The sequence below is a fragment of the Mirounga leonina genome, unplaced genomic scaffold (assembly GCF_011800145.1).
Source record: "Mirounga leonina isolate KUSES-001 unplaced genomic scaffold, KU_Mleo_1.0 Mir_170, whole genome shotgun sequence".
NCBI lineage: Eukaryota > Metazoa > Chordata > Mammalia > Carnivora > Phocidae > Mirounga > Mirounga leonina.
In genome coordinates, this window is record NW_023270433.1 from 41,153,980 (window position 1) to 41,226,068 (window position 72,089).

Consider the following 72,089-nt stretch of genomic DNA (forward strand, 5'->3'; position numbering starts at 1 on the left):
CAGAACAAAGTGATGCTGTTTTTGGAGGGCCACCAAAAGTGCTTGGTGTCAGCTTCAGCAGCATGGTGCCATTCTGACTGTGGTGCTCATCTTACTGAAAACAACACAGAAAAAGTAAAGCAAGCAGCAGCGGATGGTACTTGGAACAAAGAGATAGCATCTGAAACAAAACCAAACTCTCACAAAAGAAAATGAAGAATTCCTTCTAGTCGGGCACTTACAGAATATCCTTTGCTTGCATAGAATAGATCCTAACATCTAATCATGTAAAGCATCTCAAGGAGTCATCTTCAGAGGGAGTCCACATTTTACAGCTCACTTTATATTCCAGTCTCTCATGGAGCTTAGAATTACTACCCTTTTAAGATAGAAATGAATTGGTGATATTTCTTCTGGTGACTCATGTGACTACCAGGGATCACAGCCATCTTTATCTAAAGAGCAAAAACAGAAAATGCTTCACATTTTTGTACCTATCAAACATAATTACAACGAACATTTTCTCTTTCGAGCTTTCTTTGCCAAAAAGGAAACTTCAAACCATCTTCTCTTTGGAGATAAAGGCTCTTCTTGGGGAAGAAAGTGTGAAAATGGGCTAGAAGAGAAGCACAGAGCAGAGAGACAGGCGTAGGTTATTCAATATAGAAGGGTTTAGGTTTGGAAAGGAAGAAGTGAGAGAAACATTTTTAGCCTTACCAAGTGCTAAGTATTGTGTGCTAAGTGCTTCACAGAGAATATATTATTGCAAATATTTGTCTAATGTGAATAATTCAAAGTTAACAAAAATACCAGTGTATATATATAAAACATTGTAGATAAGATTGCTTTTATATATAAGGCATTAATATCTGCAGAACGGCTTATGGGTTTACACCAAAAAACTCAAACAGGATAGCGTAAGATCTTTCAGGTCTTAGGCTTGTGAGACAAATCCAGGAGTCCAATTTATTTGTAAGAGAGGAGGCTGAGCTTACAAAGGGTGTGAAACTCACTAGCCTTCAATCTATATATATATTAAAAAAAAAAATTGCCTCATGTATTTTAATTACATGCTAATTATCACATAACAAATATTAAAATAAATGTCTTAACCTGCTCAAATCCACACAAAAATAATTATCAACCTCAAAGACATCTAATGAATATAGAACAGAAGTCTCAAAAATTTATCAGGAAGAGAGTAGTAGGATTTTTTTTTAATGTACAGTTTGTCTAAAATAAAGGATTTTCTTTCAAGTGAAGATGTCCGTCTAGTCTTGTCTAACTAGCTAATGCTAACGAATCCATTGATTGGTGGGGATGATTCATTTGTGAGCCTATCAAAGTTCAAATAATGACAAAGTCCAGTGTTCCACCTTTTATAGCTCGTGGTACTGAGTTTCTTCATATTTTTAAAGAAACCCAAACTTCTATTATTAGCATGACTATTCCCTGAAGGCTTGTTACTGGGAGCCAAAGATAAGATAAGATATGACCTGGATGGAATTCCATCCCAGCAGAGGGGCTGTCCACTGTCACTTCCTGGTAAACAACAGCTGATTCAGCCAGGTTTTCGGGTTTTTTTACATACTATTCCTCCTCTCCATTTTCTCAGCCTTGCTTTAGTTCTCCCTCCCAGTAGGACTATTGCTTATATGTCCTGGTTATTTCACTGCTCGTTTACCTGAGAGTCAGCTGGGCATAGGCTCTGGAGATGAATGATTTAGGGTTGAAGCCCAGTTTGCCACTTACTGTGTATTCAGTCTTTGGACAAGTTGCATGAAATCTCCAGCCTTGAGTTTTCTTGCCCATAAGATGGGGATGCATCCTAAGAGCTTCAGGAATATTAAATAGGACAACCTGTTTATCATGCTTGATGTACAGTACTCAATTGGTATTGTTACTACAATTATAGGATTTTGCTGGGTTGGGGAAGAGATGAGAAAGTGGTTTCCAAACTTGTAGAGTTTCTCTACACTTCAACCGTAGGTATAAGCAGTTCCCTTGAGTTCTGACTTAGAAAATAAAAATGCAAGAGACATCTCTTCTTTTGCTCAGATGCTGGGAGAATTAGAACCAAATTAATACTGTCAGATTTTAAAACTTTTCAAAACACTATTTTAATTGATTTTCGTTGCTAGAAGAATTAGAGTCCAATGCAAAGCCAAGTGACTTTTCTTTCAGGCTTAGTTCTTCTGTTACTCAGTCTTTGTTCTTGCTTTACCTATAATTGTACAATGTTCATTTGCATTTGACTTCTATAGTCCCTCAAATCCTTTTGAAACAAAACAATGAAACCCTTACTCAAGCCTCCAGAAATTCTGGCATTAACATTTCTCTCTTGCATTCCTCTCCTCTTCCCTTTCTTTCCCTTCAGTACCCTTCCCTTCCCTCTCTGCTTTCCCTTCTCCCTTCCGCCTCCCCCACCTCCTCCCTTCCTCTCTCTCTTCCTCCTCCCCTACCTGCCCCTCATCTTCCTCCTCCCCCTACCCCTCTCTCATATAAAGCACTTAGGGGAATGATCCACTTAGTTTGGTCTATACCAGCTGTCTGTGGGACCTTTCTAAAATTGCATATTCTCATGTCCAACTCTAAAAATTCTGATTCTATAAGATCAGAGTGGAGCCAGGAACCTGTATCTTTTTTAGTAAATACTATTCATCCAGAGCATTCAGATTTAGGTGATACTCTACCACTCTTGGTAAGCAAGTAGGAAAGAGATAGAAATGAGTCTGGCTTCTAAAACAGGCTGTCACTATCTGTGTGACCTTAAAAAAGTCATTCAACCTGTCTATGATTCAGTTTTTTCATCTTTAAAAGATATAGAAATTGATAAATATCTGTCTACCTAACTCATAAAGTTGCTATTAAAAAAATAAATGAAATAACATCTGTAACAGGAGAAAAAAATCAAGTAATTAAATGACCATCTAGTTTCACAATCTAGGAATGGGATAATATGACTTTTTACGTGCAAATAGCTATTTTGGTTTGAAAATCAAGGCCCTATAGATTTGACCTGACCGTTCTAGATGGAATAATAAGGGATCTTGAATGGTGTATTAAACCATGGGTCATGACTCATTAGGTTGGTAGTGGATGCAGCATTTTTAAAACAGAGTAGAATAGAATGGGAAAGGATAGGATAGGATAGGACAAGGTAAAAACTATCATAGCACATTGCCCATAGGAAGAAGTTTAAACTACAGCGTCTAATATTTAAATGTAGTTGTTTTTGTGCTATCCTGTATCTTTCCCCCCCACCAAGCTTATCCCTGTATATTGACTTGTGTTTAGAGATCATACTTAGAAATGAAAGAGGTGAGGTTGTAGCCTCTGTCAGAGACACAGCAGGGCAGCATGCAAACGGTGTCCATGGGTGATATTGTGTGAGGGAATCCAGAATATGGAGGAGACTTGCCCTCAAGAGTCTTATGGAAGACACTAGACTTCCCAGGTCATGTAGAAAGGAGTTCTGGAACAGTTTCATTTGGAAATAAGTAAATAAAATATCCTACAAAGCTGGAGGAGTTGGGCAGTCAGCTTGTGGAAAGATCATACTTTGCTGGAGTACTCATTCTTTGGTGTACCACCCACTCTTCTTTTCCCCAACTACCTCTACTGAAACCAAAGTCTAGGGCTATATTCTTTCTTTGGCTGCCAGGTTAAAGGAATAATGCTCTGACATCTGAAAGTGAGACCTGTAATTCATGTTTTCCCATTAAAACAAAAACAAACAAAACAACAAGACCCCATTGTTCTACTTAGTAGCTAGGTACAGTTCAAATAATAAGTTGTGTGCACTATTTAGTGTTTACATTAATGACCACCATTTTATAAGTGCATATGATATGCTAAGTAGGTTACAACTAGAATCTGATCTTCTAGAACACTACAAGAAAAGTTTTAGTGTAGGGGTGCCTGGGTGGCTCAGTCGTTGAGCATCTGCCTTTGGCTCGGGTCATGATCCCAGGATCCTGGGATCGAGCCCCACATCGGGCTCTCTGCTCAGCAAGAAGTCTGCTTCTCCCTCTCTCACTCCTCCTGCTTATGTTCCCTCTCTCTCTGTCTCTCTCTCTGTCAAATAAATAAATAAAATCTTAAAAAAAAGAAAAGTTTTAGTGTATATGCTTTATAGATGATCTTACTTAAGCTCAGAGAGATTAAATAATTAACCTCAATTCACATGAGTACCAAATGATAGAAGCAGGACTCATACCTAGGTCTCTCCACAATCATATACTTGCAGTGCATCTCACTGCTTCAGTGCCTAGAGTGAACCAATGCTTGTGGACTAGTTTTGGAAGGTCATTGCCATATAGAACATTGGTTCTGAGAGGAAAGTGTGCCTGCAAAGTCAAGCAATTAGGCTAAGTGAAAGTGTTGTCAATTTGTGCTGGAAAGGCTCAGTGTCTCAACATCTTCATTTTATAACTATAGGCACTCTGTATGCATTGGACCTTTTTCCTCTGTGGGTTCTAAAGGGACTTGAGGAAAAAAGCAACTGCTCATTCTTTGTCCTTTAAAATATTAATTTTGTGTCATGCTCATAAATCTGTTTGCCTCCTATCTAAATGCTAGTGGTTGAGATGACAAAAGCATCAGGCTAAAAAATATATTTCTGATTATACAGGGAATATATTTAGAAAAGAAATTATTTCATATATTTTTGTGATTTCAGAGCCAGGGGTAGGACAGGTGTGTGTGTATCTGAGAGGCGGAGGTTATTCTGGGATCAATGTTTTGTTTGTTTGTTTGTTTGCATTTTGCAATTAAGAAAATTGATGTTAATTTGATCCAGAAATTATGCTATATGGAAAGAGGTATCCCTTGGAGGGAGTACAGTATCCTATCGACAACTTATCCCCTGAATCTATTTGCTGTGCATGTCCTATGAGGGTTGAGGTGAAAGAATGAGGCAGCTATGACAGGCTGGCTGTCAGAACCATGGGAATCTGGGGGACTTGCTCCCCAGTTCTCCTTCACATTGTATGGCAGAGAGCAGTTTGCTCACTTCCCTTCCCAAACTAGGAGCCATGTAGGACGTGTCCTCCCTGCAGTCGATGCTTTTGGAAGCGGAGTTTTGGGTTAGGTAGAGGAAGTAGGCAACAGAATTGCGGATTTTCAAGGGCATCTAGCACATGAAAATTTGCATTCTGTGAGTCTCCTCACTCTCCCTGGTGTCTCTGAACAATCTGGAATTAGCAAGCCTTGACAACGGCTAATGAGAATGAACAGACTAACACAGATTCCTCTTTTGCGGCAATTGGATTGGATTCAACCTTTACAAGACAGGCAAATCAGCCCAAATAACCTATTTTTTGAATGAATAAAAAGATGTCCTCGCCTCACATGGTCGTGTACTAAGAAGAGAGTCGGGAAAGAAGCTGAGCTGTAGTAATGATGATAATAACTAAGACCTCCTGAGCTTTTCCTATGATGCCGGGCATGTAGTCTTCACATCGGCCCTATGCCCTGGGTGCCATGACCGCCACCACCTTCATCATCAGCCTCCCCATTTTATAGATGAGGAAACTGAAGCACAGAGAGGTTACATTTTCTTCGTTTGGCCCACATACCTGCTCTTGGGGTTACGGGCACAACTACTCCCCGAATCTCCCTCCCTGTCAGAGTAAGAACTGCAAAGTGCACCTTGCAATTCTGAGCTTCCTTGCCAAAGGGCTCTCATCCTGAAACCCATGAAAAGGGGTTTGGTTACAGTTCATCGTAATTGGGGCACAGTACCTGGTGAGCCATTCTTTCCATTTATGACTGATCAGTTGAAAAATAATGATTTAGAGTCCGCTACAAATGAGGCACTCTTATACATGAAGGAAATACTGCTTAGTGGCTGAGGTGAACTCCGGAGCAGACCTCCTGGATTCGAATCCAATTCCTGGTTGTGATCCTGAAGAGATGACTTCATGACCCTCAGTTTTCTCATCTGAAATTATAGATCAGGGTTGATACAGGGATTAAATGAATTAATTAATGCAAATCAATTAAAATAGTGCCTGGCACAAAGTAAGAGCTTGGTAACTTTTCTTGTTATAGTTACTACTATCCTATATTTCAAGCAAAAAAAAGGAAAATGGTTTTGAGAGTTTGTTTTAATAGTCTAGATGAAGAGAGACATATTACTTTGAATCTATCATTTTTATGAAATTAGTTGAGATTTTAAAACATTAATAAAAATAACTATAAATTTTAAAGGCTTTAATGAAGTTACCCTTTTGTGTCCAAAGAATGCAAATAGGCTTTTTAAATTTCTTAATGTGTTTAATTAATTTATTTAATTGATATTGCTTATATAAATCAATTCCCTCCTAGGTTCTGAGAACAGTGAATGAAAACTCTTACACAAAATTTATAGAATCCTAGCCCCGTGAGAATTCCCCACTCTTCCAACTCAATGTCTTTTTGAAAACATTAACATGAAATTATAATTAACACTGAACCTGTCTGTAAGTGATGCTGTATAATGCAAGAAAAATGATACCTCATTATTGTTTGAAGTATCATTTGCTACAATTCTGCAGTTCATTTGCTCAGTAAAAAAAATATCATCCAAAGTGAAAATGTTGCTGAGTATCTGAATCCCAATTCTTGCTTATATTAAATGGTTATAATTGTTTGTAATCAAAGAGATGTCTCACTTTTTTTAAAGATTGTATTTATTTATTTACTTTAGAGAAAGAGAGAGAGCAGCAGGGAGGGGCAGAAGAAGAGAGAGAGAGAATCTCAAGTAGACTACACGCCAAGTGCAGAGCCGACTTGGGGTTTGATCTCACAACCCTGAGACCATGACCTGAGTTGAAATCAAGAGTTTGGTTGCTTAACCGACTGAGCCACCCAGGCACCCTGAGATGTCTCCCTTTTAAAACACAGCAAATTTAAAATTCTGTTTTGACATGAATATTTGTCATATAAGAAAATCAACATGACTATGGCAAGTGTTATATACAGTGTTTCTTTTTTTTTAATTTTATTTTGTTATGCTAATCACCATACATTACATCATTAGTTTTTGATGTAGTGTTCCATGATTCATTGTTTGCCTATAACACCCAGTGCTCCATGGATAACGTGCCCTCTTTAATACCCATAACCAGGCTAACCCATCCCCCTACCCCCCTCCCCTCTAGAACACTCAGTTTGTTTCTCAGAGTCCATAGTCTCTCATGGTTTGTCTCCTCCTCCAATTTCCCCCCCTTCATTCTTCCCTTCCTGCTATCTTTTTCTTTCTTTTTTTTTTCTTTTTAACATATAATGCATTATTTGTTTCAGAGGTACAGGTCTGTGATTCAACAGTCTTACACAATTCACAGTGCTCACCATAGCACATACCCTCCCCAATGTCTATCACCCAGGCACCCCATCCCTCCCACCCCCCACCACTCCAGCAACCCTCAGTTTGTTTCCTGAGATTAAGATTTCCTCATATCATTGAGATCATATGATACATGTCTCTCTGATTGACTTATTCCGCTTAGTATAATGCCCTCAAGTTCCATCCATGTTGTTGCAAATAGCAAGATTTCTGGTTTTTTGATGGCTGCGTAATATTCCATTGTATATATATACCACCTCTTCTTTATCCATTCATCTGTCAATGGACATCTTGCCTCTTTCCATACTTTGGCTATGTGGACATTGCTGCTATAAACATTGGGGTGCACGTACCCCTTCGGGTCCCTACATTTGTATCTTTGGGGTAAATACCCAGTAGTGCAATTGCTGGGTCATAGGGTAGCTCTATTTTCAACTTTTTGAGGAACTTCCATACTGTTTTCCAGAGTGGCTGCACCAGCTTGCATTCCCACCAACAGTGTAGGAGGGTTCCCCTTTCTCTGCATCCCTGCCAACATCTGTCATTTCCTGACTTGTTAATTTTAGCCATTCTGACTGGTGTGAGGTGGTATCTCATTGAGGTTTTGATTTGGATTTCCCTGATGCTGAGCGATGTTGAGCACTTTTTCATGTGTCTGTTGGCCATCTGGATGTCTTCCTTGGAAAAATGTCTGTTCATGTCTTCTGCCCATTTCTTGATTGGATCATTTGTTCTTTGGGTGTTGAGTTTGGTAAGTTCTTTATAGATTTTGGATACTAGCCCTTTATCTGATATGTCATTTGCAAATATCTTTTCCCATTCTGTCGGTTGTCTTTTGGTTTTGTTGACTGTTTCTTTTGCTGTGCAAAAGCTTTTTATCTTGATGAAGTCCCAAGAGGTCATTTTTGCCCTTGCTTCCCTTGCCTTTGGTGATGTTTCTAGGAAGAAGTTGCTGCGGCTGAGGTCAAAGAGGTTGCTGCCTGTGTTCTCCTTTAGGATGTTGATGGACTCCTGTCTCACATTGAGGTCTTTCAACCATTTGGAGTCTATTTTTGTGTGTGGTGTAAAGAAATGGTCCAGTTTCATTCTTCTGCATGTGGCTGTCCAATTTTCCCAACACCATTTGTTGAAGACCTGTCTTTGTTCCATCGGACATTCTTTCCTGCTTTGTCGAAGATTAGTTGACCATGGAGTTGAGGGTCCATTTCTGGACTCTCTATTCTGTTCCATTGATCTATGTGTATGTTTTTGTGCCAGTACCATGCTGTCTTGGTGATGACAGCTTTGTAATAGAGCTGGAAGTCCGGAATTGTGATACCACCAGCTCTACTTTTCTCTTTCAACATTCCTCTGGCTATGTGGGGTCTTTTCTGGTTCCATACAAATTTTAGGATTCTTTATTCCATTTCTTTGAAAAAAGTGGATGGTATTTTGATAGGGATTGCATTGAAGTGTAGATTGCTCTAGGTAGCATTGACATCTTCACAATATTTGTTCTTCCAATCCATGAGCATGGAACGTTTTTCCATTTCTTTGTGTCTTCCTCAATTACTTTCATGAATATTTTATAGTTTTCTGAGTACAGATTCTTTGCCTCTTTGGTTAGATTTATTCCTAGGTATCTTACGGTTTTGGGTGCAATTATAAGTGAGATCGACTCCTTAATTTCTCTTTCTTCTGTCTTGTTGTTGGTGTATAGGAATGCCACTGATTTCTGTGCATTGATTTTATATCCTGCCACTTTACTGAATTCCGGTAGGAGTTCTAGCAGTTTTGGGGTGGAGTCTTTTGGGGTTTCCACATAAAGTATCATATCATCTGCAAAGAGTGAGAGTTTGACTTCTTCTTTGCTGATTTGGATGCCTTTGATTTCTTTTTGTTGTCTGATTGCTGTGGCTAGGACTTCTAATACTATGTTTAATAGCAGTGGTGATAGTGGACATACCTGCCGTGTTCCTGAGCTTAGGGGGAAAGCTCTCAGTTTTTCCCCATTGAGAATGATATTTGCTGTGGGTTTTTCATAGATGGCTTTTATGATATTGAGGTACGTACCCTCTATCCCTATACTCTGAAGAGTTTTGATCAAGAAAGGATGCTGTACTTTGTCAAATGCTTTTTCTGCATCTACTGAGAGGACCATATGGTTCTTGTTCTTTCTTTTATTAATGTATTATAACATATTGATTGATTTGCAGATGTTGAGCCAACCTTGCAACCCAGGAATAAATCCCACTTGGTCATAGTGAATAATCCTTTTAATGTACTATTGGATCCTATTGGCTGGTATTTTGGTGAGAATTTTTACATCCATGTTCATTGGGGATATTGGTCTGTAATTCACCTTTTTGATGGGTCTTTGTCTGATTTTGGGAGCAAGGTAATGGCGACCTCATAAAACGAGTTTGGAAGTTTTCCTTCCATTTCTATTTTTTGGAACAGTTTCAGAAGAATAGGTATTAATTCTTCTTGAAATGTTTGGTAGAATTCCCCTGGGAAGCCATCTGGCCCTGGGCTCTTGTTTCTTGGGAAATTTTTGATGACTGCTTCAATTTCCTTAGTGGTTATAGGTCTGTTCAGGTTTTCTATTTCATCCTGGTTCAGTTTTGGTAGTTGATACATCTCTAGGAGTGCATCCATTTCTTCTGTTCTTTCTCCAGCTCCTTTGGGTGTAGGGTTAGGATGTGTATTTGAGACCTTTCTTGTTTCTTGAGAAAGGCTTGTATTCTATATACTTTCCTCTTAGGACTGCCTTTGCTGCATCCCAAAGATTTTGAACAGTTGTGTTTTCATTTTCATTTGTTTCCATGAATTTTTTTAATTCTTTAATTTCCTGGTTGACCCATTTATTCTTTAGTAGGATGCTCTTTAGCCTCCATGTATTTGAGTTCTTTCTGACTTTCCTCTTGTGATTGAGTTCTAGTTTCAAAGCATTATGGTCTGAAAAGAGGCAGGGAATGATCCCAATCTTTTGGTACCAGTTGAAACCTGATTTGTGACCTAGGATGTGATCTATTTTGGAGAATGTTCCATGGGCACTTGAGAAGAATGTGTATTCTGTTGCTTTGGGATGGAATGTTCTGAATATGTCTGTGAAGTCCATTTGGTCCAGTGTGTCATTTAAAGTCTTTATTTTCTTGTTGATCTTTTGCTTAGATGATCTGTCCATTTCAGTGAGGGAGGTGTTAAAGTCCCCTACTATTACTGTATTGTTATCAATGTGTTTCTTTGCTTTTGTTATTAATTGGCTTATATAATTGGCTGCTCCCATATTAGGGGCATAGATATTTACAATTGTTAGATCTTCTTGTTGGATATTTAAGTAGGATATTAGTGTCCTTCCTCATCTCTTATTACAGTCTTTGGTTTAAAATCTAATTTGTCTGATAGAAGGATTGCCACCCCAGCTTTCTTTTGGTGTCCATTAGCATGGTAAATGGTTTTCCACCCCCTTTCTTTCAATCTGGAGGTGTCTTTGGGTCTAAAATGAGTCTCTTGCAGAGAGCATATTGATGGGTCTTGTTTTTTAATCCAATCTGATAGCCTGTGTCTTTTGATTGGGGCATTTAGCCCATTTACATTCAGGGTAACTACTGAAAGGTATGAATTTAGTGCCATTGTATTGCCTGTAAGGTGACGGTTACTGTATATTGTCTGTGTTCCTTTCTGGGCTCTGTTACTTTTAGGCTCTCTCTTTGCTTAGAGGACCCCTTTCAGTATTTCTTGTAGGGCTGGTTTCATGTTTGCAAATTCTTTTAGTTTTTGTTTGTCCTGGAAACTTTTTATCTCTCCTTCTATTTTCAATGACAGCCTAGCTGGATATAGTATTCTTGGCTGCATATTTTTCTCGTTTAGTGCTCTGAATATATCCTGCCAGTCCTTTCTGACCTGCGAGGTCTCTGTGGATAGGTCTGTTGCCAGTCTAATGTTTCTACCATTGTAGATTACAGACCTCTTGTCCTGAGCACTTTCAGGATTTTCTCTTTGTCTCTGAAACTTGTAAGTTTTACTATTAGATGTCGGGGCGTTGACCTGTTTTTATTGACTTTGAGGGGGGTTCTCTGTGTCTCCTGGATTTTGATGCCTGTTTCCTTCCCCAAATTAGGGAAGTTCTCTGCTATAATTTGCTCCAATATACCTTCTGCCCCTCTCTCTCTTTCTTCTTCTTCTGGGATCCCAATTATTCTAATATTGTTTGGTCTTACGGTATCACTTATCTCTCGAATTCTGCCCTTGTGATCCAGTAGTTGTTTCTCTCTCTTTTTCTCAGCTTATTTATTCTCCATCATTTGGTGTTCTATATCACTAATTCTCTCTTCTGCCTCATTTATCCTAGCAGTTAGATCCTCCATTTTTTATTGCACCTCATTAATAGCCTTTTTGATTTCGACTTGGTTAGATTTTAGTTTTTATTTCTCCAGAAAGGGTTTCTTTAGTATTTTCCATGTTTTTTTCAAGCCCAGCTAGTATCTTTACTTTATAATTGTCATTCTAAACTCGAGTTCCAACATCTTACTAATGTCCATATTGATTAGGTCCCTGGCAGTTGGTACTGCCTCTTGTTCTTTTTTTTTTTTTTGAGGTGATTTTTTTCCATCTTGTCCTTTTGTCCAGAGGAGAATAGATGAATGAGAGAACAAAATGCTAACAGGGTAACAACGGCCCCAGAAAAGTATACACTAAACAAATCAGAAAAGTCCCAAAATCAGAAGAAAAGAAAGGGAAAGAAAGAAAAAGGAAAAAAGAAAAAGAAAATAGGGCGCCTGGGTGGCTTAGTTGGTTAAGCGACTGCCTTTGGCTCAGGTCATGATCCTGGAGTCCCGGGATCGGGTCCCGCATTGGTCTCCCTGCTCGGCAGAGAGTCTGCTTCTCCCTCTGACCCTCCTCCCTCTCATGCTCTCTGTCTCTCATTCTCTCTCTCTCAGATAAATAAATATAAGCTTAAAAAAAAAAAGAAAAGAAAGAATATGATCAAATATTATCAGGCTGGTGAATAGATCAGTGCCACACACTAGATTTTGGGTATATTTTGGTCTATCAGAAGAAAGTGCCTCCCAAAATTTTAAAGGAAGAAAAATTGCATAGGTACAAAAATAAGGGTAAATACAATGAAGGAATGGAATATGACTGTAAAGATGAAAATTATAAAAGATTTTATAAAAGGAATTGATAAGAAGTTGGTTGGAAAAAGAAAGAAGAGGGAAAAAAAAAGGTGGGGGAGAGAATATGATCAGGCAGGACACTAGAACAAAGCCATACACTAGGGATTTAGGGTATATTTTGGTTTGTTAGAAGAAACTGTATCCCAAATTTTTAAAGAGACAACAACTTATATATATACCAAAAATAATGTTAACTACAATGAAGGGATAGAATATGACTCTAAAAATGAAAAATAAAAAAGATTTTTAAAAAAGGGATTGATAAGATGTTGTTTGAAAAAGGGAAAAAGTGGGGTGCCTGAGTGGCTCAGTTGGTTAAGCGTCTGCCTTCAGCTCAGGTCATGATCCCAGGGTCCTGGGATCAAGCCCCGCATCAGGTTCCCTGCTCAGTGGAGAGCCTGCTTCTCCCTCTCCCTCTGCCTGCCACTCTATCTGTGCTCTCTATCTCTCTGTCAAATAAATAAATAAAATCTTTAAAAAAAAAAAAAGAAAAAGGGAAAAAGAAAAATTAAAAAAAAAAGAGAATAAGAAAAAAAAGAAAATTAAAAAAATTAACATTGAAAGACTAAAGAATCAGGGAGGGGAAAGCCATGAATTCTATGTGCTGTATTCCCCTAGCACTGGCATTCTGCCGTTCTCATTGATCGGTAAACTTGGTCTTGGCTGGCTGTTCTTGTTGTTCTTCTGGGGGAGGGGCCTCTTGCAGTGGTTCTCAAATGTCTTTGCTGGAGGCAGAATTGCCCTGCCCTTGTGGGGGGCTGGGCTAAGTAATTTGCTGGGGTTTACTCGGGAGCTTTTTTTCCCTGCAAGCTTTCAGTACAGATTTGGGGGATGAGAATGAAAATGGCAGCCTCCCAGTCTCCGCCCTGGAGGAGCTGAGAACTTGGGGCCCCACTCCTCAGTGCACACCCAGAGAAAACAGTCAATCACTCCTGTCTCCCCGGGCTTCGACCGCATTCCGTGCTTACCCGGCCTGTGACCAAGCATTTCTATCTCTGGCATACGATCCTGTTTGGAGTCTCTAAAGCCAGTGTCACTCCTCCCGGGGGGAGGAAGGGGAGTCTCCCTGGATCTGCCACTTGTTGGGTCCCTGCTGGAAGAGCAGTGGCCCAACTGTGCCGCGAATCATGGTTTATGGCAACCCCGAGCTGAGAGCCCACTCCTTGGCTCTGTCTCTGCAGCTGGCTTCCCCGCTCTGATACCTGGGAACTCTGCCACACTCAGGCACCCCTGGTCTTTCTGTGACCCCGAGGGTCCTGAGACCACACTGTCCCAGCGAGGTTCCATCTCCTGCTTAGCCACTGGAGCGATGTCCCTCAGTGGAGCTGACTTCTCAAATTTCTGATTTTGTGCGTCACTGCTCTATCACTTGCCAGTAGCGGCTGAAGGAGGCCCCCTCCCCCGCCATCTATCTTCCTGAATATTGCCTCTGATTCACTTCTCCGCACGTCCTACCTCCCAGAAAGTGGTCGCTTTTCTGTTCAGAAAGTTGTTGCTATTCTTTTCTTCGATCTGTTGAGTTCATAGGTGTTCAGAATAGTTTGATCCCTATCTAGCTGAATTCCTGGGACCAGATGAAATTTAGGTCTCCTACCTCTCTGCCATCTTTCTCCTCCATATTCTATACAGTGTTTCTAATGCTGAATATTTCCTCTATTTCTAAATTAATTGCAACATACACTATATAATGAAATTATTTCATTGAAAAGACCAAGGAGTGGCTGTCCCTCAAATAAAATAATAATTTTTGTTTGCTTTTGTTATTTCTGTAGCTGAAGGACTTCTAGAGGCTTACGCAACAGAAGGCTCTATTTTCTAGTTGTTCCCATTTTACAGATGGTTAATTTAAAACCTGAAGCATAAGTAAGCTCAACTGACTGTGCAAGTTTGAAAGAGCCATACATTAGAAGATTTAAAGTTACTTCCTCTGTTTTAACTGCCATAATCCCAAGTGTTCACCAAGATCTCTGCTTCTAGAATAGATGACAACAAATCATATATTCTGTTCTGAAATGCATTAGTGCCATATTCATTTAGAGAAATTGATTGCATAGGAGCCCAGATATTTATATTTAAAGAGCTAAATACAACTTTATTTTCAAGTTAGTGTATAGCACATTTAAAATTTTTAGAGCAGTTCTTACCTCCCCTTCCATATTTTTTGTTCCAAGACATGATGTCATCACTCAGTGGAAGAAGAAATAAACCTATCTGGTGTTCCTCCAGAGGTTAGAAATAGGATCTAATAGTAAGAGCTGCTGGGAGAAAGATTTCAGCTCAATAGAAGGATGAGCTTCCTAATAATTCAAGTGGTCTCTAAATACATTCTAGCATTAGATACGGTCCGGATTTGGGGGGATTTTTTTTCACATAGCCCAAAAGGTGGTGGCTTAGAATTTGTTCAAGGAAATGCTCCAGCTATTTTTTTTTTAATTTGATCCACTGTGATTCTAAACTGTTCTTGTTACTTTGTGTTCCTACATCAATTGTAAAATTGGTTTGACAGTTTCCAAAATACACTTGACACAGTGATTATTACTACAGTGAATTAGTAGGTCAAATTTAGAAGTAGTAAACTTGGGAAATATTGAAGGTTTTCTGTTGTTGTTGTAAATTTTGTCCCTCCAAAAAGCCACTGATCTCACAGTGCTCTAGTGACCACCTGTCATGGGCTTTCTTCAGGCAGACACTGGGTGACGATCACTTCGGAAGTGGTTCAAGGGATAACTCAAGTGTTAGGACTTTTGATTATATGATATCTACATTTCCTTATAACTCTAGGATTTTGTTGTGATTGTGGAAGTTCTTCTCTGGCCTAAAGTTATTTTCCACGAAGAAACAACTGCATAGTGTAGTGGTTAAAAGCACCAATTTTATGATAGAACCAGGAGACCTGGGATCTGGTCTTTGCTGCCACCAACCAGCTGGATGACCTTAAGGCATTTATTCAGCTTTCTCACAGTTTCTCTAGATGCAAAAAAAAAATAAAATCTGGTAAGTGAGTGGTGTAGATCAAGTACATAGGTGTTAAAACATCTCCTATGTACTGCTTGTTCATAATGTGAATTGGGTCTCAGTCTAAAGATTGGAAGGCTATGTCTTTCAAAGAACAGGGAGAAAAATGAGAAATGAAAACTGGTTGGAACTAGGGAAACAGCTGTGATTTCCAATGATTTGTTTTAACCTGTGAATCTAGAGTGTCATTTGACCACGCTGATGCATATTTAGTTTATGATAGCCAGAAAGAAATACTTTTGTGACAAACGTATGACGGTTACAACACTTTCAAACTGCATGGATGAGGGATTTATGATTAGTTGCTTTCTTTCAGAGATAATTCCATAATCTATCACTAGATCAATAGCTCTTTACAGGCGCTAGAAGTGATTAAACATCTAACTAAGCACTATAAACACCATTGTAATTTCCTGCAAATCTGCTTTTGATCACATAATCTCTCAGTTCATATTTATCACTCTCTGCCAGGCCAGATTCATCTGACCAGTAAAGTTTGTCTTGCACATTTGTGTTGCATGACGGTACTCATGCTTGTGGCAATAAATTAAAGCTCTGGTGATAGATGTTTCCTCTTCATGAGCATGGACACATGCCTTTACGCGAGCCACGTTTCCCAAGGAGTACAGTGTGAGTTTTACGTGCTGAGACTACACAAAACGAATCTTTCTTAGCTTAGGGTTTTGAATCTTCACTGAGAACCCTCGTGGAGCCTGCTGATCAGCATGCAGAACAGAATTTCGGAGAAGTACACAGAGATCTCTCGGGACCTGTATGCATCTGTAGAGGGAGAAAGGCTCCACATATAATTCTGCAGACCCATCCTCACTTGCTCCCCTCAAGAACCCTTTTGTTACTTGGGAAGTGAAAATAGATGTATGTTTCAGCTGCTGGCTAATACCTTTTGGCAGAGAATGCAAAAATGCTCAGCAGTTTACTTCAGGGGTCAAACATCATTTTGGAAAGGATAACTTTTCCAAACAACACACACTCATACACATATGCACAGAGGTACACTTGGGATCTGAGACGGGTAATGAATCCTGGAGCAATGAGAAAAATAATAGATGATATATCAAGACAAGCAAGTAGAATTATAGATGTCTGTGCATTAGACCGATATGTTTAAAAGACCAGTGTCCTCTGGATTAAAGTTAGAGTGAATTTCTGTTTCTGTTAAAGGCAACTTCATAATTTCTTGCGTAGGTCCATTGGCACCATTTATAAGCGAACACAGTTCCTTTGGAATGTGAGTTAAATCATGGTATGAACTGCTGCATCCACATGCCTCCAGTTTGCAGTACAAATTCAGCAACGCAAAGCAGGAAGCTGCTCGGGTTCCAGTTGGCATTTCGTTTTCTACATGGTATCATTAGATTCTATTTGGCTGCTGTTAGCTGCTGACAATATATCTTGGATCAAATTTATTGTGAATTAGGAAATGATAGATGGAAAGTTATATTAGAAGAGTTTTCAATGGGAATTTGCATATAGTAGGACAAATTTTTTTTAAAAAACCACTGTAAGACACTCTTACTCTTTGAAATGCCTAAGTTGTTTGCTATTTGATCCAACAAGGAGATAAGATTTGTATGGAGCTATATTATATTCTGGGGGTTGCAGATATTTGAAGTGACAAAAATATAGCTTGCAAAATACTGTTTTCAAAACGCATTGCACCCTGTCCGTCTTGAGCAGGAGTTTTGGCATTTCACTTTAAAAGCTACCATTTTAAGATTTCTATATTTATGACTTGGAAGAATTTAAAAGCAAAATTGCATTCAGATTTCTGAAGTTTTAGAACCTCTAAAGACAACACACAATCATTGTGTTATGTAATTTTAGAGCCATAGGTAGCATTTATTAAAATGTTAATGGGCCTACGCCATATTTGCTTTATATTTCTTTGAGTATAAGTTAAACTTATTTTCATATTTACCATAAAATAAAGCAAAACTAATAATAATGAGCATCAGGGCACCTGGTTTGCTCAGTCAGTAGAACATGTGACTCTTGATCTCTGGGTCATAAGTTCAAGCCCCACATTGGACATAGAGTTTACTTAAAAAAAAAAAAAATAATAATGAACATCAACATGGAACATCATTATATTTCCCAGATTTATTGGTGTGAGGACTATTCCCCCTAAAAGAAAAACCTTATACTATATATTTGAAAAAACACAATGACGGGTCTTAATAATTTTAATCAGAACTTTTATGATATGAACATCATGTAATATATTCATGAAAAGATTTCTTTTATAGGTCACAATCCCCGCTTATGTTCAGTGTATCTATAATCCTGTGATTTATTTACCTAGAGGCTTGCAAACTACTTATGCTTCGAGAATAACGTATTCCACTTAATTGAGGATCAGTGTCATATTTTACATCCAAATCCTTTTAATCGGATATTTCCATAAATGATAATGTTACTACCTCAAGAGGAACAACATAAGTGGAAACATCCTTGAGCTGGTCAGGAGACTTCACACTTCTCAAGTCATTAACACTCAGCACTTGGGGCATTTGTAATTACTTGTTCAGTTTCTGTCTTCCCACTTGAGTGGTTCTCAACCTTGAATGCTCTTTGGAATTATTGCATACCTTTAACAAAACAATACTGATGCCTGGATGGCACTCTACAAATTCTTATTTAATTAATCCTAGAGTGAAGTCTGGAGATCGAGATTTTAAAAATCCAGTAACCTAGTTTATTCTAACTTGTACCTAAGAAAACCATGCACTTGGTTGAAAGTTCAGTGACAGAAACGACCTTCTCTTCAATGAATAATTCATTTTCTGGCACAGAGTGGACTTTAAATATTGAATGGATGGATGGATGAGTGGATGATTTGGAGCAAGTTATCTTACCTTTGTAGATCTTGGGTTTTAGTGTATATAACAAGTAGGCTGACCTACATATTTCTTCCTTTCACTCAAACAACTTACCTGAGAGACTATAGTAATGTGCCTATCTAGTCATTTTCTCCTAAATTAAAAGGATCTTAATGGTGGCAACTGGGATGCTCAACATACCCAATAAAGTCTGTAATAAGTTTAACAGCTTTTGCTAAATTAACTTATTAAGTTACATATTTTATAAAATCGCCTGTAGGAACTTTTATTTTTATTTTTTTAAATATAACCATGTATTAACATGATATATCGTGAAATACCTGTTTGTCCTTGGAAAACAACATGAAGTTTATATTTTACATCTATAAAAGTTACTCTTTTAGTTTCTGATAAATTAGAAATCTGTGGAAGATGGCTTCAGTTATCCAAATTAGTGATTTTTTTTTTTTGTCTAAGGAAGCTATCTTATATCAGTTTTTTCCTTTGTCAAATAAATTATAATACTTAATTATGATTGTTGTCACAATACATTTATTATGAGAGGTTGTTTACATGAAGTTTTTTGCTATTTTTGTTTTAGGCAACATTCATTTTAACTAATCCTTCCCCATTGTCACCATTGAGGAACTGGTTGTCTCAAGAATCACAGAAACATTCAAATTTTATACTCAGAAAGTCATGGGTATGGGCCACATAAGTGATTATATTATAACAATGAAAGTCAGTAGAGCTTTGCTTTGGTGAAAGAGTATTGGACAAAACTCAAATATAAGTACAATGCAACCTGGGATTTCATTCAAACCTTGTTTCCTTTTGAAAGTCATCCTTCAAAATGCCCCAGTACTGTGATAGAATTTTGGAGGAATTAAACATGATCAGGTTCAGTTATAATTACTACTTGATCTAAGCCTGAAAGTTTGAAACTAGGCTGCTGTGGGTTGCCCTATAGTTGAATAGGTCCTACTAGTAGGTTGATGTGTACTAGTTAATGATTTTGGCCAGAGGTTTCCAAACTTTCTAGGTTCATGATGCCTGCCCCCGTCCCCCCCGCATAGTATCTCAGTAATAGGACAAGAGATCTTTATCAATTCCTTTTACCAAATGGTTGGACTTAAATAACTTTCTAAGTATTTATATCCCAATATCTTGGTAGCTTAGTTGAAAAAATAATATACATAAATTAAAAGAAAAAATATTTAATTTCATTCTTAAATAGACACAATCATTTACTAACCAGATGTTTGTACTTGTTGGACACTACACAATTTCTGAAATCTTAATATCAGATTGGATGCTGTAACCCTCATTTCCTATTCCAAATTGATTCTCAACTGGTACTTGCTTTTTATCATATCAATCATTAAAAACCCAGCTTCACAAAGATAGGACATCATCAAAAGGAATGAAGCAAAGTTTAATGTGAACTACCACCAGCTAATAGTTTGTGCAGTATTTAGCAGGTGTCTATTAATATTATATTTCCCTTGAAATTTTAAAATAATTTGTGACAGTTTTTAAAATTTACTGAAATGCCCTGAGATGCTTCCATGTAAAGTTTGGGAACTGTAGAGCTAAACTATTTTCTCTTTTTTTTTTAACTATTTTCTAAATTACCCATACTTTATTCAGGAGTTAACTATGTCAAATATTGGGCATTGGGATCTAAAATAATATGGATTGCAAACTTAATTTGCTAAATCCTTGAGTTTTTATTAGCTGAAATCATTAAAACAAGTATTTTCCTTTTGAGAACATTTATGGGTTTTAAAATTAAATGTTTTTTTCCCCTGAGAATATAGCTTAAACAAATTTCAAGCAAACAAATTTCATTGAATGCAGAAGAGCAAAGAGAAAAGAATAAAAATAATCTCCAATCCCAACATTCAGGAATAAACAGCATCAATATTTGTGTGTATGTGTCCAGACACTTTTTTTCTTAATCATAGATGAATAGACATGTACATTTTTATTAATTTTTTACAAAAATGATTTTATATCATCTTACAGTCCACTTTATTCACTTAGTCACATAAACCATGTATTTTAGATATGTATACACACAGATATACGCACACATAGACATATATATGTATATGTAGGGATATAGATAATGTATATATGTTTATATAATATATATGTGTATATATATAATATATCCCATAGATATATTTAGACTTAGATGTGTGTATGTACATTAAAAACTTCCATGGCTGCATGGTATTCCACTTTTTGGTTGTATATTGTACTATTATTTAATCAATTTCAGTTGTTGGATGTTTGGATTATTTCAAGTTTTTCTCATTGTAATACAACAGGTACTAAAAGTTGTCATAATCAAACAGTTGTCTGATTATTTTCTTAGGAAGCATTCTTTAAGTCAAATTACCTTAAAGGATACATATATTAGAAACTCTTTATTTATTGCCAGTTTTCCCTGAGAAAAAAATTATAAACTTGGCTTGCAGGTGACCCCAATAATATTTATTAATAATTTAATCTCTCCTCATTTGCTTGAAATATTACTTTCACTATATAATAAATTGTTAATATTCCATGAATCTTTATATCTACAGCTTCAGTGCTGGGATTATTTAATTATGTTTCCTTTACAAATGATTTCAGTGTATAATAATATAGTCCCAACTACTCCCCCAACATATTTTGTTACTGTGTTCTAGACTAATCTCATCTATTGCCATGTATTTGATCTGTAAAGTTACCTTCCTCTCCATCTTCACCCCTCATGAAAATGCCTTTAGGATTTTAGTCGTAATTGAATATCATTTATGAGTTAATTTTGGAAGAGGCATCTGGACAAAACTGTTTTTTCATAGAGAATTATAATTTCTGTCTACTAATAAGTACTTGAGAATAAGTTTGATATTCCTTATGCATTTAAAAAATTATTTAAACTACATATTGAACAGTGAAATTTTTATATTTTTGTTTTTGTTATGAATATAATTTTTCAAATATATTTTCTTAAGAGTATCTATTTAGTTGTAATTAGTATATGTACAAAGTTGTTTAAAAATTTTCAAACAAAGTCATCTTGCTAAACTAATGTTTCAGTATTTGTACCTCTTATTTATTCTCCTAATGCATACCAAATAATAAAACTAATACTGATAAAACTGATTTCTTGACTTATTTTGGAATACACCTAGTGTTTTAGCATTAAAAAAAAAATCTGCAGTTTCATAGAAATACTATTTCAATTTAATTAAATTTTCTTCTATTTGTTATTAAAGTTTTGTATTTTACCATTTTTATGAAAAGAGCCTTTTCAAATGCTTTGGGAATATCAATATATATCATATTTACTCCTTTGCTTTTTTAATATGAAGAGTTACTAACATAATAGATCTTTAAAGAGAAACTGTCTTTGCATTGCCAGGATTAATCCTTTTAATCAATGTATTATTCTTTTAATATATTGCTGGATTATACTCAATTTTCAATTAAGATTTTTGCATGTGTAATCCTAAATGACTTAGTATTTTTTTCTTTGTGTTTTATCATTTTCAGATTTTAGTTTTTTATATTACCTTTATAAAATGAATTAGGAAAATCTATATCACCTTATGCCAGAGTAAGAGTTGGTAAATTATGTCCCGCAGGCTACCACCTGCCCACCACTTGTTTTTGTAAATAAAGCTGTATTGAAACATAGCCATGCCCGTTGGATTACATGCTGTGTGTGTCTGCTTTCATCTTATGGAAGCAGAGTTGAGTAATTGCAACAGAGACTTCATGACTCTCAAGGCCACTATATTTTTATTATCTTACCTTTTACAGAAAAAGTTTGCTCCCTCTGCCCTAAGATGAAGTTGTCTAGGATTTTGCCATCCTTCAAAACCTGTACAGAACTCATGTGAAAAATTAAATGGGTCTTTACCTCATTTTCTTGTGAGAGGATAGCTTTTTGAGTGTTCTTTTCTTTGTAATGTTTATTTCATCGGTGTCTCAACTGAAACTTCCTGACATTTTATGGTTTAAATTGTTTGTGGCCGGGGCACCTGGGTGGCTCAGTTGGTTAAGCAACTGCCTTCAGCTCAGGTCATGATCCCAGGGTCCTGGGATCAAGCCCCGCATTGGGCTCCCTGCTCAGTGGAGAGCCTGCTTCTCCCTCTCCCACTCCCCCTGCTTGTGTTCCCTCTCTAGCTGTCCCTCTCTCTCTCTCTCTGTCAATTAAATAAATAAATAAAATCTTTTAAAATAAATAAATAAATAGTTTGTGGCCAACATAATTTTCCAGACTTTAATATTAATTAGTAAAGATTGAACATATTCTATTATAGTTTCAAAATGTTCTTTTTTACATTTTGCTTCTTCCTTTTTGAATAATGTGTGTCTAAATAGTCTGTTTTAATTCTTGATCAGTATTATGAAGGTTGTCTATTTTATAGTTCTCTTAAAGAACCAGTTACTGGTATTTATCAAAACTACTCTTGTCTATTTTATCTATGTTTAATCTATTTATATAATTACGATCTTTGTTATTTCCTTCCTCAATACATTTTAAAGTATTTTATTGTCTTTTTTTAGTTTAAGTATAACAAATGCATAGCTGAGGTACTCAAATTTTTCTCATTTAAATATAAATGCATTTAAGGTTATATATTTTTTCTTTGAGTACCATTTTGGCCAAAAACCACTTTCATTTTGGTCAATTTTTTTTTTAATATTTTATTTATTTGTCAGAGAGAGAGAGGGAACACAAGCAGGGGGAGTGGGAGAGGGAGAAGCAGGCTTCCCCGAGGAGCAGGGAGCCCGATGCGGGGCTCGATCCCAGGACCCTGGGATCATGACCTGAGCCGAAGGCAGACGCTTAACGACTGAGCCACCCAGGCGCCCAATTTTGGTCAATTTTTTAAAGAGTCCTAAATACTTATTTTGATATAATCATCTACATGAGAATTAATTAATAATTTTAAATTATTACTAATAATTTGTTTTTTACTATTAATAATAAATTTTATTTAATAGAATTATGAATTTTTAAAGGCTAACATAATTTATTCCAAATATACTATTTATATATGGAAGAAAGCATATAATCATTGCTTATAGGGTTCAACTGTCAGTATGTAGTACTGAATCAACTTGTTAGATACTCTATATCCCTATTTATGTTTGGAATAATTGATCTCTTTGACGTAGAATGGTGTATTAATTCCCCATACAATCTTTAATTTTGTGTTTTTCTAGATAGCTTCTAACTAGCTTTTAATTTTTTTATATGTTCTTCTAAATAGCTTTTCATTTTTTTTATATGTTCCTGCTATATGCATAAAGATCCATGCTTAGATCTGAATTATGGTTTATAGGTTTTAACAGTAGAATATAAAAATCTTAGTTATGAGTTCTGCTTTCTGACATTAATATTACTCACTTTTTACTTTGTATTTGCCTAATATGTACTTTCCACATATTTATTGTTATCCTTTTCAAAATATTATTTTATTTTAGGTATGATTCTTGTTAATATCAAATAGCTAAAGTTTTTTTTTGGTCATAAACTAAACTTACCTCCTTTTAAAAGGAAATTTTAAGCCAGTCACTTATATTGTGATAATTGATGCTTTGATCTCATTCCTCTTATTTTATCTTACCTGTTGTTATGACTTGCTAGGATTGTTTTTTTTCATATCCTAACCTTTTCTATGACAGTGTTCTTGGTCTTCCATGGTCTCCAGCCACTATCCTCCCATGTCTTATGACTAGGAGATTTCACATTCTAATTACCTTTTATATACCATTATCTTTAAAAAGTTTAAATATATATTTGCATATTCCTTCATCAATTTCAAGAATGAAAATGTATCACTGGATTCTTCTTTGGGTCAGATGAATATTTTGGCAAATCAGTACTTTCCCATCTTCAATGTTTTGTTGAAATAATCTAAAAGTTTTGTTTTCTTACAAAATATAGCTACTTCAGGAATTATGTCTTCATGTGTAATTTAGGCTCGAACACTAGATTAACACTTGAGTGTATAAGCTTCACGGATTTAACTGATTTATTGATTACTTTCCATGTACCATGTTGTGAGATTCTAGTTATTATCATTTTCCCATCATTCTATATGCTATTTCCCTTTCTTGATGAGTTGGAATACCTTTTCAAATGGGTTTTATTCATTATTTCATCAGAAGGACACAAAAACAGTACTTAGTCTGACTGCTGCAAATGTGAAAATGCCTTCCTTATCCCCTCTCCAATGAATCAGACTTTCACTGAGTATATCTTTCTTGAGTCATAATTCCTTCTCTTCAGAAATCTGCAAACATTGCTTCATTATCTTTTGCAGAGAGGTTAGGAAGAATGGTTTCCATCTAATTCTATTTTCATTTGAGAATATATATTACATGTATATACATATATGTATATTTATGTATGTATATGTATATATAGAGAGAGTTTATATATACTAGTTATAGTTTATATTTATTTATATATAAATATTCATATATATATAAATATAAATATTTTCCCCCCTCTCTAGGTGCTTGTAGGTTTTTATTTTTTTCCCTACATCCTTTGAAATTGGAACTTCACCATATCCAGGTAAAGGTCTTTTTGCATTGATTTTGCAAAGTTCCTGGTGTCCTTCTTTAACTCTTTCCCCAATTCAGAAATAGTGTTCCCATCTTTTAATTTTACATTGCATGTATATTAGATCTCTTGATATAGTTTCCATGTATTTGATTATATTTTCTCATAATTTCTATCTTTTAATCTAGCTTCCCAATTTTTATTTTCCGTTGATCCTTGCTCTCATATCCTAGATCACTAATTCTATACTTTGGAAACTCCAAATCTGTCAGTAACTACTACTGTGGTCTCTTTGTAAATATATGGGGCATGCTTTCACTGCTATCATTATTTATAGATTTCTCCTAGTTAGTTACAGCCTGTTATTGACTCTGTGTTTTTCTGTTTTTAGGTTTTACTATGTAGAGTGTTTATAAAGTTCTCTCCTGCTTCTTCTAGTGTCTCTATTTCTGCTTCTTCTAGTGTCTCTATTTCACTGGAGAACATTTCTTCTTAGTGCTCATATAATCCCTTTCTTTTGAACTATTGAGACTTTTCATTTCCTCTGGTGATTGTTCTGTCTACTCATCCTTATAGAAGAGATCTTAGTTGTTCTGCAGCTATGAAATGGAATCTGTCAAGAATTAGGGTCACTGTTTCTGTCATTTTTGTTATTGTTACAAATAAATGGAGACACTTAGTGTTTAAATTTATTGCAAACTTTCCTGGACAGCCTAAGGGGATAATAATTTACAGAGTTCTGGACAGGGCTATAGGCAGGGAGAGACTTTAGTGGGTATAGGAGCATATTTTTGTTTGGGAAAAATTTTCCTTTGGAATTTTGATAAATCTGAAATTTTCATCCTTGGCTGCCATAGGACAATTGAACCAGAAATGCTTACCTCTCCTGGTTAGTTTACCAGGCAATTCTTACAACCTGCAGACAGAGTGTGGGTTGTAAACATCTCTGTGATTCCCAGTTCCCACAGAAAATGGCAGTTATGTGAAACTCCTTGTTTGTTTTACAGAAACAGTGGGAAACATTTGTTTCTCACCTGCACCATTTCTTAGCAAGGGCCTTAGGATTAAGGTATATGAGTAAGATCCTTAACTAGTTTTCAGCAAGAATAATGGATTTTTTTCTGTTATGTTGATTCATTATAGTGAGAAATTGAACAGTATTTAAGATGCCCTAACTCTGAAAGGTGAGTTGAAATTCTCATGTCAGTCCCAAGTGCTTTTATCACCATACCTACAAACAGTTTACCTATGCAGAACAATGTGTATTCAGCTTTGTTAATTTGCCAGAACTCTCAAAATTTTTACTTCCACATTCTTGTCACCCCAGAGAAATGTACACTTGTGTGTGTGTGTGTGTGTGTATTATATCAACATCATTTGCTGTTATCGGCAATTTATTTATAGACTACAAGTAAAATAAAAATATAACTTGTCATTATCGCATTATAAAACTTCACTACATGACGTGTTACCGTGACTACCCTGAATCGTATTCTGGATTTCCAAACAGCAATACTTATCTGTTTGACCTCATGCTTAACTATTTCTTAAGTTCTCTGTGGGAAACACTGATGGAAAGTGATTGTCATATGGTTTGTAAAATGACCATATGGAAATTCTGTGTTATGATTAGAGCAGATCTTTAAATCCATTTTGCAATCCCTTGGAAATCACTGTTCACCCAGCAGAAGCCTTTTCCTGTCATCAAATATCTCCTGATAAAACCACTCACCTAAACAAATGGAAAGATTTGATCACCAGGAGCAGGAAGTTCAATTCTAGATGTTTTGTTGCAAGTTTTGTTTAAGTGAATAGAAAATATTCACTCATAGAGGGTCATCATTCTGGTTGTCCCTTTTCTAAAGGAAGAAAAAAAAAAAGAGTATGTTTTAACCATGTAGAGTCATTTGCAAACAATACTTAATTATTTTTAAACTACATTTGTGTGTTTTTTATTCATACAGCCTCCTCTAGGGTATGCTTTAATTAGCAACATTTCTCTCCACATATATGCTTATCTGAGGTTATTTTCTGATGGAAAAACTTCTTTGATATTACAGAATTGAACTCTAACATTTTACATGAGAAGTCAAGCAGAGAGAGAGGAAGGGATTTCACCAAAGGCCTAAAGCTTAAAAGCAGCCAAGAGGATACCTGCCAGCAGGTTTTAGATCCCAGCACCACCAAATGGTGGTGAGTCACTGCTGCATTGCTGAGACCAGAATTGTATGTCTCTGGTGGAGATGGGCATGGGAGGTTGCAGGGATGAAGTTTCTGAGGTTGCTGAACTCTACATGTAGCATTTGAGGCACCTTACAGGGGAAATATTTATTTCACAATGGCCACATAAACATAAAAGATAAAAGAAAAGCAAAGATATAGATTCAAACCCAAGGTTAAAGAAGACCAGTGAAGGAGAGCACAGACAGACCAGCCACAGAGAGACCCATTGTTGTGTTGCAGATTTTGATTTTGATTTCCTTGAAGTCAAGAAACAGGAGACTAGTCATTTCTATAGTGAGCATTTCTCAGAGAGAAGGGAGTTAACATACAGTATCTCAGAAGAAGGAGAGCATTTTCTGACCATCAGTTTTAAAAAACAATTTTCCTTCCTTTTGGGGTAGTTGAAACTACATTTTAGAGAAGGGTTGGATTTCTATCCCATTTGCTTAGTATTCATCCTAACTCTACCCTGTGGTGAAGAAGAGAGGTTGGTAACATGTGATTCATCACAGAGAGAATCTGAGGTTGCCAGAAACTTAAACATGTTATTCTACTGTGGGTATATAGGCAAGTTCTACCATTTACAATGATGAGATACTAAAGTTAACTTGTTTCTGTGAACTTTATGGTAAAAGCTAAGGATTTGTAGTTCAGAAGCCATTCTGGGATATTTGCCCACTAAATGTGAGAATTAGGGGAAGCAAAACACACTAGATGATGACACAATGATTAATTATGGTTAAATTTTGAAAAACATGTTGTAAAGTGGAAAGCATTATATGCTTCATAATTATGATCCTTTTAGGTATTCATTGTTCTTCACAGAAAACAGCAAATAGTGTACAAGTCATGTCTTTTTGGAATATATCTACTGCCAACATCGTTTTTTGGTTGTATTTTTCTCCAGTTGTCTTATTAACTGCTCTCCATGGAGAATTGAGTTCTCATCACTATGAAATGTGTTTTTTCTTGGCTAGTGCTCTGTCTGCACTGTGCTTTAGAAATCACCATTACAGAGTTGTATTTCACAGAACAATATTGCAACAATAAAGAATTGATTTAAGTGAGTCTACATAACAAAATATAGCAGTAACACATGACTGAAATGGCTAGTAACATATAGTGCCAAAATATGACTGAAGTAATGAGTAACAGATGAGATAGAGATAAATCTCTATCCACTGTCTTTTATTAAAATGCCATAAGACCTTTTCTAGTTATCTCTCTTGTCAGCATATTTTTTAAAAAACAAAGTTACAAATTTTAGGGGTTTTTTGTTTGTGATAGAGACAGATTTGAAAATGGCCCAGGCATATATATTGTATTAACTGAAGATGTATCTCAGCTGAAAACTTGCTTTTTCTACTTATGTGAACTTTCTTTGTTCATTACACAATCTAGATAACAGTATGTAATGAGAAATTGTCCTTGCTCTCCTTTGTTTTTTGTTTCATGATGTATTTTCCTTTAGGGACTCATTAGGTTGTTTTATTGCTATGCATTATATTTGTCCTTTAAAGAGAATGGGAAAAGGTTGCATTGTGCTCTTGAACTTATTGCTAGATTTTCTAAGAAAATAATGGCATGAAGGAATGATTCTGTTAATAAAATATCCTTGAGATTACTTCATCTATTACGGTGCTGAGTGGCCTAATAACAAATTTTTCTATTAAAACCTTCTATTTTACATATTTTATATAATGAATATCAGAAACCCATGACTCTTCTTCAAACCCTGAAGATGAGTTGCTATTCCATAGAGTATTTTTTTCTTTAAATTATTTTGCACTGCTTAGAAATCAGCTAAACTCTTCCCAGTTACATCCACTATTTGAATTTAAATAAACTAACAAAGGGGAGCCCTTTACTAGGTCCCTTTTGTTCAGAAAATTTGTCAAGAATATGGCAAAAAAAAAAAAAAAAGGATGTCTATCGCCCACAGATATCCTCTTTCCTCTCAATAGGATTCCAAAATAACCATTGTTCTATTTCTTTCAGTGTGATGTATACTAGAATAATACTATTCTGACTTCAAATCAATTTATGTATATTTCTAAATGCTTTATACTTCATTCAGAGAGTGTATAATGCATTTTCAAGTATTGTGCATTTCATGAAGAGTATGCCCTGCTGAGTTATTTCCTGTTTTAGTAAGTATAGAACCAACTACTATTGAGGACTTATTATATGCCAGATATTGTGCTTGAGAGCTTTGCATAATTTATCTCTTTTAATCCCTACGCTAACCTTATGAGTTAGGAATTATCCACATTCTATCTATAAGGAAGCTGAGACTGACATAAATTATATAGTTCCCCCTTGTCACAGGGCAGGGTCAAAATTCAACCCTTCATCTACCTGATAACAGAATCTGTGCTCTTCACTAGCAGTCTGTTTTGCCTGATGGTGAATCAACAGTGTGTCTATATATTTCCCTATTTTACTGAGCTGTGGGGTTATAGACCAGGTCTTTTTGAAGCAGATTACATCTAGGAAGGAGTCTGACCAAGGGAAAGGGACAAGGCTTTGGGAGGCCATTCAAGGCCACGTAGAACTTATAGGCACCTGGGGCTGAACAGGCTATAGGCACAGAGGGCAGAGCTTGGGTACAGTGGCCCCAGTCAGCAGAGTTGCCCAGTACCTTTCACTGCAGTGAATAGACAAATAGGGAGATCAAGTTCTTGTACTGGATTCTCACATTGTTCCAGCCATTGCTGGAAACAATAAATATTGCTCACTACATTTTTCAAGTGCTTGCAGATTTTGTTATAGTAGTTAAAATACAAATTTATTTTTTTATTTTTTTATTTTTAAAGATTTTATTTATTTATTTGACAGAGAGAGAGGGAACACAAGCAGGGGGAGTGGGAGAGGGAGAAGCAGGTTTCCCACGGAGCAGGGAGCCCGATGCAGGACTCGATCCCAGGACTCTGGGATCATGACCTGAGCCAAAGGCAGACACTTAACCATCTGAGCCACCCAGGCGCCCCAAAATACAAATTTATTTTAAGGTTTACTGAGTTTTGTCTTTAAATGTTTCCTCAGTTGATAAATGCTAATATCCCCAGTTAACAGATGTAATTAAATTAAGATTCAGAAGTGTGTTGACATTAAAATGTGTTCTCACACTCAGAAATGTTTGGACCCACAGCCTACTGGATTTATGAACTCCTGAACACTTAGTGAGAGCTTACTATTTTGCCAATCATTCAAATAAACACTTTAAATGCACAATCTCATTTAACCTTTTAACAATCTAGGTGATAAGTTCTATCATTATCCCATTTTTCAGATGTAGAAACTGAGGCTCAAGTTCCAATTTCTAAATCCCACCTCTCATAAATACTTTTGTAGGGATTAAAATGGATAACAAATTTAAACAGCACAGTCTAAGTCAAAGGCAATAAAAGTTAATTGATTATTATTAGTAGTTATAATAGTGGTAGTGGTTTGTTATTAATGTTAGCTGTATGGAAGACACAATTCATTATTTTATTTGTAAAACTTATTGATAACTTATACCTTATCTGTTCCAAAGGAGGGGAAAGAAGTTAACAAAGGTCTTAAAGGACATCTTGTTTTGTCTGGAGAGTAAATGGAATCACATTACGTTTTGGAGTTTTGTGCTTACAGAATGTGCTTTAGGTCATGCTCCAAGAGTTGGGAGACACCTGTTTGTTCCTGTCTGCTATTGTTTTAATGTTTTTATAGTTTTGTTCATTTGTGTGTGGGATGGGGGCTGTCAAAATTAAAGTCATGGAAATTGATGGTATATAATTAAAATGTAGTACATGGAAAAACATTTCTGTATTAGTCAGTAATTAAAACTTATTCTGAATTAGTATTAGTCCAATTAACATGTTTAGACTGTTTCATGGAAGGTAGATATTATAGTCACTAGCTAATAGGGACATTCGAACGTTTAAGAATTATCATGAATAGAGGCTGGATAGAAAATAGTATGGTTGTTGAACTTCAGTATTATAAAAATGATCCTTTAATAACCACATTCAGCCACTAATAGCTACATGCAAAATGATAGTCTCCACTTGTCCTTTCAATTTTTCTCTTACTTGTAGTTTTAATTACTTGTCTTCCATCCCTAAAAAAATTGAAAGACAAAAAATCTGAGTTTAGGGTAAAGGAACCCTTTTGTTTGCAACCTCTCCAAAGAACTATCAGACCTTGGCATCATTTGTCCCAAAGAACACAGGAAAATGCTTTGATTATCATTGGAGTTCAATAAATCTTTGAAAGAGAGAAAGAGAAAGAGAAAGGGATGAATCCAGCCCTGAGCTTAATAATTCAGTAGAGTTACAAAGTGATTTGTTTTATTGTATTTTATTTTTAGCCTCAAATTTTTATTTTAATTTAGAGGGTAATTTTTCTAACTAAATTCTAGTCTTTATTTTTGAGTGTTAATTTCTTTCCCCTTAACTAAAGTAACACATGAGCATTGTAGAAAATTTGTTAAAATACAGAAAAGCACAAAGACAGAAATAGAATTTTTTTTCATAATTCTACTATTACTCTATAAAATATAACATGCTTTCAGGAATATTATCTGTATACATGGCTATGTATTCTATACATAATATTTATGCTTTTAGTATCCTACCTATTGTTTGCAGTATGAAATTATATTAATTTATATAATATTTTAAATTATTAAAACATTTAAAAGCTATGTGTAAAATTTTAAATACATTGAATCATATTTTATTATATCAGAACAGTTGGCTATTTAAAGAATTACTGAAATACTGAAAGGTATGAATTTAGTATCATTGTGTTACCTGTAGAGTTGGTGTTTCTTGTGATGTTCTCTGGTCCCTTCTAGTCTTTGCTGTTTTTGCTCTTTTTTTCCCCACTCAAAGCGTCCCCCTTAGTATTTCTTTCAGGGCTGGTTTAGTGATCATGAACTCCTTTATTTATTGTTTGTCTGGGAAACTCTTTATCTCTTCTATTCTGAATGACAGAATTGCTGGATAAAGTATTCTTGGCTGTATATTTTTCCCATTCAACGTGTTGAATATATCCTGCCTCTTTCTTTTGGCCTGCCAAGTTTCTGTGGACAGATCTGCTGCAAATCTGATCTGTCTTCTCTTGTAGGTTAAGGACTTTTTTCCCTTGCTGCTTTCAGGATTCTTTCTTTGTCTATGTATCTTGTGAATTTGACTATGATATGCCTTAGTGATGGTCAGCTTTTGTTGAATTTAATGGGAGGTCTCTGTGCTTCTTGGATTTTGATGCCTGTATCCTTCCCCTCATTAGGGAAGTTTTCAGCTATAATTGCCTCAAATAAAAGAAAAAGTGTGTGCAGGGGACTACACAAGAAAACTATTCCCCAAAACCATTGATGGAGAAAAAGGAGAGAGTTACAATACTACTAGTTTTCTGTAAACAGTGGAGTGTAGATTCTGAAGTTTTGTAGGTCTGCAATATTGGCAGGTTCGCACCTTTCAGTAATCACTCCGAATGTGAATGGACTAAATGCTCCAATAAAAAGACATAAAGTATGGGGCGCCTGGGTGGCTCAGTTGGTTAAGCAACTGCCTTCGGCTCAGGTCATGATCCTGGAGTCCCGGGATCGAGTCCCGCATCGGGCTCCCTGCTCGGCAGGGAGCCTGCTTCTCCCTCTGACCCTCCCCCCTCTCATGTGCTCTCTGTCTCTCTCATTCTCTCTGTCTCAAATAAATAAATAAATAAATAAATCTTTAAAAAAAAAAGACATAAAGTATCAGAGTGGATTAAAAAACAAGACCCATTATTATGCTGCCTAGAAGACACTCATTTTAGACCTAAAGACACCTGCGATTGAAAGCGAGGGGATGGATGGGGCACCTGGTTGGCTCAGTCAGTTGAACATCTGACTCTTGATTTCAGCTCAGGTCACAATCTCAGGGTCCTCAGATTGAGCCCTATGTCGGGCTCCGTGCTCAGCTCTGAGTCTGCTTGTCTCTCTCTCCCTCTGACTTGCTCTCTCTCTCTAAAATAAATAAAGAAATCTTAAAAAGAAAAAAAGAAAGTGAGGGGATGGAGAACCATCTATCATGCTAATGGACATCAAAAGAAAGCCGGAATAGCCATACCTATATCAGACAAATTAGATTTTAAAACAAACACTGTAACAAGAGATGAAGAAGGGTATTGTATCATAATTAAGGGGTATATCCATCAAGAAGATCTAGCAATTATAAATATTTATGCCCCCAACTTGGGAGCGACCAAATCTATAAATCAATTAAAAATAAACATAAGAAATACATTGCTAATAATAATAGTAGGGACTTTAATACCCCATTTACAGCAATGGATAGATCATGTAAGCAGAAAATCAACAAGGAAACAATGCCTGTGAATGACACGCTGGACTGGATGGACTTAACAGATATATTCAGAATATTTCATCCTAAAGCAGCAGAACACACATTCTTTTCAAGTGCACATAGAACATTCTACAGAATAGATCACATACTGGGTCACAAATCAGGTCTTGACAAGTACAAAAAGATTGAGATCATACAATGCATATTTTCAAACCACAATGTTATGAAATTTGAATTCAACACAAGAAAAAATTTGGAAAGGCCTCAAATACATGGACATTAAAGAACATCCTACTTAAAAATGAATGGGTTAACCAGGAAATTAGAGAAGAATTTAAAGAATACATGGAGCAAATGAAACGAAAAACATGACAGTCCAAAACCTTTGGGATATAGCAAAGGCTGTAAGAGGGAAGTATATTGCAATACAGGCCTACCTCAAGAAGCAAGAAAAGTCTCAAATATACAACCTAACCTTACACCTAAAGGAGCTAGAAAAGGAAGAGCAAATAAAGCCTAAAGCCAGCTAAAGGGAAATAATAAAGGTTAGAGCAGAAATAAACAATACAGAAACAAACAAACAAAAAAACAATAGAGCAGATCAATGAAACTAAGAGCTGGTTATCAAAAGAACTAATAAAATTGATAAACCCCTAGCCAGACTTATCAAAAAGAAAAGACAAAGGACCTAAATAAATAAAATCACTAATGAAAGAGGAGAGATTATAACCAACACCACAGAAATACAATTATAAGATACTACTATGAAACATTATTTGCCAACAAATTGGGCAACCTGGGAGAAATGGACAAATTCCTAGAAACTTACAAACTACCAAAACTGAAACAGGAAAATACAGAAAATGTGAACAGACCCATAACCAGCAAAGAAATTGAATCAGTAATCAAAAATCTCCCAACTAACAAAAGTCCTGGGCCAAATGACTTCCCAGGGGAATTCTATCAGACATTTAAAGAAGAGTTAATACCTATTCTTCTCAAACTGTTCCAAAAAAAACAGAAATGGAAGGAAAACTTCTAAACTCATTCTATGAAGCCAGCATTACCTTGATTCCAAAAACAGACAAAGACCCCAATAAAAAGGAGAATTACAGGTCAGTATTCCTGATGGACATGGTTGCAAAAATTCTCAATAAAATACCAGCAAATCAAATTTGACAGTGTGTTAAAAGAATTATTCACTATGATCAAGTGGAATTTATTCCTGGGCGATATATGTGGTTCAATATTCACAAATCAATCAACATGATATACCACATTAATAAAAAAGAAAGGATAAGAACCATATGATCCTGTCAATAGATGCAGAAAAGACCATTTGACAAAATACAGCTTTCTTGATAAAAACCCTCAACAAAGTAGGGATAGACAGAACATACCTCAACATCATAAAGACCACATACAAAGGCCCGCAGCTAACATCATCCTCAATGGGGAAAAACTGAGAGCCTTTCTTGTACAGTCAGAAACAAGACAAGGATGTCCACTCTCACCACTACTATTAAATATAGTATTGAAAGTCTTAGCCTCAGCAATCAGACAACAAAAACAAATAAAAGGCATCCAAATCAGCAAGGAAGAAGTCAAACTTTCACTATTTGCAGATGACATGATACTCTATGTAGAAAACCTGAAAGACTCCACCAAAAAATTGCTAAAACTAATACATGAATTTAGCAAAGTGGCAAGATATATGATCAACGTATCCAACAGAAATCTGTGACATTTCTATATACCACTAATGAAACAGCAGAAAAAGAAATCAAGGAATCAATTCCATTTGCAATTGCATCAAAAACAATAAGATACCTGGGAATAAACCTAATTAAAGAGGTAAAAGATCTATAATCTTAAAACTATAAACACTTATGAAAGAAATTGAAGAGGACACATAGAAATGGAAAAACATTCCATGCTCATGGATTGGAAGAATAAACATTGTTAAAAATGTCTATACTACCCAAAGCAATCTACACATATAATGCAATTCCTCTGAAAATAGCACCAGCATTTTTCACAGAGCTAGGAACAAACAATCCTAAAATGTGTATGGAACCACAAAAGACCCGGATAGCCAAAGCAATCTTGAAAAAGAAAAACAAAACTGGAGGCATCACAATTCCAGATTTCAAGCTATATTACAAAGCTGTAGTCATCAAGACAGTATGGTACTGGCACAAAAACAGACACATAGATAATGGAATAGAATAGAGAACCCAGAATTGGACCCACAAATATATGGTCAACTAATCTTCAACAAAGCAAGAAAGACTACCCAATGGAAAAGAGACAGTCTCTTCAACAAATGATTCTGGGTAAACTCAACAGCAACATGCAGAAGGGTGAAACTGGACCACTTTCTTATACCATACACACAAATTCAAAATGGATGAAAGACCTTAATGTGAGACAGGAAACCATCAAAATCCTAGAGGAGAACACAGGCAGCAACCTCTTTGACCTGGGCCACAGCAACTTCTTACTAGACCTGTTGCCAGAGGCAAGGGAAACAAAAGCAAAAATGAACTATTGAACTATTCATCCAGATAAAAACCTTCTGTACAGCAAAGGAAACAATCAACAAAAGTAAAAGGCAGCCTACAGAAGGGGAGAAGATATTTGCAAATGACATATCTTATAAAGGGTTAGTGTCCAAAATCTATAAAAAACTCATCAAACTCAACACCCAAATAATCCAATTAAGAAATGGGCAGAAGACATGCATAGACACTTTTCCAAAGGAAACATACAGATGGCCAACAGACGCATGAAAAGATGCTCAACATCACTCATCATCAGGGAAATACAAATCAAAACCATGATGAGCTACCTCCTTACACCTGTCAGAATGGCTAAAATTAAGAATACAAGAAACAACAGATGTTGGCAAGGATGCAGAGAAAGGGGAACCCTCTTGCACTGTTGGTGGGTATGCAAACTGGTGCAGACACTCTGGAGAACAGTATGGAGGTTCCTCAAGTTAAAAATAAACCCACCCTATGATCCTGCAATTGCGCTACTAGGTATTTACCCAAAGGATACAAAAATACAGTTTTGAAGGGTTACATGCACCCTGATGTTTATAGCAGCATTATCAACAATAGCCAAACTATGGAAAGAGCCCAAATGTCCCTCAACTGATGAATGGATAAAGAAGAGGCGGTGTGTGTGTGTACACACACACACACACACACACACACACACACTGGAATATTACTCAGCCATCAAAAAGAATGAAATCTTGCCATTTGCAATGACGTGGATGGAGCTAGAGTGTATTTTATTTTAAGCAAATTAAGTCAGTCAGAAAAAGACAAATACCATATGATCTCACTCTATGTGGAATTTAAGAAGGAAAACAGATGAACATATGGAAAGGGGGAAAAAAGGAGAGAGGGAAACAAACCATAAGGGACTCCTAACAATAGAGAACAAACTGAGGGTTGATGGAGGGACGTGGGTGGGGGATGGACCAGATGGGTAATGGGTATTAAAGAGGGTATTGTCGTGATGAGCACTGGGTGTTGTATGTAAGTGATGAATCACTGAATTCTACTCCAGAAACCAATATCTCACTGTATGTTAACTAAGTAAAATTTAAATAATAAAAGAAAAATTTTAAAAAAATAAAAAGGAAATAAAATGAAACCCCACAGCTAGCTGCCCGGCAGTTCACAAATCCACAGGATAAGCACATTCTCCTGGAACATCAGTTTTATTTGGGAATTTTTTTATTTTTTTTAAAGATTTATTTATTTATTTTAGAGAGAAGGCATGGGAGGAGGGGAGGGGCAGAGGGCGTGAATCTTCTAGCAGATTGGGGCTACATCCTGTGACCCATGAGATTATGATCTGAGCCCAAACCAAGAGTCAGACACTCAAAGGACTGAGCCACCCAGGCGCCCCTCTCCTGGAACATTAGTTTTAGTTGAAAATTGGAGATAGAAGATATGTGGGAGGAATTTTATTTTCACATTAAACAAGCATGAATATTTTGTGTAGTAGAATGTGAAATTCATGTGTATTTTTGACACATAACAGATGATTACAAAGAAATGTCTTGGTTGAAGTAAGTGCCTTAGGACTATATCCCCAGAGCCCTGAAGGTTCTTGTGCACTTCTCTTTGTATTCATTCTTCTCATAGATAAGAAAATGTAAGAAAGAAAGCACTCCATTAGCATGTATACTCATGGAACTTAATGCCTTAAATGGTAAGACTTGTGATTTCTGTCCTTCATTTGGCATGTATTAGGAATGTGACACCATACATCTGCATCCTAGACCCAGCATAATTCTCGGCCTCAGGAGTCCTACAGAGTATAATCAGAGTTATTAGCTCTCTAGAGAAAGAGGAGGGTGATAAAAATAATAATAACTGAATGATTGTAGCAGATATGAAGCTAATTCCACCAACATATCCAGGCAAGAAATAGCACATTTTTTTTATTGTCTCTAAACTAACTTCTACTCCTGGCATTTGGCAGGGAATTTTGGCACAGTCCCCCACCACCCTGCACCACCCTGCTCTTTGTGCCTGAATTCTGGTGTTTTAAACAGTGCCAAGGCCTCAGGGGTTCTCTTTGATAGCTCTCTGGATACTGTCATGATGTTCACGGTCTTAAGCCTCAGGATCCTCTCAGGTTTGTGGCCAAGGTGCTCCATATACCTTGGGCATAGGAGGAACAAGTCCAGCTCCTTGGGGTACTTTAAACCATACCTTTTGAGTTTCACCCTATCTTCATGATTCCAGAAAGCTGGGCATGGATATTTCACAGGTAGTTCTCAGTCAACCCCTGTACCTCTCAACTCCACCAGAAACCTATTCCCTAAGGCTAACACTTATTTAAAATATACCATATACCAGGCATCACATATAAATGCCTTATCACTAGTAAATGATTTATCCTTACAAAAACTCCATGTGGTAGATACCATTATTATCCCACTTTGTAGATGAGTAACCAGGCACAGAGTTCAAGTATGTAAGTTTAGATAAACATACTATTTCATTGAACTATATGTTGTGGATATTTTTCCAATTAAATGTGTTAACTACTCCCCAACTGAAAAAATGTACATTATAATTGGTTGAGTAGTATTTATTTTATAGTTGGTCTAGTGTGCTAAAGCCTGCATCAGAAGAAATAGAAATAGAGGTTGTAAAAATAGAGGTTGTTCACTCATACTATCTTTTTTTTTTTGCTTATTTTCCTAAAATGATTGGAAGCTCTCAGGTGATCCTCTTTCTTATACTCCATCTAATTTCTTGCAGTACTTAATATATATGTATCCATAATATATGTCTGCCAGAACAGCTACTTTGTGTTCAGACAAAGCTTCAGGGCAGGAGCAGCTCCTGAAGCACAAGGGGAAGCCTATAATCATATCTTCATGTCTTCAAATCTGAAATATAAATCAACATTAGATAAATTCTTGATGATTTTGCTAACGTTACCATGCTCCAAATTTATGGTTCCCTTTCTTTTGTGAAACAGCAAGTTGACAAGATTATATAATAAGGTCATTTGTAAGCAGTATTTTCATTTCCTTTGCTCTTTTCAAATGGACACAATGTTAGGTTTAATGCACTGAGAAGATAACTACTCAGGTACACTTTTTAAATCATTTGGAATGAGGATGATACCCTTTCAGAATGTCTTACATAGTATTTGTGTGGGTTTTAAAGAACTACATATGCATAAACCAAAAGATATGGCAGGGCCCTGACATGATTACATTTTGAAGGTTCATTAACAATATCCTTAGAGTACATCATAGCCTTAATTTGTACACTTGAGAATTGGCTGGTATTCAATTTAGTTTAATTTCCTGAATAGTAATGTACATCTTTCATTTGATGTACTTTGAAAACAGGGAGTGGGTTAGCATTGGATTAGAAGGAAAAATGTTCCCTCTAATCAGCTCCATCATGTTAGCATTGTGGCCTCACTTTGCCAGGTGGCTGTCCTAAATGTCTTAGTATTTTACATTTGAATGTGCCTTGGCCTCTCACCTTGCTTAACCTTAAACAAAACTGCCTTTTACAGTCTCTGGTGTCCTTGCAGAATTGCTGATTGACCTCCATTACCCTTACCTGGCAAGGTGTCTTTCTTTTAAAGGAGCTTTAGAGCAGCTCTAGTAGGTATTTTTTATGGAATCAGTGATTCTTCCTGTTTAATCACTTGTCTTCCAAAATAAAAGAATTTGCCTTCAATTGTTAAAACACAAAGACATGGACACGATGCTTGCCTAACTTAATCACTCTTGTTTTTATATGACTCATGACTTGTTAGAAAGTGGATATTGTAACATTTTCCTGTAGATGGGCCTCCACTTTCCACCAGCTGATTTTTGAAGAAACCAGCTGGATTCTGATCAGCAAAACTGCACCCATTAAAGATAAATATCTCTGAATCATAACATTTTCATTTTCCTGTTAGAACAACTAGCTTTAAGCTTTACACTTCAAGACTGAGGACATCTGCCTGATCCTCCTCTCTTCCTTCTGATTATATTTGATCACCAGCTCACACAACTAGAAGACCAGAGGTCACTGAGTCAGCCCTGCCCCCAGGGCTGCATGCCTTCACAGTTCACTCCCTAGGGAACTTCCCTGGGCCGGTTTCACGGGTTTCCCTGGGCAAACTCTTTGAGGATTTAAATATTCTTCCGGGCATGATCCAATTCCTTATGACTAAACAAAGCTTGCTTCGATCAAAATCCATTCATTTCCTTTTGTTTTATCCTCTTGGGAAGGAAGAACCCAGTCAGATTGTTGTAAGAACATATCTCCATCTTAAGGTTGGCCATTACTAAACTTTTTTTCCCTATCCCTCTTCCCCGCAGTAACTTAATTTGTATCCCATTTCAATAGGGCCAATTTAGATAGTACCACAGGAAGATGACTTGAGAGGTACCCTTGTGAACCGAAGATGTGTTTTGTTGTCACCTCCAGAGAACCTCAGATGTAAGTTCCAGGCCAGGTACACTTTGAAGAGTAAACTCACTGTAGTGGCTTGAACTAGAAACTATAACCCGAGGCCAGGTAGCAACCTACTGGCCAGGTAACTGTGGTCAAGTCCTTAGGGTCTAAATCTCTTTTTCCTCATTAACAAAACAAAGATACTCTATCTAATTCATTACTTTATATAATATTTCATTAACATTTTCCAACATATTGGCTAGTATTTTTTTAAAGACTTTATTTTTTAGAGTAGTTTTATGTTCATAGCAAAATTGAAAAGGAGGTACAGAGATTTCCCATACACTCTCCACCCCCACACATGCACAGCCTCCCCCCTTATCAACATACCCATCAAAGTGGTTACCTTTGTTACAACTGATGAATCTACACTGACACATCATGATCACCCAAAGTCCATAATTTACCTCAGGATTCATTCTTGGTATTGTACATTCTGTTGGTTTGGACAAATGTATAATGACATGTATCTGTCACTATGGTATCATACAGAGTAGTTTCACTGCCCCCAAAATCCTCTGTGCTCTGCCGACTCATTCCTCCTCCCTCTCCCCCAACCCCTGGAGATCACTGATCGTTTTACTGTTACCATAATTTTGCCTTTTCCGGAATGTCATATAGTGGGAATCATAGATTATGTAGCCTTTTCAGATTGATGTCTTTCACTTAGTAATATGCATGTAAGTTTCTTCTTTGTCTTTTGATGACTTGCTAGCTTGTTTCTTTTTAGCACCGAGTAAGATTCCATAGTCTTGATGTACCACAGTTTATATATCATTTTACCTACTGAAGGATACTTTGATTGCTTCTAAGTTTGGGCAATTATGAATAAGTCTGCTATACCCATTCCTGCACAGGTTTTTGTGTGATTTACTACTTTTTGAAAGAGACTGTTTGTATTTGAAAGTACTTTGAAAATTGTAAAACCCAATTCAAAGGTAAAGAATTTTTTTTTCTTGAAGGAGAGGAAGGGGGTGAGGAGCTTGTGCAACCCAGAGGCATGACCCAGCCCTTGACCTAGGACCTAGGACCTAGTTCCCAGCCCCAAGGTATGATCTTGGACCAGTGGCTGTAAGGTCCAGAGACATATCAGGGCAGGGCCAGACTAGGGTGAGATGAGGTTGTCATCTAGGGCACAAAATTTAAGGAAGTCCTAGCACCTTAGTCCTAGCACTGATTCAGTACATTGTAAAGAAAGAGCTGTTTTATTATGCTTAATTTTAATCTACTTTTCCCAAATTTGTGTTCTATTGAACCCTGTTCCTCAAGGTGTTAACTTGTATACTTCAAAAACAGTGTTGTGGTCAAAATATGATTGGAATGCATATTAAGCTCCCTCTCAGATAATTTGCATATTACAAGCTCTGAAAAGGCCTACAATAATAAAATCTGTTTAATCTTACTTAACATAACAGTTTCCATTTTGCTTCTCAGCATTTTCAATCTTTTCTAAAACTATAAATACTGACAGTGAAAACCTGACAAGAATTAAAGAAAGAAAAGGTAGCTTGCCAGAGAATATGGTTCTGAATCCTGTGTTATTTCAGTGTCAAGCAAGAACTATATTATTTAGCCAGTTATATTATGGAGGACTCATTTTTAAGATTTATTTTATTAGCCTTTATGGATGACTGTTAAAATTATAATATTCTTTTAAATTGTGTTGATACAATTCTAAAAAGCCATCACATTTGGTAGCTTCTTAAATTTTAAGAAATATTTTATCTATGGTAAATCCAGATTTTGATACAATCACTCAGTGTTGGGATTCTTTTATATCTTGCTTCCTCCAAAACAAAAACAAAAACAAAAAAAAAAACCCTTCTAAGAAAGAGTAGTGCTATAGTACTACTCAGATTTTATTTTAGAGTGATCCAATCAACAATGATTATCTAAGAGTTCCTTACTGTGTTCAGGGCTCTGTGCTTTTATCATATTCTAGAGCTGAAAGTAAAATGTTACTGTAAAGTCTTGAATGTTTAAAAATGGTGTTAACAGAGGTTCTTCCAGAACTTTCCAGACATAACTGTAGCAGTTTGTAATGCTTACCATCACTCTTACCCTTGTGCTTAGGAGGCAGCCTGGGTTTGCTGTCTCTGACAAAGGAGAAACCCTTTACTTATCTCTGGGCCCATGACCAATTTAAGGAGCAGTGGGAAGACAATGCTGACAGAATAAAAATATTCAGTTAAGTCCTAAGTGGGGGTGGGGAGTAGTAAGAGGAAGAGTAACCTAAAAAGAGATTATAGGCAAGAACAGGAGCTTACCAGATCTGGATGCTCCTTGAAAAATCTGTCTCATTTTTTAAATGAGGCAGACAGAATTGATGAAACATGAGAGTTCATATTTCAGGATTACCAAAATCATTCTCTAGTCCCAAATTTGCTCTCAGTGTTGTAATGATTAGGTAAATTTTGAACACCACATGTCTTTGAAGGTGAAGGTGGAAAAAGAACCTACGGCAGAGCACCTATAAGAGGTGCCTTACAGAGGATGTTAAGAGATGCTATAGATCTCTCTGCCTATTGCATCTGGAGTAGGGACAGAGGCAAGGTAATCACAATTCATAATAATAGATTCTGTTTTAGCTGAATCGTGTATTTCAGAGCCATCATTTATTCATCCAATTATTCTTTTAATTTTTCAATATTTTAATAAAAAATTAATGAGCATCTACAATATATCGGGCACACCCCTAGGGATTTAGGATATGGAGATTTTTAAAAATTACTTTCTAATAATAATTTATCAATATTGGCTCATCAGTGGTAACAAATGTACCATACTAATATGTGATGTTAATAATAAAGGACTCTTGTGGAAGAGTGTTGAGGAGCTACTTGGGAATTCTACTTTCTGCTCAATTTTTCTGTGAAGCTAACAAAACTGCTCTTAGCCCATGTGGCAACAGTAAAATACCATAGCTTAGGTGGCTTAGAAACAAGAAATTTATCTTTCACAGTTCTGGAGGCTGGGAAGTCCAAAATAAGGTGCTTACAAGGAAGTTTTCATTCTGAGGTCTCTTGTCTTGTCTTGGAGGTGGCTGTCATCTGAATACACGCTCACATGACCTCTTCTTTGTGTGTGTGTGTGTGTGTGTGTGTGTGGAGAGAGAAATCGAACTCCACACTCATAACCTAGTCTAACCCTAATTACAAGTGATCCTTGAACAATGCTGAGGTTAAGGATACCAAATACCCCTCCACCCCAGCACAGTTGAAAATGGACTTGTAACTCTTGACTGCCCCAAAACTTAAGTATTTAATAGCCTACTATTGATTGGAAGGTTTCCAATAACATAAACAGTTGATTTACACATATTTTGCATGCTTTATGTATAATATACTGTATTGCTACAATAAAGTAAGCTAGAGAAAATAAAATATTAAGAAAATCATAAGAGAAAAACACATTTACAGTACCATACTATATTTATTAAAAAAAAAAAAATCTATGTATAAGTACTTGGACCCACACAGTTCAAGTCCATGTTGTTAAGGGTCAACTATACCTCCCAAAGACCTCATCTCCAAATAACAGAGCATGGGGAGTTAGAGCTTCAACATATAAATTTTGGGGGGCAGGACAAAATTCAGACCATAGCACACTAAAAATAATAATAGATGCTATTTTTATTTATTTTTTATTTTTAGAGAGGGAGTGAGGAGGGGCAGATAGAGAGGGAGAGAGAATCCTAAGTAGGCTCCACACCCAGGGTGGAGCCCAACATGGGGATTTGATCTCACAACCCTGAGATCATGACCTGAGCCAAAATCGCTTAACCAACTGAGCCACCCAGGTGCCCCAATAAACACTATTTTTAAAATTAAAAATATGACTATCTAGTGGAACAGCTAAATTCATAGCCAGTAATAACAATGGGTGCTTTAATGGGCCATATACATAAGGTGTTACAGTGCCACAGAGAAGGGGTATCTAACTCTGGAAAAAGTCGTGCCTCCGTGAAGTCTAGAATTAGCCGGATAAGGAATGTGTAGACTGTAGTGGTGGTGGTAGCAGTTAAGAGAGAAGACTGGAGGGTGGGAAAGGAAGCTATTCCAGACAGAGAGAACAATAGTGCGATGATATAGAAGCTTTGTGTGTATGCTGGGTTTCCCCAGGCTTGACACCAAGCCCTGATTCAAACATATCTGTACATATGGGTTGTACCACAAGCAAATTAGCATGAGGATTTTGAATTGGACGGGAGCCAAAAGATTTGCATAGATGCCAGAAATGATGACTTGGCTGAAGAGACAGAATGGTGTTTGCCGCTTCCTCAGGCCCATGCCCTCAAGTCTGAGCCCAATAAAGAGAAGGAGGTTCAGTAAGAAGCAAAACAGACTACTTTCCAGAGGGTCTTTGTGAGATGTAGGAGAATAAGGAACTCTGCCGTGTACCTCAGGGGAGAATCGTTACAAGGGAAAGAGAATTGTCACAGGAGGAAGTTTCTCCACTTTGGACAGAGCTAGAATGACCTGAGTACAAATAAAACTGTAAGAAAGTCTGGGCAACTTTGGCAGTTGGGAACTGGGTTTAAGGTTTGGGAGCCCTTTTTGTGACAGCAAGTAACTAGAACAAAGGAGTATGGGAAAATATTCATGAGCATGAGTGAAACACCAAAGAAATATTTGGGGAACGATTTTGTAAGAGATAATGCATAGTATTAAATGGATAAGTGTAAGAGCCTGAGAAGATGGAGTCAAGGGCATTGATTTTATTTTATTAATATTCCCTAATTGGTGTAAATCAGGCTACGTAGGTCAACAAAGTAAGGGTTTTGTATTAGATGTTCTGTTTTGTCAAATAGCACAAGTGTTAATCTCAGAGGGACACTTCTCATCATTTTTTGTAGTCTAACAACAAAACTTTCTGACCTTTGGCTATCTATCTATCTACTTACCTACCTTCCTCCCTACCTACTTTGGCTTACCTACCTATCACTTAGTCACCTGATCAATAAGGGATATTGAGATGGTATTCTCAGCTTACTAAAAAGTTAACTTACAGAATCCTACAACTTATTTGCATTCGGATGGATTGCATATGGTGTTCTTTATGTACATTGCATCACTTCCTTAATGAAGAAAATTAAAGTGATCTGGCATAATATGATTTTCCTAATGTTTTGCTTAGTGCCTTAAAGTTCTTAATGATTTGTTTTAATGCCATTCCCAACACCGAAATTAAGGTTAACATTTTAAATGATTACCATCACTATGCCTGTTTTTTTTTCCTTTGCATTTCCAAAGATGCCTTTTTGTCCTTTTCTAATCTCTCTAGAAATGCCTCCCTGCTTTCTCTAGTTCTCAAAATAATAGCCAGCTCCTTAGTGATAAGAATCACATATTCCACAAGGATTCTGAAGGCCTGTGTTTGATTGTGAAAGTATCTCAGATATTTTCTTTGCCATTTATTTAGTTTTGTCCTTGCTTCGCAACTATGATCTAGTTATGGAAACACATTGGGCTTTTCCATAATGATTGGCATAAATAATATCACTGACAGCCTTTTCTTCTCTTGATACTTTATTACTTTCTTAACATCCATTCTCTTCCTATCAAAAGGCAAGTAACAGCTTTCTTCAAACTTTCTTAATGCTTAGCTAAGAAGTATTGTCTTCTTCCTGTCACACATCCTATGAACAATAGAGTTTTTCTCCGCAATTTCCCCTGAATCCCCTATATGATTTTCCATTTTCCTCAGCTTCCTCCATTGTGATTCTTCTCGCTTCACATTTATGTTGTTCCCCTGGTGAGAGCTTTTGGGTGCATATGTTCACAGAGTCAGGAAGTTTGAAAGGAATACGGGGACCCCGGCTGCTGAGTGTGCATGTTGTCTGGTCACAAAACTCTTCCTGTTTACACGTGACTTCTGCATTGTCATCATGGCTTTCATAGAAAACCTGTCAGCAGATTTTATCACATGGAACTAAAATTAATCTATTATTTTATGGCACTACAAAGCCTGTATTTCTCTAATATCAGTGTGGACTTGCCACAAGGATGACAGAAGCAGGAGGGCTTATTTCTATTTTTGAAACACAAACATAAAAATCTGGGAGGTAAGTTGCCAGTTTGACTCTAAAAGGACTTATATGGCCTGCAGTTATTAAATAAACTCTGGAACAGAGATCCTCCCTACTCAGGGCCTTCCCCTGAGGGAGAAGTGGGGTTGGACTGTGCTTGGAAGGAAACAAAAGTGATAGATTTTTCCACCTAATTCACAAAGTGAGCTTGAGGGAGTATCCCAACTGAGCCTGGTACCTTCCCCTGGCCTGGCAGGAAGGCATACCAGCACATTCTGAACGTCTTTCCTCCTGCCTACTTCATATTCACTCAGCAGTAGGTGGGAATGAAGGCAGCCGGCTAAGGAGTGTGAAGAGTTGAATGAGGTCCTAGTACCTTTATCAGTGATGGCATTTGTGTTGCCCAGGACTGAACCACAGGGCCAACATGCCACAGTTACCACATATATTACATAATGTGCTGATTCTCATGCGAATATGATTCCCAGAGAATATTGAACCTTCCTAATGTTTGTGGATCACAGAGGCTATAATTTAGGATTAGAAAATTACTGTTGAAGTCTTTTATTCAACGATTTATTTTTCAAATTTTTTTTGGCTTTTTTTTTTAAGATTTTATTTATTTATTTGACAGAGAGAGACACAGTGAGAGAGGGAACACAAGCAGGGGGAGTGGGAGAGGGAGAAGCAGGCTTCCCACCAAGCAGGGAGCCCAGTGTGGGGCTCGATCCCAGGACCCTGGGATCATGACCTGAGCTGAAGGCAGACGCTTAATGACTGAGCCACCAGGCACCCCTTTTTCAAATATTTATTATGTACTATGTGTTAGGACATTGTGCTAGATTCTAAGGTAAAAACAAAAACACAAAACAAAATTTAAAAAACCCCGAAAAACAGTGAACAATTCAAATATAGTCCCTGATCTATACAGACCTATACAGTCCAATGCAGAAACCAGGCAATAAACAGATAAACAACAAATGATTACTAATTGTGGTGAAAGAAAGTAAGATTCAGGTGGACACACAAAGGAAGTGAAGAATCGGGGAGAATAGAAAAACAAGGTTAAAATCTCTGAGGAAAGAAAGACAGTGGGATACACTAGAACAAAATGCTTTATCTGCAGCAATATAGAAATAGGTCATGTGCATATATTGTCAAAGACAAATTATACTGGATAGAGTCAGACAAGCAAAGATGAATTTATTCTGAACTATTGCAAAAGGAGAGAGAGATTGGGCTCAACTCACTGAAGCAAAAGATAGAAGAGTTGTTCAGCCCTGGGCTGAGCTGGTGGGAAAGTACTGGAGACCAAAGACAGAAGGTTGGTCAATGTGATTAGGCCATCTGTGTTTACCAGTGGTGCTTGTTAGGCTTCTACCATCCAGGACACTGGGAAATAGGAGCCTGATCTTTCTTGATGATTACATTTCAAAGGAATGGCCCAGGCCCTTGAGAAAGATTTTCCTGAGCTATAAAACTGAGAAGATCCTGGAAAAAGATTTATATCTCAAAGGGGAAGAGAAGGAATTTACAATTGCCAAGTTGTCTAAAGTAAATGCTCTAAAAAAAAGGGAAGGTCACAGGTTTACCATCAGGAAGAACTTTACTGTCTGAAGTTGAGGTAAGCTGAGGGGAATGGTAAGTAGGTCTTGGTAAGTATGAGAAAAAGGGAGAGAGAGACTGGGAAGCAGAGACACAGAGAGAAACAGCAACAGAGTCAGCAAGAGAGGAGAAAGACTGAGAGAGCTAACAGAATAGAGAATGAGCAAGAGGTGCAGGCGGGGAAGAGACTCGTGAAAGCCAGCTCATGGTTCCATAATCACACTAACACCTGGAGCTGGTTCTCTCGCTATGAAAGTCCAGTACTGAAACCAGAGGCAGAGTTAGGTTTGGTGAGGCCTGAAGCTTATGAAATTGGGGGTAGGGGGTGGTTAATTAAGAAAAGGATTGAAAAAGTGCTAATACAAAACTAGGAATGGGGCCTTCATGGGGCCTCATGCCAGCAAGAAGTTCTGAGTCCTAAGCTTCCTCAGCTTTATTGTTAATCCCTTCTGACTCTACTTATTAACCTCACTTGTCCAACATTGTGCTTTTAGACAAATATTTTCCCCAGTATATCACACTGATGCTTTTGATTATATGAGTTCTTGTGACTTTCTATAGAATCTGCAAAGAAAGGAAGATACTTAGAAAAGCGATTCTATCATTCAGTTTTCTGCTTTTATCACATATTTGTGTTTTAGGGGTAGGCTTTATAGGTGTATTCTTTTTATAATGCCATGGAATTATTTCTATCAGCTTTTTTTTTTTTTACAAATTATGCCTCTGATTATTCCTTCTCACCCTCTTATTCTGAAATATAGTGCTATTAGCCTTCTGTTTTTTAAAGCAGATAATGGTGACTAATTGCAGCTGGTTACTGCCCTGTGTCCATTATTCTGCCATAGTTCCCTGAAAGCACATTTTTCTTTGATGCTGCTTTTGAGTATTTACAGCTTATTTCAAGCCTACTTCAGGTCTTTGTGGCTTGCGTCTTGTGTTCTTTTATCAGAGTGAATATAGTTATATGAAAAGACATGGAGTATGCCTACAGATTATAAGTAATAGTGAGTAACATTAGATCCACCAATTTTAAATTGTAGTTTCTTTGAGGATGTTTCAGGAATTCCACAAATTTTCTTTACATATATAGCATGTAAAAACTGTATTTTAGAAGGTGTAATAATAAGCAGCCCATTCTCTAAATAGTGTTACACATCAAATATTAACGCATTAGGGACCAACAGTACATGAGCATGTGCCTCCAGGTTAATGTCCTTCGTGTACCATTGGACTAAAGCTTTCCCTGTCATATCTGTAATCAGTGAGTATGAGATTTGAAGGAGATCAGTTTTTAAGTTCCCTGTATGCATAAATTGTGATTTTCTCAACCTATACAACCAAAATAAATTCTTCAAATTTGTGTTTGTTGGGACAACCTTGTTACTTTCATTGGTTGACTTCATAATAAGTAAATATTCTATCTTTGAACATATGAAATGAACAATTTATTGAGGTTGTACATATGATTTTATTCAGAGAGGAAAAAAGATCCTGCTGCTAGAAAATTGGAAAGCATTGTTCTGTTTAGTGACTCATCTCAAGTCACACATCTAATGGTAGACCATCAATATATGTCAGCATTTAAGACCCTGGCCTTGGATCCAGATAAACATATCTGACTTTGAATTACACCATACATAAATTTCTGACATGCAAATTTCTTATCTTTTATTAAATTCAGTGTCCTCTTCTATAAAATAGAAATAGTAATGCCTACTACCTATGGTTATTGTGAGAATTATTTATCTAATAAATATATTCTGAGCACCTGCTATGCCCAGGAATTGTCCAGTATACAAAGAGATTCCCTACTCCCATGGAATCTTAGGATTTAATTAAAGGAAAGAGACAATAAATATATTTTTTAAAGCAGTGAATAAAAATAGTGTGATATGACAGAGAGTCACTGGTCAATTTTGAGTTGGGTCATCAGGGAAGACCTCTCTGAGGAGGGGACATTTGAGTCAACATCCAAATGACAAGAAGGATTCAACCACACAAAAAGTAAGGGAGGATAAACATTTCAGGCAAATGAAACAGTTAATAGAGAGGCCCAAGACTAGGATGAGCCCAATATGTCTAAAGAAGAGAGAATGTATGTCTCAGGATTAGTGTGTGAAGAGGGGAATATTATTAGACAAAATCTGAGAGGAGGTTTAGTAAACTGAGGTAAGTAATTTGGATTACTCTAAGTAGAATGGAAAGCTGTTGAAATGATGTTTTTAGTTTTATTTACTGTAAATCTCATTGGTGGATGTGTGAAGGCTCACGCATTGGATTTAAATAGTTGTTTTTGTTTTCTTCATCTAGTATTCCATTCCTCATCTTAATATCAACTTCAGTTCCTTTTGGGAAATCATCTCTTCCTTGGTGGGTGTCGCTGAGTGAGCCCTGACCTTCCCCCAACCCAGGGCACGTCCTGAGGAAAACTGAGCATATGTTCCCTTCTGCAATTTGAATATGAAGCAGATTGACAATGAAATTGAAAATGTTTGGTGTCTGTTCATACTGAATGTACACTCTCTGTAATTTATACTTTCTTGCACTATCTCCTCCCTATTTCAAAATCTGCTTCTCGATCCTTCCCATAGAGTTTGATAAGCTCCTAATAGATTTCCAACACATTCTCTTTAACCAGTGACAGTTTCAGTTGCTTGCAACCAAAGCCCTAACTAATGGGGTACATAAAGTCCCTGGCATATAGTAGGCCCTCAGTAACTGTTATGATTTATGATAGAACTGAACTTGAACTCAGGTTTCCTGACTTTCAATCTTCATCCAACTGGCTTCTGTCTGTCTTTCAGGTAGTTTCTGCTTGGCTTTCAGCAGTTTGTTTTGTTAGCATATAACATATTAGAACTTTGGGGCTGAATTTTATCTCTGTAGCTTACTGTGGCAACATATTTGCTAAATGTTTCACTTCTTAAGCAAATCTCAAGCTTCTTGATTCTTAAATTTCAGTAGGCAAATTTGTTTGGGTATTTTCTCAGGACAGATATAAACAAACACATGGAATAGCTCACGTTCAACTCTTCGTTAAGCCTTTCTTTAATCAAAGTGAGTGTTTTAATTTGAGTGGGAGAAGGATGTGAATGAGTGCAAATGCATGAATTTTTTATTATTAAAATTGTTTTTAAGTAACAAAAATGAAAGCAACCTAAACTCCTTCATCCTAAGAAATGTGATTAAATGAGCTGTACTTTATGCCATCAATTGGCAGCTGCAAGACAAAGTGCATCTCATTATTGACGCAGATCATACTATAATGCGGTACCATAAGAATCTGTTACTTGAAGCTAGCTAAAAGTGCTCCCTGAGTTTCAACGTCCTGCCACGATGAAATGGGGCTTTTTAACAAGAAAGGAACAGAAAGGGAACAGATGTGTGAAGGACTTGGCAGGTAAACAAACCCCATTCTCAGTCTGGATTGAGAATCCTCTGTTGAATTGAATCTTTGAGAAGAGATCTTTTGAAGGAAATGAAGCTGCCATTCACAGAGAGAGTGATCTGGCTCTCCTCATAATCTATGCAATATAGTGCTGCCTCTTGCTTTTCCATCTCTGTGCCCTGTGCCAAAGTTACCTTGCCCAACCAGATACCTTCTAGAACACGTTGGTAAAGCCAACACTGAAAGGTATCTGGTTACTCAATTCCCAAATCCAATGCTGTATGACTTCATTCCTCCAGGGTCCAAGGGCAGTATAGGCATCTGGAAAAGGAAATGTAATTGCTAAAATTGTTTCCAATTATATGTGCTCACTCCAGCTCCGCTCACAACATGTGTGGTTGCACAGGTGTCTCATTAATGCTTAAATATAGGGATTGACAGAAGCAATTATAGTTTCCCTTAGACTTGTAGGAATCCTTCAGTTCACCGCTGGAGTATTGGACTGAAGCTGGGAGACTTGAATTCTACTTCTGACTCTCATACTAATGAGATATGTAACCTCAAGCACATGACTTAATCCCACTACCTTCTTCTTTAAAATGATGGGAATAGGTTATGTGACCTTTGAGAATGATTGTAATTAGGTTTCCAGTCCAAAACTGGAGCAATTGATATGTGAAGGAATTTTTCCTGGGTAAAAGAAATATATTTCGCCCACTAAAATACTGACATATTTGGAGCTCCACAGAAGCAATGTTTGAAGTCAGAAAACTGATTTGAAATCAGGAAACATTCAGGAAAATACTTGAAATCAGGAAAGTCTCAGAAAATTAGGGACATAGTCTCACCATATTAAGAAGGCCGGCCTCTGGTTCTAGCATCTTGAGATCCAAGGGGACTCAGCGAGCCACCGGTATTTTTTTCCTTTTCTTTTTAAAATCAGTTTTATTGCCATAGTATAATTTACACACAGTAAAATTCATTCCTTCGGGAGTTCAGTTATATGAATTTTGACAAATGCATATAGTAATTTAACCACATCACAAGAAAAATATAAAGTGTTCCTCTTACTTCAAAAAGTTGCCTCGAGCTTCTTTGTAGTCAGTCCCTTTCTCTCATCCTCAGTGGATGGAAATCACTGATCTTTTTCCATCTCTATAGTTTTGTGATCATTAGGTGGAATCATGAAGTACACAGCATTCTCATTTAACATAGTAAATTTGAGATTCATCTGCGCTGCAAATATCAGTAGTTTACTTCCTTATATTACTGAATAGGGATTGTGGTGGGCAGAATAATGACCCCACTCTTATCCCCCATGGATGTCTACACCCTAATCCCTGGAACCTGTGAACAATTTGCCCTACTTGGCAGAGCAACTTTACAGGTAAGATTAAGATTACAAAGAGATGGAGAGATTTTCCTGGATTAAATGGGCAGAATGCAATCTAATCATATAAATCCTTCAGAGGGGGAGAATCTTGGCTTTAGTAAAGAGGGAGATGAGATGGAAGAAGTTGGGGGGAGATTTGACGCATAAGAGGGACTCACCTGACAATTTCTGGCTTTGAAACTGAAGGAGAAGAGGACCACACGAGTCAGTGAAGATGGTTGGCCATCCCTATTACTTTTGAAATTCGTATGGAAGCCATAATTTTCCCACTACACATTGTGTTATATTAAGTTTGAATTCATCTGGATCTCTTGACTGTTGCTTTAAGAGTTTCTTCCCTGGGCGCCTGGGTGGCTCAGTCGGTTAAGCGACTGCCTTCGGCTCAGGTCATGATCCTGGAGTCCCGGGATCGAGTCCCGCATCAGGCTCCCTGCTCGGCAGGGAGTCTGCTTCTCCCTCTGACCCTCTTCCCTCTCGTGCTCTCTGTCTCTCATTCTCTCTCTCACAAATAAATAAAATCTTAAAAAAAAAAAAATTTTTTTAAAGTTTCTTCCCTTTCTGTCTGCTGGGCAGTTATTAATTTCTAATGATTCCTAATAAACATAACAGGTAAGCTGTCACTCACTGTAAGGAATTTTAAATCATTAACTGAGGAAACAAACCTTTAAGTCAGCCCTTGATTCTAAGGCTACTCTTGCCATACCCTGACCATGTGAATATGGCAAGTGGCTGAACTTCTCTAAGCTTCAGTTTTTAATTCGTAAAAGGTGGAAAATAATACGGGTTGTTATGAGGATTAAATGGAATAATGTTTCTTAAACACCTGCTTGGAACAGTGCCTGGCCTGGAGAAAACATTCAAGAAGTGATGATTTTATTATTACCGCAATTTTTAAATACATGAACATTTCGGAGAGTATCTTTTTATGACCACGTATTTTCAAATTTTGGGATATCTTTTGTGGGTCGCACCTACTAATTAAATGCCACATGACCAATAATGCCAGGGAGAATCCCATCAGTAGGACAGCCAATCTTTTGCCCTTTGAAGCTAGTTATCTGAACAAATTATTTTGACTATAGTTTCAGAAAAGCAGGAACTATAGCTCCAGCCAAACAAATATCTTACTCTACTGCTGATTGTTGCAAATCTTATGACTTTGGCCATGCCATATCACCTCTTCAAACTTGGTAAAAGTAATCTCCAAGTTATTGAGAGACTTCTACCAGGACGAATACAGTCCACACTCGACAAACATTAATTTTCTCCTTCACAAAAGAAATTTGGAGATTAAACAACAGTATGATACATGTTCATGAATAAACCAATAATGTAAATAGGAGTTTGTGTACAACGTGGCGTTCATGCTCCGCACCAAACTTTTTTAAGTGCTCATTTGCGATGCAGAGTTCTGACTCAATTTATGGTGTCCAGAGAAATAAAGAAATTAAATTCCTTTCTTTGCCTCTCTTAGGTGTTTTTGAGGGTAGAAGTGCTTTGAATCTTTGTTGTTCCAATTGTGAGGCAAATTAGTCCAGTCGTAGCCTGGTATTAACTCAGTGAACCTTGAAAGGATGTGGGAATCCTGGTGGGATGAAGAGACAGTGACCTGTTTCAACTCGGTTGTTTCTCGTATGGCTGCGGCATATGCGTATTACTTGCTGATGATCTTTTGATGTGACTCGCTGCACAGATGTCAGAGAGAAGGACCAACCAAGCTACCTCTTTATCTCTTCCTGTTTTGATATGCTTAGTTCCAACAAAGTCTTGAGCTGGATTTGACTGGATTGCATTATTGAGCCTCTAAAAGTTAGGCCATAGTCTGTGTGGCAGACATAAGTGTGACTTAAATTAGCAGACTGGGAGCCTTTGAAAGTTAGTAACTGCTAACACAGCTAGCTGTTCTTGTACTGTGTATGGATTAATACAATATTTCATCTCTACCATCAACCCACTTTCATGTGAACAAGAGCAGAAGAAGGGGGAGGAGGCACATAAGATAAGTGCCTGTTGAAAATACCTCGTTCACCAAAATCCTGGTTTTCAGAGTAATGAAATGGCAGTTCGATCCATTAAAATTTCAACCTTACAATATTCAAATTTCAAATTATGTTCATTAGAACTCTCATGGCTTATTTCAACCTTCTTTCACCTAGAACAGCCCCACTTTTAGCTATTTTACATATTCTACTGATAATGACAGTCTGAAAAATTTTCACTGATAAAGTTACGAAACATGTTTAACCTAAGCTAGAAACATTTTCCAGCTACTTTCATAAGGTTTGTATTTAAGTCATCTTAGGATGCTATTGTTTGACACAGATTAGAAAGGAATCCTCATCATCAAATAAAACTTTGCTTCTCGGTCTCCAAACTTGAGATACATAAGGTAAGCTCAATATAGAACGTGCATTCTTTCAAGATAATTATACCTTTCTCTCTGACAAATATACGTGTTAGAACTTAGATGGACGAAACGTGTAGTATGCTAACTACATGCCTCAAGAATAGCTGAGCTGACTCTTCAGAGTTCAGAATTTTACTGTGGCCTGCGTAACTTTTTGTTTTAATTGGAATACGTAAATACAATGAAAAAGGATATACTTCTCTGAAATCTATTTTTCTAAAAACAACGGCATCTTCAACATAAGGTTATGAGGCATGGATGCTGTCACATAGGTGGAATAACATAATGCCTGGTACATAGTATATCCTCAAATTTTTTTAAGATTTTATTTATTTATTTGAGAGAGAGAGAGTGAGCATGAGCAGGGGGGAGGGGCAGAGGAAGAAGGAGAAGCAGGCTCCCTGCAGGGAACCCAGGGAGCCTGGACACAGGGTTCTATCCCAGGACCCCAGGAGACTTAACCGACTGAGCCACCCAGGCACCCCAGTATGTGCCCACTTGATGTGAAAGAGTTTTGGCAATGAGTGGAAGCAAAGTAAGTAGGGAGCCTTCTGTATTCTTTGGATGGCTAGCAGGTAAGTGTAGCTAAGAGTCCCCATCCTAATTCTTACTAATCATTCAAGTGTCAGATTAAAATGTTTATCTGGAAGGTCTTCTTTGACTTCTCAGTATAAATTATACACCCTCCTCCACACTCTTATGTACTTAGTTTGTGTGTATTTTTTAACATCCTTGATCTCTTCTGTTTGGGTCATTATAGTACTAAGCACATAGATAAGTGGTAAATGATAGAGCCTTTTTAGACTTTAAATTTCAGCCTGGCCCTGGGACCTGTGCCCTTAACCAATAAACTCTGCTGCATCTTCATGAATCCTATACCTTTATTATACCCTATATAAGGAATTATGTACTTTGAAGCTGATATGCATAGTTTTTACTCTAATAAAGATATGTAAAATAGAAGTTAGAGAAGGATGAAATAAAAAATATAAATAAAGTTCTGGAATTTTCTTGCTGGTCTCCAGTGGGCATTCTTGTGCACCCTGGGGAGTGACACACTCCTCTTGGATAATATTGGTGAAATGATCTAAACCACTAAATAATCCAACCAAACTTGCTAAGTCTCCCTCATTAAATTAACTATCTCATCTTCTTTTTATTAAATCTAGCGATTTGAATGCTGTGTTTTTAAGTGATAAAAATAGTTTACAGGGGCGCCTGGGTGGCTCAGATGGTTAAGCATCTGCCTTCGGCTCGGGTCATGATCCCAGGGTCCTGGGATCGAGTCCCACATCGGGCTCCCTGCTCCTTGGGAGCCTGCTTCTCCCTCTGCCTCTCTCTCTCTCTGTCTCTCATGAATAAATAAATAAAATCTTAAAAAAAATAGTTTACATTCCTTCAGAAAAAAAAAAAAGAACAAACAGCTGGTCATCTAGAAAGCTTCCAGAAATAAAGGACATACGACACAGGGAACAAGTGTAAGATGTAAATGTTTGTCCTCTGAAAAGTCACATTACATCAGACCAAGGGTATGTCTCTATTGATCTATGATTATGTTGCCACTCTTTGTTTTGGGGTTATTAGGATATTGTAAAGTATTCTGTTCCCCTAATATTTTTCTATATTTAATCTTTGCCACTGTTTTCCACTGAGGTTCATGAATTCAGATTTTTAATGGGACGTAACATGACACAGTCAAAGAGCAATGGATTGGAGAACTTGATTTTGTAATGGTCATTAAGAAAGCCCAGCTCACACAAATTGCCTTGGGGAAACCATCTTATCTTTTTGGATGCTAACTTCTTTAACTGTAAAATAAGCTCAGTGCCTTGAACATAGAAGGCCCTCGGTTATTTCTTGAAAAGGGAACAGGAGAGAGTTAGGGGGAGGAATTAGAGTATATGATTAGGTTTCTTGGCTGCTTTAAAATTCATTGGCTCTCTGATTTCTGAACTTTGTGTTGAATTTAAAATTGGAAGATTTGGGTTTTAGTGATCAACTTTTTGATCACCATAACCATGGATCCAGCTGCATTCAAGTGTAGAATTCCATGCTACAATCATATTACAGGACTTAACAAGATTAAAAGTCAGTTCTCACTGGTCACAAGGTTTGAAGTTCACAAGGTTTGAAGCACCTGAGTCTGTCCATCCACATTTAAGGTCTTCTTCAAACAAGAACGGTTCACATGCATGCGCAAATCTCACATGCATGTGCAAATCAGGCTGACTGATCATGTGGATAGGACTTCTGGTTAATATTCATTGGTACTCGTACATTCTCCTGGTTCTCAATTTACATTAGGGAAAGCATTTATTACTTGACACCGATTTCATTTAAAAGCTTGAGCTTGAGAAGCAACTTTCTTCAAAAGAGAATTGGAGATAAAAAAATGTTTGAAGGCATTTCTGAGAGCTTGCAGCCTCTCTGCCCAACAGTCTAAGAGTGGGCTGCCTTAAAGAGGATGATGACAATGATTGACAGATTTCAATTTCTTCTCATCTTTACATGTGCAACTTCAGGATTTTGAATCATCCCTTAAAAATGGATATTGTAACTATTTCCAAAATATAATGAACCCCTTAAATTGAAGCTTAGCAAAGCTTCCTTTACAAAATATCATCTACTATCTTTTTGACTGAATTATTCTTCCACAGAGTATCAGAATCCTTAGAGTGGGCTTTTTGGGTCTTTCCAAACTTGTACCAAAGATTTTAAATCTGTAAACAGAATCCCAGAGTCCCCCTTGTTAAATATATCCCTGACTATTTTGTGTGTGAAAAGCATCCTCTTGAAATGATTCAATTTCCTAGTTTAGTAGTTAGGCTTCCAGATATAATTATGTATTAGCCAAGGATGTGAAGCCTCTCACTTGTAATTATGTGGTCTCGTTAGGAAACTGGCTGTGCAAAGGAAATCAGTGATTAAACTTTCATTCAGCATAGTTTCTTCATCAGTCCTTGGAACAGGTGTCAGGATTATTCTCTGTTGGTATTTTGCTTGGTACCTGGACTATTAATCAGTTTGTATGAAAAGTTGGGGTGATATATTGTCTCTGCCTTAAATCCTTTATATTTTGTGGGTTGTCATGGCATTTAAGGTAATAGATAACTCCCTCTGGGTCATTAAAAGCAAGAAGGTCAGGCTTTCCTTTTTTCCTGACACAGCAGAGCTCTGATTAAATGTAAAGGCACAAGGTGATTTCTTCCATTGTGAAATCTCCTATAGGATGAGTGTAATGTAAGCGATGATTTCAAATGGAAACAGCAACTGCAGTAAGCCTTTGGCAAGTTTATTTTGCATTAACCCATGCTGATAAAACTGTTAAAGTTTTCTCAGACCAATGGTAATTATACTCTGTTTTGTGTAAAGGCAGAAATACATTTTTGGTAGAGGGAGAGGGACTTATTTGAACCCAACCTAATGATTTTGTAAATACTATCAAGTCCCTTAATCAGAATAAAGCATTATAATAGTACACAGTACTGTGCATGTTAATAAGTTTATCTCTGTGATCCTCCTACTCAGCTACTTTGCAAGTTTACCATTAATCTCAAAATCTCATTCCTAATCATCCACTTTAATTTTTTAAATTTGAAAGTGTTTTTTTTCTCCTCAAAATTTCAGTCATTGTTTCCACTAATCATTTCTCCATTCCCTTGGGCCATCCTCTCTTCTCTCTCCCCTGACTTCCTTCCCTCCTTCTCATCTTTGTTTACATGATTCACAATTTAAAAATAAAAAAATTTAGCAAATCTGTTAAGAGCCCTATGTCACAGTTTTCTTTCAAAGTCTGCAAGAGGAGATGGCTAAGCTGGCCAAAAAACATTCTTTCTTGGTAAAGATATGTTTAAAGTAAAAAGATTGATTATGTAATCATTGGCTATCTGGATACAAGAAAAAAGAATATTTAGCTAAAGAGCATTAGATACCTGATTAACAGCTATTGAGTGGCATCTTAGTCTTAGAAGAGGCCTTCCTATTGTTCAAGTTTATTAGGAATTTCTTCAGCATCTCATCGGGCTTGTAAATTTCTTCCTAGAAGAAAGATGAGAGTTTCTCTGCTCAAGGAAATTGTGTTCCCAACCACATTTGGGACAGTTTTTCTTTGTCAGTTACTACAGATAGAGGATTTACTTCAAAGAGATCATCAGATATAACTTTATACTTATATCCCATCTGTGTTTTTAAATCAGTTTTATTGAAGTATTATTTACATATAAACACTGTGCATATTTAAAGTGTACATTTTTTGTTTGTTTTGATGCATGTTTACACTCATGAAACCATCATTACAGTCAAGATATGAACATATCAATCACCCTCAAAAGTTTTCTTGTATGTCTTTTTAATTTCTCCTTCCTGCTCCCTCTCCCCATCACCAGGCAAACACTTAAGTGCTTCCTGTAACTGTAATTAATTTGAATTTTTATTTCCTAGAAATTTATAGAAATGGATGTAGAGTTTGTACTCTTTTTTTAGGGTGGAAGAATCTGGCATCTTTCATGTAGCATAATTATTTTGTGAATCATTAATGTGTTATGTATAACAAGAAGGACAGTTCCTTTTTAATACAGAGTAGAATTTCATTATATGGATATAATATAATTTCATTATATGGATATATAGTATTTATAATACTATAATTTATATCCATAAATACTATTTATGGATATAATACTATTTATTCATTCACTTATTGATGGACATCTAAGTAGTTTCCAGCTGTTGTCTAATACAAAAAAAAAACTGTTCTTAACAGATGTATATAAATCTTTGTATGGACATATGTTTCATTTCTTGTGAATAAAGACCTCATTCAACTAGATCATAGAGTTGGTGTATGTTAAAATTCTCAAGAAACTTCAAACTACTTTCCACCAGTTGCCAGATGCTGGAGGGTGAGAGAAATAGGAAGAGATTGGTAAAAGGGTATAAACTTTCAGTTATAAGATGAGTAAGATCTGAGGATGTAATGTATAACATGGCGATTATAGTTGATAACACTGTATTGTATAATTGGAATTTGCTAAGAAAGTAGAACTTAAGTGTTCTCACTAACTCCCTCCTCCCCAAAGAAATATGTGAGGTGGTAGCTGGTGTTAACTAACTTAGTATGGAAAATCCTTTCAAAATATATATGCATATCAAATCATCACACTGTATACTTTAAATATCTTACAGTTCTGTCAATGATACCTCAACAGAGCTGTAAAAAAAAGAAAAGAAAAGAATAGAAAAGAACAAAACTATTGTACCATTTATAGTCCCATCAGCATTGTATGAGTTTGGGTTTCTCCATATCCTTGCCAATACTTGATGTGGATGGCCAGTCTTTTTAATTTTAGGTAATCTAACAGGTGTATAGTAGTATCTCATGGTGGTTTTTATTTGCCTTTACCCAAGGACTTTACCTAAGGACATTTTGGTGATGTTGAGCATCATTTAATGTATTGGTTTGTCATCCATATAACTTCTTTGGTGAATGTCAATTCAAATCTTTTTTCCATTTCTTTCTTTTTTTTTTTTTTTGGTTGAGTTTTTTGTTTTCTTATGATTGAGTTTTGAGTTCTTTATATAGTCTAGATATAAGTTCTTTATATAATTTGTAAATATTTCCTCCAGCTTATGAGGTTTTTTTTTTCATTCTCTTAACAAAGCAGAAAGTTTTGAATTTTGAATAATCTAATTTATTGATTTTTTTTATGATTATGTTTTTGGTGTAATATCTAAGAAATCTTTACCTAACCCAAAGACATAAAGATTTTCTCCTATGTTTTCTTCAAGAGGCTTTCTAGTTTTTTCTAGTTCTAGGACTATGATCCTTGAATGAATTTTTCTGTATTATATAGTATGAGGTAGGAATTAAAATTATTTTCCTTCTCTCTTTGTGTTTGTGTGTGTGTGTGTGCATGCATGCGCACACGTACAGATATCTAGTTGTTCTAGAGCCAACTGTTGAAAAGACTATCCTTTCTTCACGGAATTGTCTTTGTACCTTTGTTGAAAACCAATTATCCATCTATATGTGGGTGTATTTCTAGACTCTATTTTGTCCTATTTATTTAGTTGTCTGTTTTCCCACTGAATCACACTTGATAACATGATAAATGTAGCTTTTTAATAGTCTTGCAATAAGGTATAATTTGCCCTTCAACTTCATTTTTAATTTTAAAGGTTTCTTGGGGGGAGCAGAGGTTATTCTAGGCTCTTTGCATTTTCATACAAATTTTAGAATCAGTTTGTATTTTTAAAAAGATCTTATTTATTCATTTGAGAGAGAAAGAGAGCATGAGCAGGGGGAAAGGACAGAGGGAGAAGCAGACTCCCCACTGAGTAGGGAGCCCAACATGGGGCTTGATCCCAGGACCGTGACCTAGCCAAAGGCAGACGCTTAACAGACTGAGCCACACGGGTGCTCCTAGAATCAGTTTGTAATTTCTATTAAAAATATCCCACTGAAGCTCTGATAGTATTAAAGGATAGATTAATTGGGGGGAAATTGATATCCTAACAGTAATGAGCTTTCCAATTCAAAAACACAGTATATCTCTACATTTATATAGGTCTTTTTAAATTTCTGTCAGCAGTGTTTTGTAGTTTTCAGTGTACAGGTCTTGCAAATATTTTGTGCTAGATTTATCTCCATGTATTTAATGTAATTTTATGCTATTGTAAATGGTACTGAAGTTTTTTGTAAATTTCAAATGCCTAATGTTTTGTTGCTAGAATATGGAATTACAGTTAATGTTTGCATGTAATTCATGTATTGTGCAACTTTGTTAAACACACACATTAATCAGTCCTAGTACTTTTTGTGTGGATTTCAGTGGATTTTCCACGTAGAAAATCATATTATCTGTATATAAAGACAGTTTACCTCTTCCTTTTCAATTTGGATGCTGTTTATTTATTGCCTTATTGAGCTGGGTAGGATTTGCATTACAACGTTGGATAGCAATTGTGGGAATTAACATCCTTATGTTTTCCTGACCTTAGGGGGAAAGCATCTTTCACCATTAAGTATGATATTATCTGTCCTTTGTAGTGTCTTGTATTAGTTGATGAAATTACCACCTATACCCTGTTTGCTCAAAGTTCCTTTTGGTCAGGAAAAGTTGTTGGATTTTGTCAAACGCTTATTCTGTGTCTACTAAAATGATTGATCATATGATTTCTCTTTAGTTTGTACGTATGGTTAATATGGTTGCATTGATTGTTTTCCAAATGTTAAACCAGTCTTTTTCCCCCAGATTTATTGATATACTACTGACATGTAGCATTGTGTACGGTTAAGGTGTATAGTGTGTTGATTTGATACACTTATATATATTGCAAAATGATTACCACTGTATTGCTAGCTAATACCTCCATCACATCACGTTTTCTTTTTTGTGATGAAAACACTGAAGATTTGCTCTCTTAACAACTTTCAAGTATATTATACCATATTATAACCATTATACCATTACTAACCATAATCACAATGTTGTGTATTAGATCCCCAGAACTTATTCATCTGGAATAAGTTCATAAGTGGAAATTTATACCCTCGACCGACATCTCATTATGTTTCCTAACCTCCAGTCTCTGGTAACTACTATACTATGAGTTTGGCTTTTTAAGAGTCTAAATATAATCATATTTGGAGTCCAAATATATCATATAGTGTTTATCTTTCTCTGTCTTACTTATATCACTTAGCATAAGGACCTCAAGGTCCATTCATGGTGTGGCAAATGACAAGAACCCTTCTTTCTCATGGCTGCATCTGTGTGTGTGTGTGTGAAGCACATCACTTCTAATTTAATGTGTCTATATTGTAAAGTTGTATCCACCCAAAATGAAGAAAACTTTTAGATTTCTTTAAAAAAAAAAAAAAAGGAAGAGAGTTTTATTGGAATTGGGATACACAATCTTCACAAAAAGAGAGTGCTCTGGAGAAGGAATGTTTAATACAGAGTAATATATTTTCTGTTACATCAGGAGTTATCGGGGCAACTGGGTGGCTCAGTCGTTAAGCATCTGCCTTCCACTCAGGTCATGATCCCAGGGTCCTGGGATCGAGCCCGGCTCAGGTCATGATCCCAGGGTCCCGGGATCGAGTCCCACATAGGGCTCCCTGCTCCGTGGGAAGCCTGCTTCTCCTTCTCCCACTCCCCCGCTTGTGTTCCCTCTCTCGCTGTGTCTCTCTCTGTCAAATAAATAAATAAAATCTTAAAAAAAAAAAAAGAGTTATGAATCATCATGACAAAGGACATTCCAGATCATTACAAGCTTTATCTTGTGCTTTTAGAATGTGCAATGGAACTTTGGGAGATTTTTACTCTTTAGCTTCAAATGTTTCTTTTAAGTTACTTGTTAACTAAGCAGAGGTACAGTGTGGGCTCAGTGTAGAAGTAGAGCCAATGCTTTGAAGTTTGGTTAAGTTATTCTGACCTTGGTAGAAATTGAAGTATGGTTTCACGGGGAGCTCAGGAGAGGGGCCCTCAAACATTAAAAGTTGAGAATGTCTTTTATCAGTTGTTTAGCTATCCCATTATATCTGGAAGTCATTTTCTATATTCTCCTTAAAAACATTGATAAGTAGCACAATTAAGGCATTTGCTAAAATATCTGATTTGCAACTTACTTTATAGACTTCCCATTTTATTGGTAATTTTACTACATGCATCATAACTTCAGCCACAGTTTCTCTATTTAAATTTTCTTTTTCCTGCTTTCCTCTCTTTTTTGCTATTCTCTTTGATATACTCCATGTTACTTTGAGTCAGTCTCCTAGGTGGGTCCTAGTAGACTTTCTATCAATCTGAAAAGCAAATTTATGTATCAGTCAGAATTTTTAGTTGAAAGTACTGGAAAATGACTCTGGCTCTCTTAAGCAGAAAAAGAATTTAGCAGGAGATTCAAAACTCACAAAATAGCATAGGGAAAGGAACAAGAAAGCTTGAGTGGCTAGGTGCTGGGAAAATACATAAGGTCACACTGCAGGAAAACCCAGTGCTTTAGTCACCACTGGTATGAGTCTGACCTTAAAATACACACACACACACACACACACACACATAGATTTTTTTAATCTTCGTGTCATTCTCTCAAACATCCATGTTGAGGGCAGATTGGTTGAGTTTAGGTCACTTCCAAGCCCCCCTCATTCCCCCAGGATTGAGGGGAAAGGATTTCTCTTTTCTCTAAGATTATTCTTATGTTAATAATGCAACATGCAATAATAATGCAATAATTCAAGGTCCATCCTGCTTTCCTAATAAAAGTCAGAAAGCTCATAGGAAGAGGAATGTGTTGGTTTCTGGACAGCTGAAAACAAAAACAAAGCAAAACAAAACATTATACTGTCTCTCTTGTATTTTATCTCTAGGTATCTGATGTTGGGATAAAGTAGAATGTAGTAGTTAGAGAAGAGCAGGCATTAGCAATAGAAAAGAGAGGGGTGCCTGGGTGGCTCGGTCAGTTAAACTGGACGGTCCAACTCTTGATTTTGGCTCAGGTCGTGATCTTAAGGTCACATCACATCACTGGGCTCTGCACTCAGGCAGGGAGTCTGCTTGAGATCCCCTCTCTCCCTCTCCCTTTGGTCCTCCCCCACTTGCACTCTTGCACATGCACCCACGCTCCCTCTCTCTCTCTCTCAAAAAAAAAAAAAAATTTAAAGAAGAAATGGTTGACCTGGATTTATTCCTGGAAAAAAGAAAATTGATAGGCAAACAACATACAGACCATTTATTTATATCAAAAAAAATCATGGCCTATTCAACCAAAAAACCAGTCTCCCTTTTTAGCTTTTTGGCCTCCTGTCGACCACTCACCCTCTCTGACTTTAGTTCTCAGTCGCCAAGTGGGAATGATAATGTCTGTGTCCCAGGTTTGTTGTGAAGATGAAATGAGAACATGTGTGTAGAGCACTCACCACAGCACACTAATTCACAGTGGTTACTTGTCAAATACTTGTTATTTTCTTATCCTTCTCTCTAGAAAACTCTCCAAGTCCTGACAAACTCTACCACCGCCACGTCTCTAAAGGGGGCTGCAAATCTCACGGATGCTGACTGTATCCATGAGGACGTGTAATTGCTGTCAGGTTTATGCTGTGTGTGGCCCTGTTATTGATCGTGTACAGAGACATAAGTTTTTTCTTCATGAAATGGAAGTCGTTGATGAGATCACCAAACCCCCTGCATTTCTTGTTTCCCATTCTAGGTACAGTGCCTTCTTACACCAGAGAGAACTTGATTCCTCCTCATAATGGCTTCTCTCTATTCTTAGGGAGTCTCTTTGGTGTTGAAAACAATAAAGCTATATTAAATAAAAAGAATGGTGAAGATCATGTGTATATTGAATATTAAAATAAGTTCTTAAATAGTTGAAGGAAAAATATTGATCATTAAAAGAGATTTATCAATTTATGCAATTCATGAAAGAATAGCTTTTCTAAAATAGGCTAATTTATTTGAAATTAAAAAAGAAATAAGTTATAAATTAAAAGTTATGGGAACGTAATGAGAAATGTCAAAAATAGGTTTTGTTCTAGGAGAGTGGTTCTTAAACAGTGGTATGTGTAAGTGTAATCTAGGGAATTGTCATCTGCAGAATTCCCAATCTTACTCCAAAAATAGGGATTTATTAATTCTGGGGTGGAGCCCAGAATCCACACTCTTAAACATATTCATTGGTGATTTTGATGAACTGGTTTTAGAGGGCTTTTCTCCATCCCTCTAGAAAGACTTTGGGGAGAAGTTTTTACCTACCATGGATTTTACCAAAATAGCAGTGGATGGTGACCAATGGTTGTAAAGCAGGATCTCAAACCAGTGGCCAAGGACCAAAACCAGTTCACAAATGTGTTCTGCCTGACAAAAATAGTTTTTAAAATGTTGTCTGTAATGCCCTTAGGCTAAGTTTGCTTCCTTCAGTTCACTGTTGACTAGCTCATTGGCTTCTGGTTGTAGTTCGCATGTAAGGGATACACCTGACCCTGAGACACTTGTTTGTGAGCCCTGAAAATTTAAAGAATCACTCTTTAAACCAGAGAAAACTCAGAGTGAGGTATTTGGGAACTTCCAAGGGATGATGAAATATGCTTTGTAAATTTTAATTTGATGAGGCCTGCCAAGCTAGGGTCACATTATGAACTCTTTTTCGCCTCAGGTATGACATATTCTGAAGTCAATGCAGATTGGGTCCCCGCCCCTCTTCTTTGTCCACTCTGCCAGACTATGAGTAATACCCGGGCAGGAACTAAGTCTTTGTACTTGCCTTGTGCTCAGAGCCCCGCATATTATACAGAATGCAATGGATACTTAAATATTTGTTGAAATGCAAAGGCAGTAAGGAAGGAAAAGAAGAGAGAGTGGAAGGAAGGATGGGAAGAGGTAAGGAAGAGAAGAAGATAATGGGGAAAGGAAGAAAAGGAGGAAAGATGAAAAAAAGGAACAAAGAATGGAAAACACAGGAGAGAGGGAAAAGTAGAGACAAGTGTCATCTGTAGAAAATTTAGAAATGTGACTAATTCGATCCCTTATTTTAGGAAAATACAAACAGGAATATGGATTACTTGAATGTCAGAGTTTATAGATCATAATCAAATTCAGAATTAGGTATCTTTGAGCAAAGATAGCAACAAAGAGAATTGTCATGTGTTAGCATCAGGCACTGTATTCTCAGATATTGATAGAATTGCCCTAAATTTTGTTTTTTCTTACCCAAAGGGCTTCCTGCCTGCCAGGTTTCCAAAGTAAAAATATTAAATGAGTATCTTGGAAGATTATTTTAAGTTTGTAATTACTCATAATGTAGCTAAACGTACCAAATGTGCTATCCACAAAACGCCAATGTGCTATTTATATTTTAATCTAATCATAGTCTTTGTCACAATCTATCATCACAGTCTTCTCCTTGTGTCTGTATTTTTTTCATTGGGAAAAAAATGGCTTGAAAGAGGGAGAGAAAGTTGTCATCTGTTGCTTTCAGAGAATTTAACTCATTTAAAATTGAGTACGCAGAAATCCTGTTATTTTGTTTGTTGACTTTTGGTATCTTCTTTCTAAAATAAAACCTACTCAAGGCATGGTTATTTAAAATCCAAGTGAATTGGAAATCTATAATGTTGTTTAGACACCATGCTGAGTAAGCTGGGTGAGAGAGTGGTGTATTAGAAATACAGGTGCATCATGGGTTTATGTACTCATCCAGATCCTACTGTGATCCTAATGACCTCTGGTATGTCACTTCATTTCCCTGAGACTCAGATTTTCATTTGTATATTGAGCAAATCTCTCAAACTCAATTTCTAAGGATGTGGAATTGACACTACAGCACTATCAATGAACTGTATCTCCACTCCATTTTTCAAAGGCTCTATGTCTTTGGACAATAACTTAAACTCTCTGGTTCTTTTTTTAATCACCTTAAAGTGGACATGATTATAATACTTTGCATGGTTTTTGAGAAATGAGAAACTGTACATAAGACAGCAACAGGCATATACATTTTTGTTGATAACCCCCACCCGCTGGGAAATAATCTGTGACTTCTACATCTGACTAAATGAAGAAGAAGAATAAAATAATTTAGACACAATCATTTTGTAACTAAAAATGGTGGCACCTTCTCTTTCCCAATCTCACCTATAAAAGGGACCTATTTGAAATTTCTGAGGCAGAAAGCCTCACAACTTTGATCATTGATAACCTACTTATTCCTATATTCTTGATGATTATATCTTGAAGTTTGTGTGGGGAAAATGAGTAACCTAGATACAAAGCTTGCAAAATGCACCGAGCAGTCATTTCACAAATGCACTGAACTCACAAAGTGCTAAATGCACTTCCAGTTCTGCTGGCTACCCAGGGGATTGTGTAGCACAACTCCATGGGGAAGATGAAGCACGTCCCTGAGATAAAGTTTAAAGAACAATATGTCAACAAGGACAAGTCAATAGCCTATAAAATGAGTGCCTAAGTGCTGAGGGGATCCTTTGGAAAGCTTTCTTCAAAGCAGTAAGGTAAACTAAAAGGGTAGTGGTTAGTGTGCATAAAGGAAGACAAAGAAGACCAAAAGCCAATTACAAAGCACTTAAGGCCAGTTGACCAAGAAGCAAAAAAAAATAGGGTCTGTGAATGTTTGAATTTCTTCTACTATTTTCAAATTTTATTTTGGTCCTGTTTTGTTTTAAATTCATGCACAGCTGTGTTTTATCAACAGGTTCTGTATACCATGCCCCTACCTAGAACCTCTCTGAACATTGTCAAAAATCCATTGATAAAATTTAAATCAACATTATTGAGGTATAATTTACATACAGTACGATGCGCTCATTCAAAGCTCATTTTTGAAAGAATACAAGTTTCTAAAAAAAAAAAGATAACAGCATTTATATTTATATTTTAAAAGGCTTGGTCTCAGAGCTCATTTTTGAAAGAATACAAGTTTCTAAAAAAAAAAAGATAACAGCATTTATATTTATATTTTAAAAGGCTTGGTCTCAGACAAATCATCCCAGTAATAAGCAGAGGCTCAAAAAACATAAGATGAGAAAATAGAAGAAAATTAAACTGTTTGGAAACCATATTGATTTTAGTAAAACTTACTTAATTTCCAGGAGTATTATTTAAAGCATTTTCTGTACCTTTTGTTTTCATGTTCTTATTCAACAGCATATTTAAAGAGAGAGAGAAGTGAAAAATTTAAGCATTTTTTTTTCATTCTGAATATTGGTCATAGAATAAAGTTTCAAACCAATGTCATGGTATTAGTAGTTCTCATGAATGCCTCATGGATTTCTTTTTGAGAAAAATACATGCATTTAATTTTATGTATTTTATGTATCTTCTTTGAGAAAACACATGGAATGGGTTATACAAAAATTGCATGAAGTAACTTGTTGTACAACAGGCCCCACCCCCACATGTTAAAACACAAATCTGTGAACTGTGATGTAGATTGTACAGGATTGTATGTGATGCCCAGTACACACACCTGGGGGCACTGACTCCATACTGGATGCCAGAAACATCAGTGTACTAATTGGTTGGATTTTTCTGAACTACTTTGACAGTTAATTGGCTTATGGAAAAAAAAAAACCTCAAAAAAATCACATCCAGTAAAAGCTTTGTATGAGTCAGCTGTATGAATCAGTCATTTTAGATTGCAGCTTTGCCTTTGGCCTGTAATGCTATACTCACTGACAAACTTCATAAAATCCCATGGTCCAGTCATCTAGGACTAGGATATAAAATAAGGCCAATTATTTTGATATGGTCTAATGTGGCTTCCTTTCTTTGTTACAAATATATGCCAACAAATCAGAATAGAATAGATAGCAATTTTTTTTTAGGGAAGAATGTGTGTCTTTTCATTTTCTATCTGGCACTAAACCTGGAACAACTGAGGTACTCAATTCAAAGCTGTGGAATGAATAAGTAAGTTAATGGATAAGTCAGTGATCAATAGTCAGTGGAAAACCATCAATACTGAAGAAAATACACACAACCCACCCCTTCAAAGAAGGGATCAATAGCATCATTTTGGTATAATGAAATAAAGCCCCTTTTCGAAAGCAAGTAGTCACAGTGATTTACTTATTTTTTACTCTTTTGTAGTAAGTTGCAGAACTCAAGTTGGAGAAGTCACACTAGGGCACAGACAGACAGGTGCTTCCAAAGCAGGTAGTAGCTTTTAAAATGTTTCCATTTCAAAGTCAGTGTGGGAGCTTGGAGATTATGTTTATAAACACTTCCCTGTCATTAGGTCCACCAGTGTATGACTTCTTTCAATATCCTGCATGACTGCCAAGAGACCAAAAAAGATTATGCTCATGAGAACAGATTTTTTTAAAAGGGAATTGATCTGATAATTTTTAGAGCATACATAAAGCAGCAAAGAAATAGACTGATTTTTGGCATGAAATAAAACATTTTACATCCATAAGTTGACCAAGGTTTTAGTTAGCAAATACCAGAGCTGGGATCAACACATTTAGAACATTCTGACCTTGAGGGGTGTGTGTGTGTCTGGCTGTGTTTGCTGGCGGGGCAGGGCTGCGGGGTCTGGGTGTATGGATATCTATGTGTGTGACTAATAGCATTGACATTCCTGTTCTGAACTGTAGAACGATCACTTATGATTGTTCACAGGCATACATGCCTCTCCTTTTAAGGACTGATTTTGAAGCATTGCATTTTAGTTGGAGGTATGCACTTGACTTCAACCTCTTGCCTTCTTACCATTTTTGCTGAAAAGGCGCAAGAGGGTATCTCACTCGTGTGCCTCTTAATGAAGTCTCCACATTGACGTCTGGGAATACATGAAGCTCTAATCACAGGTGCATGAGGATCTATCATTCTGTGGCTTATTAAAATCGGGTTTTGCACATGTGTCCGTGAATCAGCAGCACATAATCATCCACACGAGTCCCCCCCTACAGACTTAGAATGACCTCTCAGCCATTTCTGTTGCACTATTTAGAAAACAGTAATAATTCTGGTTTTGTATGTGCATAACTAAATATGGTTACTGTAGCTAAGCAATCTAATAGTTACTTCTGGGAAGCCCAATAAGCTAGTCTGTTCATTAGTATCCTTCTAAGTTTCTGTTGAACAGAGTCATCTGTGTGGCAGGTATGAGTACAAATAGGAGTTGTTGATTGTGCTTTTTTTTTTTTCTCCTTGAATGGAGGTCAAACATGCTTATGAAGTTTAAGCAGCTTATTTCTTCATATGGACACAGATTGTGAAATATTAGGTATGTGGTAGATTGTCCTAAAATTTCTTCATCTAATTCCTTTCCTGGGCTGTGGGCATTTCCTTTGTGCACACATTCTGCCTACAATGTGTTCATGTTGGTTACTGTTTTGTACTCTGTGTCTCCATATGGATAAAGGTGGCTGCTGAATTTGCAGCATCTCATATATGCCCCTCAAAGGCGTTTCTCACACACTAGCCTACAGACGTGATGCAAGTTTTTTACAGGGAATGTTGACACTGGCCAGAGTGTGAGAACTAACAAAGGAAACTATCTTTGATCTAAACCATCATGTGGATTTTTCTTTAGCTGCCAATGAGTTTGGTCCTGTTGAACCACATTGCTCAGTTACCCTGAGAGTATGATGGGTAGAGACAGAAAAATATTCTGGGTACTCCAAGTGGTCACCTACATGAAGGAGAAGGGGTACACACCATAAAATGTGTGAGTTTTAATATCAATAATGTTTATTTACACTGACAGCTTAAATAGATCAATAATACTGTTAAGAGGAGCATGCACTCAGCAAAAACACCTTTGTAGCACATAAAGTTCAGTCTTCTGGCTTTAATGTTTATCAGCATCTTGAGAGGCATTTATAGCCCCTCACATACTCCTTTATGATTCTCTTATTGATTAAGTAGTGATGCCTGCTGGACCTAGGACATGGTTCACTATTTTTCAATTAAAATGAAGAAATACCTTGTTTGTTGCAGGTTCGCTTCAAGCAATTGGCTTGTGGGACTTTGAGAGATGCTGCTGCCCATGACATGTTGGAATTACCATGATCAACTACCCAGTTTGGATTTCACCCAGTGGCCAGGAGCTTTGCATGGTAGACAGCAAGGGTTGGATTTTTAAAAAGAGTAAATCAGGTAAGATTTGAGGAAGACATCTGATCATTTATCACTTGCTATAAGGGCTTTCGTGTGTTGCCAAGATGTATTGAATAATGTATAGCTTTTCTATTTATTTTCTAAGTCCACTGAACAGGTTGTTGAAATGGTACTCCCTTGGATTTAGAAGAATGTATATAGTAATAATTGAGTTCA